Genomic DNA, 72,089 nt, shown 5'->3' on the forward strand with positions numbered 1-72,089 from the left:
TATCTCGGAATGGCTATGGAAATGCCATAATAGGTAGGTATGGTGGCTGTTTTGAGGAAGATATAAGGAGGATTATGTGTGATAGAGCATATCGTATCACGGGGTTTGGATGCACCAGCGGAGTTTGCACCAACTCTCAAGGTGAGAAAGGGCAATGCACGGTACCGAAGAGGCTAGCAAAGGTGGAAAGGTGAGAGTGCGTATAATCCATGGACTCAACATTAGTCAAAAGAACTCATATACTTATTGCAAAAATTTAGAAGTCATCAAAAATTCAAGTACTACGCGCATGCTCCTAGGGGGATAGATTGGTAGGAAAAGACCATCGCTCGTCCCCGACCGCCACTCATAAGGATGCACAAGCCAGGTACACTTCATGTTTCAAATTTGTTACATAACTTTAACCATACGTGCATGATACGGGATTTGCAAACTTCAACACAAGTATTTCTCAAATTCATAATCACCCAACTAGCATGACTATGATATTATCACCTCCATATCTCAAAACAATTATCAAGCATCAAACTTATCTTAGTATTCAATTCACTCAAAACAAAGTTTCACATATCTTGAACACCAAGTATATTAACATTAAGCAAATTACCATGCTATTAAAGACTCTCAAAATAATCTAAGTGAAGCATGAGAGATCAAATAGTTTCTTTAAAACAAATCCACCACCGTGCTCTAAAAGATCTAAGTGAAGTACTAGAGCAAAAATTATCATGCTCAAAAGATATAAGTGAAGTACTATGAGCAAAACTATCAAGCTCAAAAGATATAAGTGAAGCACATAGAGTATTCTAGCAAATTCCAATTCATGTAAGGCTCTCTCTAAATAAAGAATTCAGATCTTGGTACATTATTGAAACATCAAGCAAAGCTAAAGAAAACTACAATGCAAGGATAGCACAACTCATGTGAAGAAGCAAAAACTTTAGGCTCAACCGATACTAACCGATAGTTGTTGAAGAAGAAAGGTGGGATGCCTACCGGGGCATCCCCAAGCTTAGATGATTGAGACTTCTTGAAATATTATCTTGGGGTGCCTTGGGCATCCCCAAGCTTGAACTTTTGTGTCTCCTTAATTCCTCTCATATCATGGTTTCTCTTCTTTTATCAAAAGCTTCATTCACAACAAACTCAACAAGAACTCGTGAGATAGGTTAGTATAAACCAATGCAAAACCTTATCATATTCTACTGTAACAAATCACTTAAATTATTATTCAACATTCCATACTAAATGCCTCTGCATATATAATACTCCTATCATCGAATAGAATCATTAAACAAGCAAACATATGCAAACAACGCAAACATAACAGCAATCTGCCAAAACAGTACAGTCTGTAAAGAATGCAAGAGTATCAATACTTCCCTGACTCCAAAAATTATGAACTAAAATTCCCACTGTAATAAATTTATCAGATCTCAACATGCCAAAAGATTCAACGTTAGACCATGCTCTGACTTTTCTAGGGAATTTTTGCAACAGCGGTAAACTTTCTGTTTTCAAACAGCAACATGCATACTAGCAAAATAAGCATGGAAAAGGCTATCCTTGACTTTTTTATTGAAACTAAAGATGCAAAACATTATTCTAACTAACAGCAAGCGAAAACTAACAAAATAAAATGACGCTCCAAGCAAAACACATATCATGTGGTGAATAAAAATATAGCTCCAAGTAAAGTTACCGATGAACGAAGACGAAAGAGGGGATGCCTTCCGGGGCATCACCAAGCTTAGGCTCTTGGTTGTCCTTGAATATTATCTTGGGGTGCCTTGGGCATCCCCAAGCTTAGGCTCTTGCCACTCCTTATTCCATAGTCCATCGAATCCTTACCCAAAACTTGAAAACTTCAACCACACAAAACTCAACACAAAACTTGTAAGCTCCGTTAGTATAAGAAAATAAAACCACCACTTAGGTATTGTAATGAACTCATTATAAATTAATATTGGTGTAATATCTAATATACTCCAACTTATCTATGGTTCATACCCTCTGATACTACTCATAGATTCATCAAAATAAGCAAACAACACATAGAAAACAGAATCTGTCAAAAACAGAACAGTCTGTAGTAATCTGTATAAAACGTATACTTCTGAAACCCCAACAATTATGAAATAAATTGCTGGACCTGAGAAATTTGTCTACTAATCATCTTCAAAAAGAATCAACCTAAAATCACTCTCCAATAAAAAATGGCAGCTAATCTCGTGAGCTCTAAAGTTTCTATTTTTTCACAGCAAGATCACATAAACTTCACCCAAGTCTTCCCAAAGGTTCTACTTGGCACTTTATTGAAACGAAAGCTGTAAAACATGATTACTATAGTAGCATAATAATGTGGACACACAAAAACAGTAAGGATAAATATTGGGTTGTCTCCCAACAAGCGCTTTTCTTTAATGCCTTTTAGCTAGGCATGATGATGATAATGATGCTCACATAAAAGATAAGAATTGAAACATAACGGGAGCATCATGAAGCATATGACTGGCACATTTAAGCCTAACCCACTTCCTATGCATAGGGATTATGTGAGCAAACAACTTATGTGAACAAGGATCAACTAGCATAGAAAGGTAAAACAAGCATAGCTTCAAAATTTTCAACACATAGAGAGGAAACTTGACATTATTGCAATTCCTACAAGCATATGTTCCTCCCTCATAATAATTTTCAGTAGCATCATAAATGAATTCAACAATATAACCAGCACCTAAAGCATTCTTTTCATGATCTACAAGCATAGAAAATTTTCTACTCTCCACATAAGCAAACTTTTTCTTTATAGCATACGTATCATAACAATAATCATCATAGATAGGAGGCATGCTTTCATCATAGTAAATTTGCTCATCAAAGCTTGGGGGACAAAATATATCATATTCATCAAACATAGCTTCCCCAAGCTTGTGGCTTTGCATATCATTAGCATCATGTATATTCAAGGAATTCATACTAACAACATTGCAATCATGCTCATCATATAAAAACATTCTATAGATTTCTTCTTCTAGCACTTGAGCACAATTTTCTTTTCCATCATACTCACGAAAGATATTAAAAAGGTGAAGCGTATGAGACAAACTCAACTCCATTTTTTTGTAGTCTTCTTTTATAAAATAAACTAGTGCTAAAATAAGAAACAAAAAGATTCAATTGCAAGATCTAAAGATATACCTTCACTTACCTAGCCTCCCCGGCAACTGTGCCAGAAAAGAGCTTGATGTCTACTACACAACCTTCTTCTTGTAGACGTTGTTGGGCCTGCAAGTGCACAGGTTTGTAGGACAGTAGCAAATTTCCTTCAAGTAGATGACCTAAGGTTTATCAATCCGTAGGAGGCGTAGGATGAAGATAGTCTCTTTCAAACAACCCTGCAACCAAATAACAAAAAGTCTCTTGTGTCCCCAACACACCCAATAATTGTATAGGTGCACTAGTTCGGCAAAGAGATGGTGATACAAGTGCAAAATAGATAGTAGATAAAGGTTTTTGTAATCTGAAATAATAAAAACAGCAAGGTAACATGTGGTAAACATGAGCATAAACGGTATTGCAATGGTAGGAAACAAGGCCTAGGGTTCATACTTCACTAGTGTAAGTTCTCTCAACAATAATGACATAGATAGAACATATGACAAGCCCTCAACATGTGACAAAGAGTCACTCCAAAGACACTAATAGCGGAGAACAAACGTAGAGATTATGGTCGGGTACGAAACCACCACAAAGCTATTCTTTCGGATCGATCTATAAAAGAGTTCGTACTAGAATAACACCTTAAGATACAAATCAACCAAAACCCTAATGTCACCTAGATACTCCATTGTCACCTCAAGTATCCGTGGGCATGATTATACGATATGCATCACACAATCTCAGATTCATCCAACCAACATAAAAGTACTTCAAAGAGTGCCCCGAAGCTACTACCGGAGAGTCAAGAACATGTGCCAACCCCTATGCATAGGTTCCCAAGTGTCACGAAACCCGCAAGTTGATCACCAAAACATACATCAAGTGGCACAAGATATCCCATTGTCACCACAGATAATCACGACAAGACATACATCAAGTGTTCATAAAAGACTCAATCCGATAAGATAACTTCAAAAGGGGAAACTCAATTCATCACAAGAGAGTAGAGGAGGAGAAACATCATAAGATCCAACTACAATAGCAAAGCTCGGGATACATCAAGATCGTGCCATGGAGGAACACGAGAGAGAACACGAGAGAAAGAGATCAAACACATAGCTACTGGTACATACCCTCAGCCCTGAGGGTGAACTACTCCCTCCTCGTCATGGATAGCGCCGGGATGATGAAGATGGCCTCCGGTGATGGGATCCCCCTCCGGCAGGGTGCCAGAACAGGGTCCCGATTGGTTTTTGGTGGCTACAGAGGCTTGTGGCGGCGGAACTCCCGATCTATCTTCTGTTCTGGAAGTTTTAGGGTACGTAGGTATATATGGGTGCATGGGGTACGTCGGTGGACCTCCGGGTTGCTCACGAGGTAGGGGTGCGCGCCCAGGGGGGAGGGCGCGCCCCCACCCTCTTAGGCAGCCCGGGACTCCCCTGGCGTGCACTCCAAGCCCATCAGGTTGGTTTCCTTCCAAAATTAACTTCTCCAGTTGATTTCATTCCGTTTTGACTCCGTCTGATATTCCTTTTCCTCGAAACACTGAAATAGGCATAAAACAGCAAATCTGGGCTGGGCCTCCAGTTAATAGGTTAGTCCCAAAAATAATATAAAAGTGGATAATAAAGCCCAATATTGCCTAAAACAGTAGATGAAAGTAGCATGGAGCAATCAAAAATTATAGATACGTTGGAGACGTATCAAGCATCCCCAAGCTTAATTCCTGCTCGTCCTCGAGTAGGTAAATGATAAAAAAGAATTTTTGATGCGGAGTGATACTTTGGCATAATTTCAATGTAAATCTTCTTAATTGAGACATGAATATTCAGATCCGAAAGATTCAAGACAAAAGTTCATATTGACACAAAAATAATAATACTTCAAGCATACTAATCAAAGCAATCATGTCTTCTCAAAATAACATGAAAAAATAAAGTTCATCCCTACAAAACCATATAGTTAGGCTATGCTTCATTTTCGTCACACAAAGATGTTCCCAACTTCTATACCCCCGATGACAAGCCAAGCAATTGTTTCATACTTAAATAATCTCAAACTTTTTCAACCTTCATGCAATACATGAGCATGAGCCATGGATATAGCACTATGGGTGGAATAGAATATGATGGTGGGGATTGTGTGGAGAAGACAAAAAAGGAGAAAGTCTCACATTGACGAGGATAATCAATGGGCTATAGAGATGCCCATCAATTGATGTTAACATGAGGAGTAGGGATTTCCATATGCAACGGATGCACTATAGCTATGAATGCTCAACAAAAGAAAACTAGTGGGTGTGCATCCAACTTGCTTGCTCACGAAGACCTAGGGCATTTTGAGGAAGCCCATCATAGGAATATACAAGCCAAGTTCTATAATGAAAAATTCCCACTAGTATATGAAAGTGATAACACATGAGACTCACTACATGAAAAACAAGGTGCTACTTTGAAGCACAGTATATGAGACTCTCTACATGAAGAACAAGGTGCTACTGTGAAGCACAAGTGTGGGAAAGAGATAGTAGCATTGCCCTTTTCTTTTCTTTTCTTTTTTTCTTTTCTTTTTTTTGTTGGGCCTTTTTTTGGCCTTTCTATTTTTTTATTGGGCAATGCTCTAATAATGATGATCATCACACTTCTATTGATTACAACACAAGGATTACAACTCGAAACTTAGAACATGATATGACTCTATATGAATGCCTCCGGCGGTGTACCGGGATGGTGCAATGAATCAAGAGTGACATGTATAAAAATAATGCATGGTGGCTTTGCCACAAATACGATGTCAACTACATGATCATGCAATGGCAATATGACAAAAGTAATGTATGTCATGATGATGATGATGTAAGTTGCATGGCAATATATCTCGAAATGGCTATGGAAATGCCATAATAGGTAGGTATGGTGGCTGTTTTGAGGAAGATATAAGGAGGTTTATGTGTGATAGAGCGTACCGTATCACGGGGTTTGGATGCACCGGTGGAGTTTGCACCAACTCTCAAGGTGAGAAAGGGCAATGCACGGTACCGAAGAGGCTAGCAAAAGTGGAAAGGTGAGAGTGCGTATAATCCATGGACTCAACATTAGTCAAAAGAACTCATATACTTATTGCAAAAATTTAGAAGTCATCAAAAATTCAAGTACTACGCGCATGCTCCTAGGGGGATAGATTGGTAGGAAAAGACCATCACTCGTCCCCGACCGCCACTCATAAGGATGCACAAGCCAGGTACACTTCATGTTTCAAATTTGTTACATAACTTTAACCATACGTGCATGCTACGGGATTTGCAAACTTCAACACAAGTATTTCTCAAATTCATAATCACCCAACTAGCATGAATATGATATTATCACCTCTATATCTCAAAACAATTATCAAGCATCAAACTTATCTTAGTATTCAATTCACTCAAAAGAAAGTTTCACATATCTTGAACACCAAGTATATTAAGATTAAGCAAATTACCATGCTATTAAAGACTCTCAAAATAATCTAAGTGAAGCATGAGAGATCAAATAGTTTCTTTAAAACAAATCCACCACCGTGCTCTAAAAGATCTAAGTGAAGTACTAGAGCAAAAATTATCATGCTCAAAAGATATAAGTGAAGTACTATGAGCAAAACTATCAAGCTCAAAAGATATAAGTGAAGCACATAGAGTATTCTAGCAAATTCCAATTCATGTAAGGCTCTCTCTCAATAAAGAATTCAGATCTTGGTACATTATTGCAACAGCAAGCAAAGCTAAAGAAAACTACAATGCAAGGATAGCACAACTCATGTGAAGAAGCAAAAACTTTAGGCTCAACCGATACTAACCGATAGTTGTTGAAGAAGAAAGGTGGGATGCCTACCGGGGCATCCCCAAGCTTAGATGCTTGAGACTTCTTGAAATATTATCTTGGGGTGCCTTGGGCATCCCCAAGCTTGAACTTTTGTGTCTCCTTAATTCCTCTCATATCATGGTTTCTCTTCTTTTATCAAAAGCTTCATTCACAACAAACTCAACAAGAACTCGTGAGATAGGTTAGTATAAACCAATGCAAAACCTTATCATATTCTACTGTAACAAATCACTTAAATTATTATTCAACATTCCATACTAAATGCCTCTGCATATATAATACTCCTATCATCGAATAGAATCATTAAACAAGCAAACATATGCAAACAACGCAAACGTAACAGCAATCTGCCAAAACAGTACAGTATGTAAAGAATGCAAGAGTATCAATACTTCCCTGACTCCAACAATTATGAACTAAAATTCCCACTGTAATAAATTTATCAGATCTCAACATGCCAAAAGATTCAACGTTAGACCATGCTCTGACTTTTCTAGCGAATTTTTGCAACAGCGGTAAATTTTCTGTTTTCAAACAGCAACATGCATACTAGCAAAATAAGCATGGCAAAGGCTATCCTTGACTTTTTTATTGAAACTAAAGATGCAAAACATTATTCTAACTAACAGCAAGCGAAAACTAACAAAATAAAATGACGCTCCAAGCAAAACACATATCATGTGGTGAATAAAAATATAGCTCCAAGTAAAGTTACCGATGAACGAAGACGAAAGAGGGGATGCCTTCCGGGGCATCCCCAAGCTTAGGCTCTTGGTTGTCCTTGAATATTATCTTGGGGTGCCTTGGGCATCCCCAAGATTAGGCTCTTGCCACTCCTTATTCCATAGTCCATCGAATCCTTACCCAAAACTTGAAAACTTCAACCACACAAAACTCAACACAAAACTCGTAAGCTCCGTTAGTATAAGAAAATAAAACCACCACTTAGGTATTGTAATGAACTCATTCTAAATTCATATTGGTGTAATATCTAATATACTCCAACTTATCTATGGTTCATACCCTCTGATACTACTCATAGATTCATCAAAATAAGCAAACAACACATAGAAAACAGAATCTGTCAAAAACAGAACAGTTTGTAGTAATCTGTATAAAACGTATACTTCTGAAACCCCAACAATTATGAAATAAATTTCTGGACCTGAGAAATTTGTTTACTAATTATCTGCAAAAAGAATCAACCTAAAATCACTCTCCAATAAAAAATGGCAGCTAATCTCGTGAGCTCTAAAGTTTCTATTTTTTCACAGCAAGATCACATAAACTTCACCCAAGTCTTCCCAAAGGTTCTACTTGGCACTTTATTGAAACGAAAGCTGTAAAACATGATTACTATAGTAGCATAATCATGTGTACACACAAAAACAGTAAGGATAAATATTGGGTTGTCTCCCAACAAGCGCTTTTCTTTAATGCCTTTTAGCTAGGCATGATGATGATAATGATGCTCACATAAAAGATAAGAATTGAAACATAACGGGAGCATCATGAAGCATATGACTGGCACATTTAAGCCTAACCCACTTCCTATGCATAGGGATTTTGTGAGCAAACAACTTATGTGAACAAGGATCAACTAGCATAGGAAGGTAAAACAAGCATAGCTTCAAAATTTTCAACACATAGAGAGGAAACTTGACATTATTGCAATTCCTACAAGCATATGTTCCTCCCTCATAATAATTTTCAGTAGCATCATAAATGAATTCAACAATATAACCAGCACCTAAAGCATTCTTTTCATGATCTACAAGCATAGAAAATTTTCTACTCTCCACATAAGCAAACTTTTTCTTTATAGCATACGTATCATAACAATAATCATCATAGATAGGAGGCATGCTTTCATCATAGTAAATTTGCTCATCAAAGCTTGGGGGACAAAATATATCATATTCATCAAACATAGCTTCCCCAAGCTTGTGGCTTTGCATATCATTAGCATCATGTATATTCAAGGAATTCATACTAACAACATTGCAATCATGCTCATTATATAAAAACATTCTATAGATTTCTTCTTCTAGCACTTGAGCACAATTTTCTTTTCCATCATACTCACGAAAGATATTAAAAAGGTGAAGCGTATGAGACAAACTCAACTCCATTTTTTTTGTAGTTTTCTTTTATAAAATAAACTAGTGCTAAAACAAGAAACAAAAAGATTCAATTGCAAGATCTAAAGATATACCTTCACTTACCTAGCCTCCCCGGAAACTGTGCCAGAAAAGAGCTTGATGTCTACTACACAACCTTCTTCTTGTAGACGTTGTTGGGCCTGCAAGTGCACAGGTTTGTAGGACAGTAGCAAATTTCCCTCAAGTAGATGACCTAAGGTTTATTAATCCGTAGGAGGCGTAGGATGAAGATAGTCTCTTTCAAACAACCCTGCAACCAAATAACAAAAAGTCTCTTGTGTCCCCAACACACCCAATACAATAGTAAATTGTATAGGTGCACTAGTTCGGCGAAGATATGGTGATACAAGTACAAAATAGATAGTAGATAAAGGTTTTTGTAATCTGAAATAATAAAAACAGCAAGGTAACATGTGGTAAACATGAGCATAAACGGTATTGCAATGGTAGGAAACAAGGCCTAGGGTTCATACTTCACTAGTGTAAGTTCTCTCAACAATAATGACATAGATAGAACATATGACAAGCCCTCAACATGTGACATAGAGTCACTCCAAGACACTAATAGCGGAGAACAAATGTAGAGATTATGGTCGGGTACGAAACCACCACAAAGCTATTCTTTCGGATCGATCTATAAAAGAGTTCATACTAGAATAACACCTTAAGATACAAATCAACCAAAACCCTAATGTCACCTAGATACTCCATTGTCACCTCAAGTATCCGTGGGCATGATTATACGATATGCATCACACAATCTCAGATTCATCCAACCAACATAAAAGTACTTCAAAGAGTGCCCCGAAGCTACTACCGGAGAGTCAAGAACATGTGCCAACCCCTATGCATAGGTTCCCAAGTGTCACGAAACCCGCAAGTTGATCACCAAAACATACATCAAGTGGCACAAGATATCCCATTGTCACCACAGATAATCACGACAAGACATACATCAAGTGTTCATAAAAGACTCAATCCGATAAGATAACTTCAAAAGGGGAAACTCAATTCATCACAAGAGAGTAGAGGGGGAGAAACATCATAAGATCCAACTACAATAGCAAAGCTCGGGATACATCAAGATCGTGCCATGGAGGAACACGAGAGAGAACACGAGAGAAAGAGATCAAACACATAGCTACTGGTACATACCCTCAGCCCTGAGGGTGAACTACTCCCTCCTCGTCATGGATAGCGCCGGGATGATGAAGATGGCCTCCGGTGATGGGATCCCCCTCCGGCAGGGTGCCAGAACAGGGTCCCGATTGGTTTTTGGTGGCTACAGAGGCTTGTGGCGGCGGAACTCCCGATCTATCTTCTGTTCTGGAAGTTTTAGGGTACGTAGGTATATATGGGTGCATGGGGTACGTCGGTGGACCTCCGGGTTGCTCACGAGGTAGGGGTGCGCGCCCAGGGGGGAGGCCGCGCCCCCCACCCTCTTAGGCAGCCCGGGACTCCCCTGTCGTGCACTCCAAGCCCATCAGGTTGGTTTCCTTCCAAAATTAACTTCTCCAGTTGATTTCGTTCCGTTTTGACTCCGTCTGATATTCCTTTTCCTCGAAACACTGAAATAGGCATAAAACAGCAAATCTGGGCTGGGCCTCCAGTTAATAGGTTAGTCCCAAAAATAATATAAAAGTGGATAATAAAGCCCAATATTGCCTAAAACAGTAGATGAAAGTAGCATGGAGCAATCAAAAATTATAGATACGTTGGAGACGTATCAAGCATCCCCAAGCTTAATTCCTGCTCGTCCTCGAGTAGGTAAATGATAAAAAAGAATTTTTGATGCGGAGTGATACTTTGGCATAATTTCAATGTAAATCTTCTTAATTGAGACATGAATATTCAGATCCGAAAGATTCAAGACAAAAGTTCATATTGACACAAAAATAATAATACTTCAAGCATACTAATCAAAGCAATCATGTCTTCTCAAAATAACATGGCAAAATAAAGTTCATCCCTACAAAATCATATAGTTAGGCTATGCTTCATTTTCGTCACAAAAAGATGTTCCCAACTTCTATACCCCCGATGACAAGCCAAGCAATTGTTTCATACTTAAATAATCTCAAACTTTTTCAACCTTCATGCAATACATGAGCATGAGCCATGGATACAGCACTATAGGTGGAATAGAATATGATGGTGGGGATTGTGTGGAGAAGACAAAAAAGGAGAAAGTCTCACATTGACGAGGATAATCAATGGGCTATAGAGATGCCCATCAATTGATGTTAACATGAGGAGTAGGGATTTCCATATGCAACGGATGCACTAGAGCTATGAATGCTCAACAAAAGAAAACTAGTGGGTGTGCATCCAACTTGCTTGCTCACGAAGACCTAGGGCATTTGGAGGAAGCCCATCATAGGAATATACAAGCCAAGTTCTATAATGAAAAATTCCCACTAGTATATGAAAGTGATAACACATGAGACTCACTACATGAAAAACAAGGTGCTACTTTGAAGCACAGTATATGAGACTCTCTACATGAAGAACAAGGTGCTACTGTGAAGCACAAGTGTGGGAAAGAGATAGTAGCATTGCCCTTTTCTTTTCTTTTCTTTTTTTTCTTTTCTTTTTTTGTTGGGCCTTTTTTTGGCCTTTCTCTTTTTTTATTGGGCAATGCTCTAATAATGATGATCATCACACTTCTATTGATTACAACACAAGGATTACAACTCGAAACTTAGAACATGATATGACTCTATATGAATGCCTCTGGCGGTGTACCGGGATGGTGCAATGAAAGTTGCATGGCAATATATCTCGAAATGGCTATGGAAATGCCATAATAGGTAGGTATGGTGGCTGTTTTGAGGAAGATATAAGGAGGTTTATGTGTGATAGAGCGTATCGTATCACGGGGTTTGGATGCACCGGTGGAGTTTGCACCAACTCTCAAGGTGAGAAAGGGCAATGCACGGTACCGAAGAGGCTAGCAAAAGTGGAAAGGTGAGAGTGCGTATAATCCATGGACTCAACATTAGTCAAAAGAACTCATATACTTATTGCAAAAATTTAGAAGTCATCAAAAATTCAAGTACTACGCGCATGCTCCTAGGGGGATAGATTGGTAGGAAAAGACCATCACTCGTCCCCGACCGCCACTCATAAGGATGCACAAGCCAGGTACACTTCATGCTTCAAATTTGTTACATAACTTTAACCATACGTGCATGCTACGGGATTTGCAAACTTCAACACAAGTATTTATCAAATTCATAATCACCCAACTAGCATGAATATTATATTATCACCTCTATATCTCACAACAATTATCAAGCATCAAACTTATCTTAGTATTCAATTCACTCAAAAGAAAGTTTCACATATCTTGAACACCAAGTATATTAAGATTAAGCAAATTACCATGCTATTAAAGACTCTCAAAATAATCTAAGTGAAGCATGAGAGATCAAATAGTTTCTTTAAAACAAATCCACCACCGTGCTCTAAAAGATCTAAGTGAAGTACTAGAGCAAAAATTATCATGCTCAAAAGATATAAGTGAAGTACTATGAGCAAAACTATCAAGCTCAAAAGATATAAGTGAAGCACATAGAGTATTCTAGCAAATTCCAATTCATGTAAGGCTCTCTCTCAATAAAGAATTCAGATCTTGGTACATTATTGCAACAGCAAGCAAAGCTAAAGAAAACTACAATGCAAGGATAGCACAACTCATGTGAAGAAGCAAAAACTTTAGGCTCAACCGATACTAACCGATAGTTGTTGAAGAAGAAAGGTGGGATGCCTACCGGGGCATCCCCAAGCTTAGTTGCTTGAGACTTCTTGAAATATTATCTTGGGGTGCCTTGGGCATCCCCAAGCTTGAACTTTTGTGTCTCCTTAATTCCTCTCATATCATGGTTTCTCTTCTTTTATCAAAAGCTTCATTCACAACAAACTCAACAAGAACTCGTGAGATAGGTTAGTATAAACCAATGCAAAACCTTATCATATTCTACTGTAACAAATCACTTAAATTATTATTCAACATTCCATACTAAATGCCTCTGCATATATAATACTCCTATCATCGAATAGAATCATTAAACAAGCAAACATATGCAAACAACGCAAACGTAACAGCAATCTGCCAAAACAGTACAGTATGTAAAGAATGCAAGAGTATCAATACTTCCCTGACTCCAAAAATTATGAACTAAAATTCCCACTGTAATAAATTTATCAGATCTCAACATGCCAAAAGATTCAACGTTAGACCATGCTCTGACTTTTCTAGGGAATTTTTGCAACAGCGGTAAATTTTCTGTTTTCAAACAGCAACATGCATACTAGCAAAATAAGCATGGCAAAGGCTATCCTTGACTTTTTTATTGAAACTAAAGATGCGAAACATTATTCTAACTAACAGCAAGCGAAAACTAACAAAATAAAATGACGCTTCAAGCAAAACACATATCATGTGGTGAATAAAAATATAGCTCCAAGTAAAGTTACCGATGAACGAAGACGAAAGAGGGGATGCCTTCCGGGGCATCCCCAAGCTTAGGCTCTTGGTTGTCCTTGAATATTATCTTGGGGTGCCTTGGGCATCCCCAAGCTTAGGCTCTTGCCACTCCTTATTCCATAGTCCATCGAATCCTTACCCAAAACTTGAAAACTTCAACCACACAAAACTCAACACAAAACTCGTAAGCTCCGTTAGTATAAGAAAATAAAACCACCACTTAGGTATTGTAATGAACTCATTCTAAATTCATATTGGTGTAATATCTAATATACTCCAACTTATCTATGGTTCATACCCTCTGATACTACTCATAGATTCATCAAAATAAGCAAACAACACATAGAAAACAGAATCTGTCAAAAACAGAACAGTTTGTAGTAATCTGTATAAAACGTATACTTATGAAACCCCAACAATTATGAAATAAATTGCTGGACCTGCGAAATTTGTCTACTAATCATCTGCAAAAAGAATCAACCTAAAATCACTCTCCAATAAAAAATGGCAGCTAATCTCGTGAGCTCTAAAGTTTCTATTTTTTCACAGCAAGATCACATAAACTTCACCCAAGTCTTCCCAAAGGTTCTACTTGGCACTTTATTGAAACGAAAGCTGTAAAACATGATTACTATAGTAGCATAATCATGTGGACACACAAAAACAGTAAGGATAAATATTGGGTTGTCTCCCAACAAGCGCTTTTCTTTAATGCCTTTTAGCTAGGCATGATGATGATAATGATGCTCACATAAAAGATAAGAATTGAAACATAACGGGAGCATCATGAAGCATATGACTGGCACATTTAAGCCTAACCCACTTCCTATGCATAGGGATTTTGTGAGCAAACAACTTATGTGAACAAGGATCAACTAGCATAGGAAGGTAAAACAAGCATAGCTTCAAAATTTTCAACACATAGAGAGGAAACTTGACATTATTGCAATTCCTACAAGCATATGTTCCCCCCTCATAATAATTTTCAGTAGCATCATAAATGAATTCAACAATATAACCAGCACCTAAAGCATTCTTTTCATGATCTACAAGCATAGAAAATTTTCTACTCTCCACATAAGCAAACTTTTTCTTTATAGCATACGTATCATAACAATAATCATCATAGATAGGAGGCATGCTTTCATCATAGTAAATTTGCTCATCAAAGCTTGGGGGACAAAATATATCATATTCATCAAACATAGCTTCCCCAAGCTTGTGGCTTTGCATATCATTAGCATCATGTATATTCAAGGAATTCATACTAACAACATTGCAATCATGCTCATCATATAAAAACATTCTATAGATTTCTTCTTCTAGCACTTGAGCACAATTTTCTTTTCCATCATACTCACGAAAGATATTAAAAAGGTGAAGCGTATGAGACAAACTCAACTCCATTTTTTTTGTAGTTTTCTTTTATAAAATAAACTAGTGCTAAAACAAGAAACAAAAAGATTCAATTGCAAGATCTAAAGATATACCTTCACTTACCTAGCCTCCCCGGAAACTGTGCCAGAAAAGAGCTTGATGTCTACTACACAACCTTCTTCTTGTAGACGTTGTTGGGCCTGCAAGTGCACAGGTTTGTAGGACAGTAGCAAATTTCCCTCAAGTAGATGACCTAAGGTTTATTAATCCGTAGGAGGCGTAGGATGAAGATAGTCTCTTTCAAACAACCCTGCAACCAAATAACAAAAAGTCTCTTGTGTCCCCAACACACCTAATACAATAGTAAATTGTATAGGTGCACTAGTTCGGCGAAGATATGGTGATACAAGTACAAAATAGATAGTAGATAAAGGTTTTTGTAATCTGAAATAATAAAAACAGCAAGGTAACATGTGGTAAACATGAGCATAAACGGTATTGCAATGGTAGGAAACAAGGCCTAGGGTTCATACTTCACTAGTGTAAGTTCTCTCAACAATAATGACATAGATAGAACATATGACAAGCCCTCAACATGTGACAAAGAGTCACTCCAGGACACTAATAGCGGAGAACAAATGTAGAGATTATGGTCGGGTACGAAACCACCACAAAGCTATTCTTTCGGATCGATCTATAAAAGAGTTCATACTAGAATAACACCTTAAGATACAAATCAACCAAAACCCTAATGTCACCTAGATACTCCATTGTCACCTCAAGTATCCGTGGGCATGATTATACGATATGCATCACACAATCTCAGATTCATCCAACCAACATAAAAGTACTTCAAAGAGTGCCCCGAAGCTACTACCGGAGAGTCAAGAACATGTGCCAACCCCTATGCATAGGTTCCCAAGTGTCACGAAACCCGCAAGTTGATCACCAAAACATACATCAAGTGGCACAAGATATCCCATTGTCACCACAGATAATCACGACAAGACATACATCAAGTGTTCATAAAAGACTCAATCCGATAAGATAACTTCAAAAGGGGAAACTCAATTCATCACAAGAGAGTAGAGGGGGAGAAACATCATAAGATCCAACTACAATAGCAAAGCTCGGGATACATCAAGATCGTGCCATGGAGGAACACGAGAGAGAACACGAGAGAAAGAGATCAAACACATAGCTACTGGTACATACCCTCAGCCCTGAGGGTGAACTACTCCCTCCTCGTCATGGATAGCACCGGGATGATGAAGATGGCCTCCGGTGATGGGATCCCCCTCCGGCAGGGTGCCAGAACAGGGTCCCGATTGGTTTTTGGTGGCTACAGAGGCTTGTGGCGGCGGAACTCCCGATCTATCTTCTGTTCTGGAAGTTTTAGGGTACGTAGGTATATATGGGTGCATGGGGTACGTCGGTGGACCTCCGGGTTGCTCACGAGGTAGGGGTGCGCGCCCAGGGGGGAGGGCGCGCCCCCCACCCTCTTAGGCAGCCCGGGACTCCCCTGTCGTGCACTCCAAGCCCATCAGGTTGGTTTCCTTCCAAAATTAACTTCTCCAGTTGATTTCGTTCCGTTTTGACTCCGTCTGATATTCCTTTTCCTCGAAACACTGAAATAGGCATAAAACAGCAAATCTGGGCTGGGCCTCCAGTTAATAGGTTAGTCCCAAAAATAATATAAAAGTGGATAATAAAGCCCAATATTGCCTAAAACAGTAGATGAAAGTAGCATGGAGCAATCAAAAATTATAGATACGTTGGAGACGTATCAAGCATCCCCAAGCTTAATTCCTGCTCGTCCTCGAGTAGGTAAATGATAAAAAAGAATTTTTGATGCGGAGTGATACTTTGGCATAATTTCAATGTAAATCTTCTTAATTGAGACATGAATATTCAGATCCAAAAGATTCAAGACAAAAGTTCATATTGACACAAAAATAATAATACTTCAAGCATACTAATCAAAGCAATCATGTCTTCTCAAAATAACATGGCAAAATAAAGTTCATCCCTACAAAATCATATAGTTAGGCTATGCTTCATTTTCATCACACAAAGATGTTCCCAACTTCTATACCCCCGATGACAAGCCAAGCAATTGTTTCATACTTAAATAATCTCAAACTTTTTCAACCTTCATGCAATACATGAGCATGAGCCATGGATACAGCACTATAGGTGGAATAGAGTATGATGGTGGGGATTGTGTGGAGAAGACAAAAAAGGAGAAAGTCTCACATTGACGAGGATAATCAATGGGCTATAGAGATGCCCATCAATTGATGTTAACATGAGGAGTAGGGATTTCCATATGCAACGGATGCACTAGAGCTATGAATGCTCAACAAAAGAAAACTAGTGGGTGTGCATCCAACTTGCTTGCTCACGAAGACCTAGGGCATTTGGAGGAAGCCCATCATAGGAATATACAAGCCAAGTTCTATAATGAAAAATTCCCACTAGTATATGAAAGTGATAACACATGAGACTCACTACATGAAAAACAAGGTGCTACTTTGAAGCACAGTATATGAGACTCTCTACATGAAGAACAAGGTGCTACTGTGAAGCACAAGTGTGGGAAAGAGATAGTAGCATTGCCCTTTTCTTTTCTTTTCTTTTTTTTCTTTTATTTTTTTGTTGGGCCTTTTTTTGGCCTTTCTCTTTTTTTATTGGGCAATGCTCTAATAATGATGATCATCACACTTCTATTGATTACAACACAAGGATTACAACTCGAAACTTAGAACAGGATATGACTCTATATGAATGCCTCTGGCGGTGTACCGGGATGGTGCAATGAATCAAGAGTGACATGTATAAAAATAATGCATGGTGGCTTTGCCACAAATACGATGTCAACTACATGATCATGCAATGGCAATATGACAAAAGTAATGTATGTCATGATGATGATGATGTAAGTTGCATGGCAATATATCTCGGAATGGCTATGGAAATGCCATAATAGGTAGGTATGGTGGCTGTTTTGAGGAAGATATAAGGAGGATTATGTGTGATAGAGCATATCGCATCACGGGGTTTGGATGCACCAGCGGAGTTTGCACCAACTCTCAAGGTGAGAAAGGGCAATGCACGGTACCGAAGAGGCTAGCAAAGGTGGAAAGGTGAGAGTGCGTATAATCCATGGACTCAACATTAGTCAAAAGAACTCATATACTTATTGCAAAAATTTAGAAGTCATCAAAAATTCAAGTACTACGCGCATGCTCCTAGGGGGATAGATTTGTAGGAAAAGACCATCACTCGTCCCCGACCGCCACTCATAAGGATGCACAAGCCAGGTACACTTCATGTTTCAAATTTCTTACATAACTTTAACCATACGTGCATGCTACGGGATTTGCAAACTTCAACACAAGTATTTCTCAAATCATAATCACCCAACTAGCATGAATATGATATTATCACCTCTATATCTCAAAACAATTATCAAGCATCAAACTTATCTTAGTATTCAATTCACTCAAAAGAAAGTTTCACATATCTTGAACACCAAGTATATTAACATTAAGCAAATTACCATGCTATTAAAGACTCTCAAAATAATCTAAGTGAAGCATGAGAGATCAAATAGTTTCTTTAAAACAAATCCACCACCGTGCTCTAAAAGATCTAAGTGAAGTACTAGAGAAAAAATTATCATGCTCAAAAGATATAAGTGAAGTACTATGAGCAAAACTATCAAGCTCAAAAGATATAAGTGAAGCACATAGAGTATTCTAGCAAATTCCAATTCATGTAAGGCTCTCTCTCAATAAAGAATTCAGATCTTGGTACATTATTGAAACAGCAAGCAAAGCTAAAGAAAACTACAATTCAAGGATAGCACAACTCATGTGAAGAAGCAAAAACTTTAGGCTCAACCGATACTAACCGATAGTTGTTGAAGAAGAAAGGTGGGATGCCTACCGGGGTATCCCCAAGCTTAGATGCTTGATACTTCTTGAAATATTATCTTGGGGTGCCTTGGGCATCCCCAAGCTTGAACTTTTGTGTCTCCTTAATTCCTCTCATATCATGGTTTCTCTTCTTTTATCAAAAGCTTCATTCACAACAAACTCAACAAGAACTCGTGAGATAGGTTAGTATAAACCAATGCAAAACCTTATCATATTCTACTGTAACAAATCACTTAAATTATTATTCAACATTGCATACTAAATAACTTTGCATATTTAACACTTCTATCATCAAATAGAATCATTAAACAAGCAAACATATGCAAACAACGCAAACATAACAGCAATCTGCCAAAACAGTACAGTCTGTAAAGAATGCAAGAGTATTAATACTTCCCTGACTCCAAAAATTATGAACTAAACTTCCCACTGTAATAAATTTATCAGAGCTCAACATGCCAAAAGATTCAACGTTAGACCATGCTCTGACTTTTCTAGGGAATTTTTGCAACAGCAGTAAACTTTCTGTTTTCAAACAGCAACATGCATACTAGCAAAATAAGCATGGCAAAGGCTATCCTTGACTTTTTTATTGAAACTAAAGATGCAAAACATTATTCTAACTAACAGCAAGCAAAAACTAACAAAATAAAATGACGCTCCAAGCAAAACACATATCATGTGGTGAATAAAAATATAGCTCCAAGTAAAGTTACCGATGAACGAAGACGAAAGAGGGGATGCCTTCCGGGGCATCCCCAAGCTTAGGCTCTTGGTTGTCCTTGAATATTATCTTGGGGTGCCTTGGGCATCCCCAAGCTTAGGCTCTTGCCACTCCTTATTCCATAGTCCATCGAATCCTTACCCAAAACTTGAAAACTTCAACCACACAAAACTCAACACAAAACTCGTAAGCTCCGTTAGTATAAGAAAATAAAACCACCACTTAGGTATTGTAATGAACTCATTCTAAATTCATATTGGTGTAATATCTAATATACTCCAAATTATCTATGGTTCATACCCTCTGATACTACTCATAGATTCATCAAAATAAGCAAACAACACATAGAAAACAGAATCTGTCAAAAACAGAACAGTCTGTAGTAATCTGTATAAAACGTATACTTCTGAAACCCCAATAATTATGAAATAAATTGCTGGACCTGAGAAATTTGTCTACTAATCATCTGCAAAAAGAATCAACCTAAAATCACTCTCCAATAAAAAATGGCAGCTAATCTCGTGAGCTCTAAAGTTTCTATTTTTTCACAGCAAGATCACATAAACTTCACCCAAGTCTTCCCAAAGGTTCTACTTGGCACTTTATTGAAACGAAAGCTGTAAAACATGATTACTATAGTAGCATAATCATGTGGACACACAAAAACAGTAAGGATAAATATTGGGTTGTCTCCCAACAAGCGCTTTTCTTTAATGCCTTTTAGCTAGGCATGATGATGATAATGATGCTCACATAAAAGATAAGAATTGAAACATAATGGGAGCACCATGAAGCATATGACTAGCACATTTAAGCCTAACCCACTTCCTATGCATAGGGATTTTGTGAGCAAACAACTTATGTGAACAAGGATCAACTAGCATAGGAAGGTAAAACAAGCATAGCCTCAAAATTTTCAACACATAGAGAGGAAACTTGACATTATTGCAATTCCTACAAGCATATGTTCCTTCCTCATAATAATTTTCAGTAGCATCATAAATGAATTAAACAATATAACCAGCACCTAAAGCATTCTTTTCATGATCTACAAGCATAGAAAATTTTCTACTCTCCCCATAAGCAAACTTTTTCTTTATAGCATACGTATCATCACAAATAATCATCATAGATAGGAGGCATGCTTTCATCATAGTAAATTTGCTCATCAAAGCTTGGGGGACAAAATATATCATATTCATCAAACATAGCTTCCCCAAGCTTGTGGCTTTGCATATCATTAGCATCATGGATATTCAAGGAATTCATACTAACAACATTGCAATCATGCTCATCATATAAAAACATCCTATAGATTTCTTCTTCTAGCACTTGAGCACAATTTTCTTTCCATCATACTCACGAAAGATATTAAAAAGGTGAAGCGTATAAGACAAACTCAACTCCATTTTTTTATAGTTTTCTTTTATAAAATAAACTAGTGCTAAAACAAGAAACAAAAAGATTCAATTGCAAGATCTAAAGATATACCTTCACTTACCTAGCCTCCCCGGCAACTGTGCCAGAAAAGAGCTTGATGTCTACTACACAACCTTCTTCTTGTAGACGTTGTTGGGCCTGCAAGTGCACAGGTTTGTAGGATAGTAGCAAATTTCCTCAAGTGGATGACCTAAGGTTTATCAATCCGTAGGAGGCGTAGGATGAAGATGGTCTCTCTCAAACAACCCTGCAACCAAATAAACAACCCTGCAACCAAATAACAAAAAGTCTCTTGTGTCCCCAACACACCCAATACAATAGTAAATTGTATAGGTGCACTAGTTCGGCGAAGAGATGGTGATACAAGTGCAAAATAGATAGTAGATAAAGGTTTTTGTAATCTGAAATAATAAAAACAGCAAGGTAACATGTGGTAAACGTGAGCGTAAACGGTATTGCAATGGTAGGAAACAAGGCCTAGGGTTCATACTTTCACTAGTGTAAGTTCTCTCAACAATAATAACATAGATAGAACATATGACAAGCCCTCAACATGCGACAAAGAGTCACTCCAAAGACACTAATAGCGGAGAACAAACGTAGAGATTATGGTCAGGTACGAAACCACCACAAAGCTATTCTTTCGGATCGATCTATAAAAGAGTTCGTACTAGAATAACACCTTAAGATACAAATCAACCAAAACCCTAATGTCACCTAGATACTCCATTGTCACCTCAAGTATCCGTGGGCATGATTATACGATACGCATCACACAATCTCAGATTCATCCAACCAACATAAAAGTACTTCAAAGAGTGCCCCAAAGCTACTACCAGATAGTCAAGAACGTGTGCCAACCCCTATGCATAGGTTCCCAAGTGTCACGAAACCCGCAAGTTGATCACCAAAACATACATCAAGTGGCACATGATATCCCATTGTGACCACAGATAATCACGGCAAGACATACATCATGTGTTCATAAAAGACTCAATCCGATAAGATAACTTCAAAAGGGGAAACTCAATTCATCACAAGAGAGTAGATGGGGAGAAACATCATAAGATCCAACTACAATAGCAAAGCTCGGGATACATCAAGATCGTGCCATGGAGGAACATGAGAGAGAATACGAGAGAGAGAGAGATCAAACACATAGCTACTGGTACATACCGTCAGCCCCGAGGGTGAACTACTCTCTCCTCATCATGGATAGCACCGGGATGATGAAGATGGCCTCCAGTGATGGGATCCCCCTCCGGCAGGGTGCCGGAACAGGGTCCCGATTGGTTTTTGGTGGCTACAAAGGCTTGCAGCGGCGGAACTCCCGATCTATCTTCTGTTCTGGAAGTTTTAGGGTACGTAGGTATATATGGGTGCAGGGGGTACGTCGGTGGACCTCCGGGGTGCTCACGAGGTAGGGGGCGCGCCCAGGGGTGGAGGGCACGCCCCCACCCTCGTGGGTAGCCCGGGACTCCCCTGGCGTGCACTCCAAGCCCATCAGGTTGGTTTCCTGCCAAAATTAACTTCTCCAGTTGATTTCATTCCGTTTTGACTCCGTCTGATATTCCTTTTCCTCGAAACACTGAAATAGGCATAAAACTGCAAATCTGGGCTGGGCCTCCGGTTAATAGGTTAGTCCCAAAAATAATATAAAAGTGGATAATAAAGCCCAATATTGCCTAAAACTGTAGATGAAAGTAGCATGGAGCAATCAAAAATTATAGATACGTTGGAGACGTATCAACCCCCCAGCCCAATAGTCGGGAAGGTTGTGAATTGTCAGGAAGAGCTTAGGGTTGTCAGTATTTGCAGGTTGTGAATTGTGTTTTGTGTTGTATATTTTGAGAGTACTTTCAGATATGAATGTCTTTTGAATTTCAGATTTGCAGCATTGAGCATATGAAGTATTTTATGAATTCTAGAGATCTATTTTTAGCACTCAAAAAATGTAGTTTCATAGGAGTATAAAAGTGCAGACAATGTGATTCTCAGAGAAGAAACTGCAAGTTTCAGTTTCAGATAAGAAACTGCAAGTTCAGTTTCAGATAAGAAATTGCAACTTTCAGAGGCAGAGCATTTATATTAACACGACCTTTTCAAATAGGGTTAACATCATGTTGGAAGTTTTACTCATGGTCGAAAATGGAACTAACAACCAGTTAACATCATGCTGATCAACATTCATGCATAGCACATCTTCATATGATGCACAGTCAAAAAGATATGCTATTTTCAAAATGCTCGCACAATGTCGAGTGTGAGAAACACAGAGAAAATGAGGGACAAAGTTTTGGCAAGTGTTGGACGTGGTGTGCGTAGATGACAATGGGGACCCACATGTCAATAAAGGCAGAGGCAAAAAATTCGGAGATATTTTCCCTGCACAGGTGGAATCGAACCTGGGCGGAACAGTTGTCGGGTAGTGTCACTTGGCCACTAGGCTAGTTTAGTAGTTTCGTTAATAATAAGGCACTTCCTCAGGTGGTTGGATCCCCTCCTATGCCTTAGTGCGCTCGCCGCGACGCCACTATCTGCCGTTGTGAACATGCTGAACAAACGAGAGGAATCTGGAGAGGACTGTACATGGAGAGGCAGACAGTCGGGACCCAACATGTCTATTTCCGTACGCAAGCAAGTGCCTCATCGAAAAAATACTTCCTCCTAATGCTATACTGACATTGGGGCCGACGGGTTTGTCAACATAGTTACATTTTTTTAGGTGCTTCAACGTAGTTACTATAGGAGATAAATTCACAATGAAGCCGAGGAGCTGGCAGGTATCATTTATTATCACTGGGGCAGCAAGTATCAGCTGGGTTTTGGGCTGCCCAGTCTATGCTTTCTTTTTTAACATGCACAACCCACGACCTCGGATGGGAGGTCCATAGGCCTGTTTGTATTTTCTTGAGGGTCGTCATGTATCGACCGGCCTATGGACCTCCCATCTGAGGTTTTATTTTTCCTGAAACATCGGCAGCCCAATTTATGTATTTTTTGAAGAAAACGGAGAGGTCTGTTCTATTTTTCTATATAAGAATAGGAACGCCCGGTCCAACTTATGTTTCCCTTCTAACTATATTATATATATTTAAATTATTTTATATGTTATTATATATTATTTTTATTGTCATCATATATTTAACAGATACTTACATATGTAAGAAAACAATATCACACATCTTATTCACTTATAAAAATGATTTCTTAACAATAAAATCATGGATTGTTTTGGCACGAAAATCCTAGTGATTGTGTACAAAAGCCTGGTAAGATTTAAGGACGAATGTAATAATATCACTTATTATTTAAATATATTTATAACAAAATGCTCAGCCCCTGTTTATTTTTTGATAACATTGCTGGCCCAGCCCAACATTATAATTAGAATCAACCCAGCAAAATCGTGTATTTCGACAAAGTGCAAATGGCCTGTAATTTGTTAGGAAAACAAATAAATGGGACGCATGGACGCTACATTATTTGTTCACCCAGCCCAGCTAATGGACTGTAATTCAAAAAAAAGAAGATCAAATTGACTGTAAATTATACCCTGCAAAAAAAGACTGTAAATTCTAAAAAAATGGTTTGAATATGTGCCACATTTTTGGAGGCTGAAATGTGGGCCAATAGGTCGAAGCCAACGCAAGTCGTTGTCCACTTAGTCAACAAATGATTCTGACATTGTTAGCCGTTGGATTTACATCCAACGACCGACATCCATCTTCAATCTCTCGTCTTCTTCCTCCAGCACCGCCGGGACCACCTCCCGCCTCCTACTGCTAGCAGCTCTTCTTAGCACGCTTCGCTGTGAAGCGCTACTCCACCGTTGGCTAGGCCATCCCTCCACCCCTCCACACATCTTGTTCTTCTCCACCAACTACCGAACCACACCGCACTAGAACCAGTTAACCCTCTTACACCTCTCCGTCTCGACTCTACTCCCGTGTCTTCCCATCTCCGGATCGTTGTGCTGTCCGGGGCCTCGTCGTCGTCCATCACCTTGGATGCGTGATATGTCTCCAACGTATCTATAATTTTTGATTGTTCCATGCTACTTTATCTACTGTTTTGGACTATATTGGGCTTTATTTTCCACTTTTATATTACTTTTGGGACTAACCTATTAACCGGAGGCCCAGCCCAGAATTGCTGTTTTTTTTGCCTTTTTCAGTATTTCGAAGAAACAAAATATCAAATGGAGTCCAAACGGAATGAAACCTTCGGGATCGTGATTTTCCAACCGAACGTGACCCAGGAGACTTGGACCCTACTCCAAGCAGTGCCCGAGGAGGTCATGAGGGTGGAGGGCGCGCCCCCCTACCTCGTGGGCCCCTCGGAGCTCCACCGACGTACTCCTTCCTCCTATATATACCTACGTACCCCCAAACGATCAGAACAGGAGCCAAAAACCTAATTCCACCGCCGCAACCTTCTGTATCCACGAGATCCCATCTTGGGCCTATTCTGGAGCTCCGCCGGAGGGGGCATCCACCACGGAGGGCTTCTACATCATCACCATAGCCCCTCCGATGAAGTGTGAGTAGTTTACGTCAGACCTTCGGGTCCATAGCTGGTAGCTAGATGGCTTCTTCTCTCTTTTTGGATCTCAATACAATGTTCTCCCCCTCTCTCGTGGAGATCTATTCGATGTAATCTTCTTTTTGCGGTGTGTTTGTTGAGATCGATGAATTGTGGGTTTATGATCTAGTATTATCTATGGAAAATATTTGATTCTTCTCTGAATTCTTTTATGTATGATTGAGTTATCTTTGCAAGTCTCTTCGAATTATCTTTTTGGTCTGGCCAACTAGATTGGTAGTTCTTGCAATGGGAGAAGTGCTTAGCTTTGGGTTCAATCTTGCGGTGTCCTTACTCAGTAACATAAAGAGTTGCAAGTCACGTATTGTATTGTTGCCATCGAGGATAACAAGATTTTTTTTATCATATTGCATGAATTTATCCCTCTACACATGTCATCTTGCTTACGACGTTACTCTGTTTTTACTTAATACTCTAGATGCATGCTAGATAGCGGTCGATGAGTGAAGTAATAGTAGTAGATGCAGAATCATTTCGATCTACTTGTTTTGGACGTGATGCCTATATACATGATCATTGCCTAGATATACTCAAAACTATGCTCAATTCTGTCAATTGCTCAATAGTAATTTGTTCACCCACCGTAGAATACTTATGCTCTTGAGAGAAGCCACTAGTGAAACCTATGGCCCCCGGGTCTATTCTCATCATATCAATCTATATCACTTTATTTACTTGCTTTGTTTTTTTACTTTACCTTTTATTTTTACTTTGCATCTATCTATCAAAAATACCAAAAATATTATCTCTATCAGATCTCACTCTCGTAAGTGACCATGAAGGGATTGACAACCCCTAAGCGTTGGTTGCGAGTTGCTATCGTTTTGTGTAGGTACGAGGGACTTGTGCGTGGTCTCCTACTGGATTGATACCTTGGTTCTCAAAAACTGAGTGAAATACTTACGCTACTTTACTGCATCATCCTCTCCTCTTCGGGAAAATCCAACGCAGTGCTCAAGAGGTAGCAAGAAGAATTTTTGGCGCCGTTGCCGGGGAGGCTCACGCAAGCAAGTCAACCATACCAAGTACGCATCGCAATCCCTATCTCTCGCATTACATTATTTGCCATTTGCCTCTCGTTTTCCTCTCCCCCACTTCACCCTTGCCGTTTTATTTGCCCTCTCTTTCCCAATCTCCTCCTCTCTTTCCCATTTGCCTTTTTCCTGTTGCCTTTCTATTTGCTCTTGTGTTAGTTTGCTTGTCTTCATGACTAGTTTCTTATCGTCTCCGTTATCTCCCGAGAATGAGGTCTTAAATTTTAAACAAAGGGAGGGAGAAAATCTAAAATATGCTTGGTATAGAATTTGCAATGCTCAAAATAAATCTACCAGGAAGCAATCTACCTCAGTTCTTCTTTGCAATTTTTACGTAGGTGCTAATCCTTGGTATAGATATATCCTTGATACCATTACCGGAGGGATTTTTTTGGGTAGCCATACTTTTGATTCTTATAATGCTTTAATAGAGATATTTTGCTCACCGCCCCTTTTGATTAATGGAACTACGTTAACTTTGGAGCATGTTATGCAAAGGCTTGAAGCTATTGAAAATAAAGTTGCTACCATTGAATCAATTGAAAATCTTGATAAAAAGATCCACAATCAAATTACCCAATATGGATCTAAGGTAGGAATGACTTTGAAAAATATTAAAGAAAAAGAACCCATTGTTAATGAAAAAATAGATCTAGATTCCACAAGAATCGATAAACTTGAGGGTATCATTACCAACTTGGGAACCGCTTTTTCTTCCGTTCAAAACACTCCAAGTTCTTCTACTAAAAATACTAAGCTTATTTATGTTCCTAAGAATAAGGGTGAATCATCTAGTAAGGAAACTGCGGATCTTAAATCTATAAGTGTTCATCCCAATCTTTTTTCCATCATTAAGGAACAATTTGCTATAGATGAGTTCTTTGATCTTTTGCCCGAAAATTTGTCAATTACTAGGAAGAAAGAAAACTCTAAAGGAGGTAATTGCCTTATTTAAGAATTGCCTACCAAAGATGGCAATACCTAGATCTATCCTTAAACGATAGCGCTTTTTGGGAGGCAACCCAATTTTTTTTGTGTTTTTGTTTTTGTTTTTTCTTATGTTTAGGAATAAATAATCCATCTACCTTCTGTTTGGATGTGGTTTTATGTTTTAATTAGTGTTTGTGCCAAGTAGGACCTATAGGATAACCTACGATGATAGTTGATTTGATTCTGCTGAAAAACACAAACTTTGCGTGCACGGATTTAGTTATGATAAATCACAGGAACGTGAGTTTGCGTTGATTCTTTTTGCTGCTGATCAATAAACAAATTTTCCAGGACTTCCTATTTTGGTAGAATTTTTAGAGTTCCATAAGTTTTAGTTAGTTACATATTGCTACAGACTGTTCTGTTTTTGACAGATTCTGTTTTTCGTGTGTTGTTTGCTTATTTCAATGCATCTATGGCTAGTAATTCAGTCTATGAACCATAGGGAAGTTGGAATACAGTAGGTTTAACACCAATATAAATAAATAATGAGTTCATTACAGTACCTTGAAGTAGTCTTTTGTTTTCTTTCTCTAACGGAGCTCACGAGATTTCTGTTGAGTTTTGTGTTGTGAAGTTTTCAAGTTTTGGGTGAATTCTTTTGATGGATTATGGAACAAGGAGTGGCAACAGCATAAGCTTGGGGATGCCCATGGCACCCCCAAGATAATCCAAGGACACCAAAAAGTCAAAACTTGGGGATTCCCCGAAAGGCATCCCCTCTTTCGTCCACTTCCATCGGTAATTTACTTGGAGCTATATTTTTATTCACCAACATGATATGTGTTTTGCTTGGAGCGTCTTGTATTATTTGTGTCTTTGCTTGTTAGTCTACCACAATCATCCTTGCTATACACATCTTTTGAGAGAGTCATACATGAATTGGAATTTGTTAGAATACTCTATGTGCTTCACTTATATCTTTTGAGCTTGATATTTTTGCTCATTGTGCTTCACTTATACCTTTTGAGCGTGATAATTTTTGCTCTAGCACTTCACTTAGATCTTTTAGAGCACGGTGGTGGATTTGTTTTAAAGAAACTTTTGATCTCTCATGCTTCACTTAGATTATTTAGAGAGTCTTTAATAGCATGGTAATTTGCTTAATGTTAATATACTTGGTGTTCAAGATATGTGAAACTTTCTTTTGAGTGAATTGAATACTAAGATAAGTTTGATGCTTGATAATTGTTTTGAGATATGGAGGTGATAATATCAAAGTCGTGCTAGTTGGGTGATTATGAATTTGATATATACTTGTGTTGAAGTTTGGAAGTCCCGTAGCATGCACGTATGGTTAAAGTTGTGTAACAAATTTGAAACATGAAGTGTACCTGGCTTGTGCATCCTTATGAGTGGCGGTCGGGGACGAGTGATGGTCTTTTCCTACCAATCTACCCCCCTAGGAGCATGCGCGTAGTACTTGAATTTTTGATGACTTCTAAATTTTTGCAATAAGTATATGAGTTCTTTTGACTAATGTTGAGTCCATGGATTATACGCACTCTCACCTTTCCGCCTTTGCTAGCCTCTTCGGTACCGTGCATTGCCCTTTCTCACCTTGAGAGTTGGTGCAAACTCCGCCGGTGCATCCAAACCCCGTGATACGATACGCTCTATCACACATAAACCTCCTTATATCTTCCTCAAAACAGCCACCATACCTACCTATTATGGCATTTCCATAGCCATTCCGAGATATATTGCCATGCAACTTACATCATCATCATCATGACATACATTACTTTTGTCATATTGCCATTGCATGATCATGTAGTTGACATCATATTTGTGGCAAAGCCACCATGCATTATTTTTATACATGTCACTCTTGATTCATTGCACCATCCCGGTACACCGCCGGAGGCATTCATATAGAGTCATATCCTGTTCTAAGTTTCGAGTTGTAATCCTTGTGTTGTAATCAATAGAAGTGTGATGATCATCATTATTAGAGCATTGCCCAATAAAAAAAGAGAAAGGCCAAAAAAAGGCCCAACAAAAAAAGAAAAGAAAAAAAAGAAAAGAAAAGAAAAGGGCAATGCTACTATCTCTTTCCCACACTTGTGCTTCACAGTAGCACCTTGTTCTTCATGTAGAGAGTCTCATATACTGTGCTTCAAAGTAGCACCTTGTTTTTCATGTAGTGAGTCTCATGTGTTATCACTTTCATATACTAGTGGGAATTTTTCATTATAGAACTTGGCTTGTATATTCCTATGATGGGCTTCCTCAAAATGCCCTAGGTCTTCATGAGCAAGCAAGTTGGATGCACACCCACTAGTTTTCTTTTGTTGAGCATTCATAGCTCTAGTGCATCCGTTGCATATGGAAATCCCTACTCCTCATGTTAACATCAATTGATGGGCATCTCTATAGCCCATTGATTATCCTCGTCAATGTGAGACTTTCTCCTTTTTTGTCTTCTCCACACAATCCCCATAATCATATTCTATTCCACCCATAGTGCTATATCCATGGCTGACGCTCATGTATTGCATGAAGGTTGAAAAAGTTTGAGATTATTTAAGTATGAAACAATTGCTTGGCTTGTCATCGGGAGTATAGAAGTTGGGAACATCTTTGTGTGACGAAAATGAAGCATAGCCTAACTATATGATTTTGTAGGGATGAACTTTATTTTGCCATGTTATTTTGAGAAGACATGATTGCTTTGATTAGTATGCTTGAAGTATTATTATTTTTGTGTCAATATGAACTTTTGTCTTGAATCTTTCGGATCTGAATATTCATGTCTCAATTAAGAAGATTTACATTGAAATTATGCCAAAGTATCACTCCGCATCAAAAATTCTTTTTTATCATTTACCTACTCGAGGACGAGCAGGAATTAAGCTTGGGGATGCTTGATACGTCTCCAACGTATCTATAATTTTTGATTGCTCCATGCTACTCTATCTACTGTTTTGGACTATATTGGGCTTTATTTTCCACTTTTATATTACTTTTGGGACTAACCTATTAACCGGAGGCCCATCCCAGAATTGCTGTTTTTTGCCTTTTTTAGTATTTCGAAGAAACAGAATATCAAACAGAGTCCAAACGGAATGAAACCTTCGGGATCGTGATTTTCCAACCGAACGTGACCCAGGAGACTTGGACCCTACTCCAAGCAGTGCCCGAGGAGGTCACGAGGGTGGAGGGCGCCCCCCTGGGCGCGCCCCCTACCTTGTGGGCCCCTCGGAGCTCCACCAACGTACTCCTTCCTCCTATATATACCTACGTACCCCCGAACGATCAGAACAGGAGCCAAAAACCTAATTCCACCGCTGCAACCTTCGGTATCCACGAGATCCCATCGTGGGGCCTGTTCTGGAGCTCCGCCGGAGGGGGCATCCACCACGGAGGGCTTCTACATCATCACCATAGCCCCTCCGATGAAGTGTGAGTAGTTTACTTCAGACCTTCGGGTCCATAGCTAGTAGCTAGATGGCTTCTTCTCTCTTTTTGGATCTCAATACAATGTTCTACCCCTCTCTCGTGGAGATCTATTTGATGTAATCTTCTTTTTGCGGTGTGTTTGTTGAGACCAATGAATTGTGGGTTTATGATCCAGTATTATCTATGGAAAATATATGATTCTTCTCTGAATTCTTTTATGTATGATTGAGTTATCTTTGCAAGTCTATTCGAATTATCTTTTTGGTTTGGCCAACTAGATTGGTAGTTCTTGCAATGGGAGAAGTGCTTAGCTTTGGGTTCAATCTTGCGGTGTCCTTACTCAGTGACAGAAAGAGTTGCAAGGCACGTATTGTATTGTTGCCATCGAGGATAACAAGATGTTTTTTTTAACATATTGCATGAATTTATCCCTCTACATCATGTCATCTCGCTTACGACATTACTCTGTTTTTACTTAATACTCTAGATGCATGCTGGATAGCGGTCGATGAGTGGAGTAATAGTAGTAGTTGCAGAATTGTTTCAATCTACTTGTTTTGGTTGTGATGCCTATATACATGATCATTGCCTAGATATACTCATAACTATGCTCAATTCTGTCAATTGCTCAACAATAATTTGTTCACTGAAAGTGCGTTATGTCGACTAGAGGGGGGTGAATAGGTGATTTTTATGAATTCTTCACTGAGGAATTTGCCGGTGAGGAAATTCCTTAGCGAAGAACTATTAGCAGCGGAATAAGTACTCAGAAGTAAGCATAACAGAATACAAGCATGGTCATCATGATGAAATGAAGACTAGCACAGAGTACAGAAAGCGTAATCACAGGATAACACAAGATGAAGACAAACAGACTGAAGAAATTGAACTGAGGAAATTGAGAAAGTCTTCAGTCAAAGTCTTCAAACACAGATATGAACAAACACTCAACACAGTAATGAGGAAATGAAAGGGTTGAGGAAATAGAACCAATTAGGTTGGTGAAGACAATGATTTGGTAGACCAGTTCCAACTGCTGTCTCAGTTGTACGTCTGGTTGGAGCGGCTATGTATTTAAACTCGAGGACACACAGTCCCGGACACCCAGTCGCTGAGCACGCAGCTCAGGACACCCAGTCCTCACCGTATCCTCCTTGAACTAAGGTCACACAGACCTCGTCCAATCACTCGTGGTAAGTCTTCAGGCGACTTCCAAACCTTCACAGACTTGGTCACTCGGCGATCCACAATTCCCCTTGGATGCTCTAGACCTTGACGCCTAACCGTCTGGAAGAAGCACAGTCTTCAAAGGTAACAAGCATCGGATCCAGGCAGGATCAATTTCTTCAGTGATGCTCAATCACTTTGGGTTTGTAGGGGTTTGGTTTTGGGTTTTCCTCACTCGATGATTTTCGCTCAAAGTCCTCGGAGGATGGGTTGCTCTCAAATGACAAGTGTCAAGTTCTCTCAGAGCAGCCAACCAGCTAGTGGTTGTAGGGGGCGGCTATTTATAGCCTAGGGAGCAGCCCGACATGATAAGACATAAATGCCCCTCAATGATATGACCGTTAGGTGGATAAGATATTTTGGGACAGCTGGCACGCAGCACAGCAACGGTCGGAAATTTGACTCTCAAATTCCTCAGGGCTATCATGTTCCTCACTGTGTAGGTAATTCACACTGACGAATTCCTAACTCCTCAGTCAGAACAAATTCATCAGCGACCAGAAGAACTTTGTCTCTGTCACTGAAGAAAGTGACTGAACTGTATGAGATTTCCAAAGGCTTCACTCGAAGGGATTGGTAGGTGTAGGATTTTGAGTTGAGCATCACATGGAAATTTTTCCTTAGTATTTCCTCGACCCCCTTTAATAGTACGGTGTTTCCTATGACTCAAGAAAGAGAAAATGAAACTACGAAAACAAAAGTCTTCACGCTTCATGTTCCACAAATGAATACCAAGTCTTCAAGGTCACACCAATTTCTTCACTTTCAAAGTCTTCAGAAAGTCTTCAGAATATCAAAGTCTTCAGTTGAAGAACTTCATTTTTAGGGGTCGACTTTCTCTGTAAATATCAAACTCCTCATAGACTTATAGACCTGTGTACACTCACAAACGCATTAGTCCCTTAACCTATAAGTCTTCAATACACCAAAATCACTAAGGGGCACTAGATGCACTTACAATCTCCCCCTTTTTGGTGATTGATGACAACATAGGTTAAGTTTTCAACGGGGATAAACATATGAAGTGTATACACTGATATTGAGGAATTTGATTACAAGATATAGAAGAACTCCCCCTGAAGATGTGCATAGTGAGGAATTTGCTTTTGAGGCAATGGACATTTGAAGAGTTGAATCATGGAGATCTCCCCCTATATCTTGTAATTCATACACGCATTTGATATATAATATGAAGAATTTGAAATGCATGATGAAATATGGTGCCTGATGAGATTCAACATGCGTGCAATGTCATTAACGAGGAATAAGCATGCAAAGCATAATGCAACAAAAGTATCAGCGCACCATCGGGTTTAAGATTACAACTCGATCCAAATAAAAGTTTTAGAAGAACGAGAGTTGTAACTTAAAAAATACCCTTAATATAGACCCGCTTGAAGACTAACTCAGATTTCTCCCCCTTTGTCATCAAATGACCAAAAGGATTGAAACTGAGGACTAACGCCCCTGAAGAATTTCAAGTCGATGGAGGAGCGCCAGCGTTGTCGAGGTTGTTTGTTGTAGCTGGGCCTGCCGCAGTGTCTTCCAAATCTTCATACTCATCAGTGTCACGCGATGAAGAATAGGAGCTGGCCACCAGTGGAGGAATTTTGACCCTCTTGAATTTCTTCGTAGGAGGTGCAGACCAGTCAAATTCTTCCTTGAGACCCATAGTCTTCAGTTCTTCAGTGCTATAGACATGAGTGAGGACAGCCCAGGTGCGGTTGAAGGCTTCATGAAGGTAGTATTGGTTCTTCTTCACTGCATTTTGTGTTGAGGTCATATTGTGAAGAAGTGCACCAAACTGACGCTTTACCCATTTGTGATTGCGATCGACCTTCTGATGAAGACTGAGGAGTAACTCACGGTCAGCCATCACCCTGGGAGCTGTGGCTTGAGGATTTTGCTTGGCTGAGGTATTTGCGGCAGAGTCATGTGTGGCAGAATCGTCATTGGTAGAGTAAGATGCAGCCTTGCGAAATTGACCATCCAATGGACGAATGCCTTCATCGATCACAGCAGCGGCCTTGCCTTTATCATCAGCTGATGAAACTGTCCGTTTGAGGACTTCAATGGGAGGCAAGTAGCTACCGTGGTTCAGAGTGTCAGCTTTGTAATTCAGTGAAGATCTTGCCCTGATGAATCTCATAATCCAAGGAGCATAGGGCTTCAGCTCGGATGGTGACATAGCAATATTGGCTAGAGTCCTCATGAAGAAATCATGGAAGTTGACGGGAACGCCATGAATGATGTTGAAAAGCATATTCTTCATGATGCCAACGACTTCTTCATCATTTGAGTCGTGGCCTTTGATAGGACTCATTGTCTTCGTCAGAATTCGATAGACAGTCCAAGGCACATAGAGTAATTCCTTGACGAGGAATTTGGTTCGTGGGGCCTGCCTTGGCTTCAAAGGCTTCATCAGCACTTGCATATAGTGATTTGAAAGTTCTGGTTCATTGTAGACACAACGAGCACCATCAAGTGGAGGACTGAGTGGTAGAGCACGAAGCAATTCAGTTACTGGTGCCTTGTAGTGAGTATTTTCAGACATCCAGTCTAATACCCATGAGTTCACGTCTTCAGCGTCTCCGGTGATGTGCAGAGTTGCATAGAATTGAAGAATGAGTTCTTCATTCCAGTCACAGATATCAGTGCAGAAATTCAGAAGTCCTGCGTCGTGAAGAACACTGAGGACTGGCTCAAAGCCGGGCAGAGACTCCATGTCCACATGAGGAATATGTGCATGATCGAAGACTTTGTCTTTGTTGAAGAGCACTGAGGAATAGAATTTGGCTTGGCTGGCAGTCCAAAAACGCTTCTTCCTTATGCGAGCAGAATCATATGGATTATAATCAGTGAAGAATACATGCTCGGCAAAGAAATCTTCAGCCTTGAACTTCTGTTTGCTTGAGCACGGATTCTTTGGCTTTGGCAGAGGGGTGTCAGTGAGTTGCATCACCACCTCAGGAATTGCGAGCTCAGGTTCTTCAGGCTGAGGAATTTCTTGTTCCTCAACAGGTGCAGTCTGAGGATCAGCAGCAGCAGGTTCATCAGCACTAGTGGCTGGAATTTCTTCATGGACAGATGAAGTGGGATGAGTTTCTTCAGAGCCCATTTGAACAGTTGGAGCAGGGGACTGAGGTATCTGTTGGATTGGGGTGAAGAGTGGAGAATTTGGATGCTGACTTTCCCAAAAGTCATCGTTCATCACTGGCGTTGTGCTTCCAATATCCACATCTTCTTCAAGTTCCTCAACACCGGCCTCTTCAGCTGTGAACTGAGGCATAGGTGAGGAAATGATTGGGGTTGAAGGGATTGCTTCCACTTCAATTTCTTCATCAATCTGCTCTGATGAAGCAGCAGAATGATTTTCTTCATCAGATCCGCTTGGATCTCATAGTCTTCTCCAAAGGGAACAAGGCCCTTTGATGGCATGGAGGAAATCGGAACATCATCAATTGGATTTTCGAGTGAGCTGGTCATTGGCTTCATTTTCTTTGCAGCCGAAGAGTTTGACGCAGCTGATGCCTTCCTTTTCTTCACTGCAGCTTGCTCTGCAGCCTTGGTCTTCTTCACATCAGAAGCAGATGGAAGAATTGGAGTTGGTGTGGGTGCGGGAGGAGCTGAGGAATCTGGTTCATTTTCTTCAGGCGCAACTGATGCAGTTTCTCCGATCTCTTCAGTTTCTTCAGGCGCACCACTAGTGGATGCCCTGGCAATTTCTTCAGCGGCTGGAATTTCTTCACCAGCCCTGGAACGAGCATTTTCTTCAGCAGGCTGAAAGGCATCAGCGGTGCTGGCATGTTCTTCAGCAGGCTGAGCAGAGTCTGCAGCCTGAAGATTTTCTTGTTGCGATGGGGCTGCAACATTTGTGAATTTGTTTGTCAGATTGATGAATCTTACTTTAGCTCCTTGCCAATCAGCATAGTAGGCATCAAAGTCTTTGCTGAGGGCTTGAATTTTAGACTGAGCCTGGAGAAGTTCCTCAGGTGTCATTCTGACAACGTTTTTCTTCAGGAGCTTCTCCTTTCTGTATTGAGCTTTCCTGATCTCTCTTGCCTTTTCAAACTTCCATTTCTCTTCAGTGATGAAATGGGTCAGCATGTGACTTTGACCAGGGGTCAGATGAAAATCAGGCATAGGGGTGTTAGGATCCTTGTGCCAGAGATCAATGTAATCGAGGATTTTTCTTGGATCCAAAAGCAGTGGCACAGATGTGCCTTTGGCTCTAGCGGCCTTCACCTGTCTGTCTTTGATGATTTCTGCAAGTTCATCATCAGAAGCTTCAGCATCAGAAGGTACATGGAATGCGACTTGTTTCTTCTTTGGACTTGGCCGAGGACCTCGTCCAGCTGTTGCTTTGGTATTCAATAGTGTGGGGCCTGATGAGGAAATTGGTGCAGCTGAGGAACTTGCTGAAACACCAGAGGCAATCGAGAAACCAGCAGTCCTTTGACATGTAGCCAGATGCACAGGAGCTGAGGACTTTGAAGGAGCTGTTGAGGACTTTGGTGGAGCTGTAGCAGTGTGAGGAATTTGCCGTGAGGGCACTGTTGGTGAAGCACTTGGCTTACGAGCAGGCTTCTTTGGCATGGATTTCCTCGGTTTGACCGAGGCCTCACTAGCAGTAGCAGTGGCAGAATCCTCATTGAATTTCTTCACTGCCTCCTTGGCTTGTCTTGCCAATTTAGCTTGGCGCTTAGCCCATTCTTCAGGAAAGTCCTCACCACGTTTGATGCTTGTGGGGTCAGCTACTTGGCCAGGTGCCAATGGAGCTCTTGGGCATGGAGGATTGAGGGCGAATTTCCTCATGTACTTTGGAGTCACATATCTGTATTCCCTCCATTCCCTTGCCCATCTCCGTTCAATCCTCTGAATGCGCACCTTGCGCTGATTTTTGTTTTCTTTGCCAAATTTTGCTTCATCAGGTGTGCAATAGTTAGCATAAATTTCCTCAGGGATTTCAAACGCAGTCATAACCTCAGGTTTCTTTCCTCCTTTCCGCGGCTTCTTACCGTCTGCCATATTCTTCAGTTGAGGAATTTGAACAATCAAGTTCTCTGAAGAAGTATGCAGTTTTTCTTCGAGGAACGCTGCAAATGAGTTAAGTTGATGAGAACCTAGTGATTCAGCAGCAGACATGAGTACCTGTGAACGGAGTACAGGTGCGAGGAATTCGGAGAGGTCATATGCGTTCTGAGAAGGTTTTTCAAAAAGAACAAGTTTTGAGGAATTTGACCAGATGAACCTTGAGGAATTTCACTAAGCGTTCTTGTCTTAGGTTCCAGAGTTGTACAGATCAAAGATCCACACAATTAGGGAATCTTGAAGAAAATGATTGCTTAGAGAAACAGTTCAAGATCATATGATGTGAGGTGTTCATATGTGTGAAGATTCGAAGAATAAACACCTTTGAAGATTTTCAGGAAAGTTTGAGAATCAAAGTGAGTAATAAAAGTAACTTTTAATTACCCGAAGTGAAGAACACGACGAACTGAGAAGAACAGATGTGAAGTTTGTCAGGTTAGATCTCCCACGCCCTAACTTGGCAGAGGAAGACAGCTACGGCGGCGGCGGAGTGAAGATTTCTGCGGTCGGCGTGAGTACGACGGCGACGAGGTCGAGGCAGCGAAGCTCTTCCTCACCGGCGACGATGGAGTAGCGGCGGCGCTAGGGTTTGAGGAGCTCGAGTGAGAGAGTAGCGATCGAGCGGAGTAAATGAAGTGAGGAAGGGGAGAGGGGTATTTATAGACACGGTGAAAAACTGTTCGCCCGAAGATTTGGATGAATGTGCCCCTGCCCTTTCTCCTTCTCGTGACATGTGTCACCCACGTACTGTGTAGTTGAGATCGTGTACGATCGTGGGTGAATAGAATAATGCATTGTGGGATGCGGAACGGTTTGAGCGGCAAAACCGAAAATTTGGATAAGATTTGTTTTAAAGTTTCGTTCGCAATTTCTTCAGCTGACAAGGACACAGTGAAGATTTTGAACGAGTTTCAAATAGAATGCATATGTAGAATTTGTGAATAGATTGAGTTGAGTATAACATAGAGGGGGAAGGGTCCGATCACATTCACTTAGCCGAAAAAACAACTTGAAGAAATAGCTATAAGTGAATGCTGTAGAGGACATAAACTCATATATATATATATAGCCAATGAAGAAAAACGAAGGAAACAGTGAAGATTTTGAAAAGTTGAAGAATTTGAAAAACTGAAGAATTTCAAAACTGAGGAAAAAGTCAAATTGAAGATTTTCAACTTTTTGTGGTGGCGTGACCCACCGTATAAGAATGATGATTTCAGACACCGCGTACAATTGTTGTAGGGTTCTGAGAATCAAATTCTTCATTAATTTCTTCACACTTAGAGTGTTATTCTTCATTGATTGAAGAAAAACGTTTCTTCATGTGTTGCACATCTAAGTCATCAATTTTGCATAAGTGTTAGGATGTGTGTCCTTTTCAAAGAACATTCGAAGATTCTAAGATATTTAGCTCACACCGCAACTTGCTAAATCTCTTCTCATCCAAGGGCTTAGTGAAGATATCAGCTAGCTGTTCTTCAGTCTTCACGTGCTCGATGGAGATGTCGCCCTTCAACACATGATCACAAAGAAAATGATGACGAATCTGAATGTGCTTTGTCTCCGAGTGCTGAACTGGGTTGTGAGCAATCTTGATGGCACTCTCATTGTCACAGAGGAGAGGCACATTCTTCACATTGACGCCATAGTCCTTGAGTGTTTGCTTCATCCAAAGCAGTTGAGCACAACAAGAGCCAGTAGCAATGTATTCAGCTTCCGCAGTGGACAGTGATACGCAGTTCTGTTTCTTCGAGGACCAACAGACCAAAGATCGTCCGAGGAAATGACAAGTGCCAGAAGTTGACTTGCGGTCCACACGATCACCAGCATAGTCAGAGTCAGAATATCCAATGAGATCAAAAGCAGAGCCCTTGGGGTACCATAATCCTAGTGTTGGTGTGTGAGCTAGATATCGAAGAATATGCTTCACAGCCTTATGGTGTGATTCCTTCGGTGCAGCTTGAAATCGGGCACACATGCAAACACTAAGCATTATATCTGGCCTAGATGCACATAAGTACAATAAAGAACCAATCATGGAGCGGTATACCTTGTGATCGCAGGCAATACCATTTTCATCAGTGCATAGATGGCCATTTGTGGGCATAGGAATTTTGACGCCTTTGGAATCTTGCATGCCGAATTTCCTCAATACATCTTTGAGGTATTTCTCCTGAGATATGAATATGCCATTGCGCTGTTGACGAATTTGAAGACCTAAGAAGAATTTCAACTCTCCCATCATAGACATTTGATATTCTTCACTCATCATATAGGCAAATTCATCACTATAACGTTGGTCAGTACAGCCAAAGATAATATCATCAACATATATTTGGCACACAAACAATTCACCATCATAAGATTTAGTAAAGAGAGTAGGGTCGAGTGAACCGGGTGTGAAGCCATTCTTCACGAAGAATTCCTTCAATGTATCATACCACGCCCGAGGGGCTTGCTTGAGGTCATAGAGGGCCTTATTAAGTCTGAAGACTTTGTCAGGATTCTTTGGATCTTCAAAACCTGGGGGTTGAGCAACATATACTTCTTCCTCAAGCTTACCATTGAGGAATGCACTTTTCACATCCATTTGATATAAGATGATATCATGATGGTTAGCATAAGCAAGTAATATGCGAATAGCCTCAAGTCTAGCAACAGGTGCAAAAGTTTCATCGAAATCAATTCCTTCAACCTGTGTGTAGCCTTGAGCTACCAGTCATGCCTTATTCCTCACCACAAGGCCATTTTCATCTTGCTTGTTGCGGTAGATCCACTTTATGCCAATGAAATTATGCTTGCGAGGATCTGGACGTTTGACCAGTTCCCAGACATTGTTGAGCTCGAACTGATGTAATTCTTCTTGCATAGCCTGAATCCACTCCGGCTCCAAAAATGCTTCATCTACCTTAGTGGGCTCTGTGATAGAGACAAAATCATAGTGCCCACAAAAGTTAGATAAATGTGAAGCTTTTGAGCGTGTGAGAGGACCTGGTGCTCTAATGTCATCGATGATCTTCTCCACTTGCACTTCTTTTGCAACGCGAGGATGAGCTGGTTATCGCTGAGGAGTTTGATCAGCATTTTCTTCAGCACCATTTTCCTCAGCATTTTCTTCAGGTGTATCAGCTTGATGTTCTTCATGAACTGGAATGAATTCTTCAGCAAATTCTTCAGTAGGAATGACATCCTCAGTTGCCTTGAACTTGATAGAATCCTCAGGTGCTGGTTCATCTAACACAAAAGGTAGGTGCTCTCTTTGGGAGCCATTAGTTTCATCGAACCGCACATCTACAGTGTCAACAATCTTGTGAAGAACAATGTTGAAGACTTTGTAGGTGTGCGAGTCCTTTCCGTAACCAAGCATAAAACCTTCATGTGCTTTCGGTGCAAATTTAGAATTATGGCGAGGATCTCTAATCCAACATTTAGCACCGAAGACTTTGAAATAACTCACATTGGGTTTCTTGTCAGTGAGGAGTTCATAGGCCGTCTTCTTGAAGAATTTGTGAAGATATACTTTGTTGATGATGTGGCACGCAGTATCAATTGCATCAATCCAAAAACGATGAGGCGTTTTGTATTCATCAAGCATAGTGCGAGCCATCTCAACAAGAGTTCTGTTCTTGCGCTCCACGAGGCCATTTTGCTGAGGAGTATAGGGAGCAGATAACTCATGAGTAATACCAAGTTCATCAAGATAGTCATCAAGACCGGAATTCTTGAACTCAGTTCCATTGTCACTTCTGATGTGCTTGATCTTCACACCAAAGTTGGTTGAAGCCCTCGAGGAAAAACGTTTGAAGATTCCTGCACTTCATGTTTGTAAGTAACAATGTGTACCCATGTATATCGAGAGTAATCATCAACAATGACAAAACCATATAGAGATGCATCATTAGTGATTGCTGAGTAATGATTAGGTCCGAAGAGGTCCATGTGAAGTAATTCGTATGGACGAGTAGTGGTCATGATAGTCTTCGCTGGATGCTTGGCCTTGGTCATTTTTCCAGCTTCACAGGCTCCGCATAAGTGATCCTTGAGGAATTTGACATTCTCAATGCCAATGACATGCTTCTTCTTCGCAAGCGTGTGCAAATTCCTCATGCCTGTGTGACCAAGTCGTCGATGCCATAGCCAGCCTTCTGAAGCTTTTGCAAGTAGACACACGGCTGGTTGTGGTCCTGTAGAGAAATCAACAATATACAAATCTCCTCTCCTAAAGCCTTCAAAGACTGACTTTTGCCTTTGTCAGCAAAGATGATGTGCTTCAGATGTGACGGTGATAAGGGAGCATCCATCAAAAGATTCTTGTCACCAGTCATGTGATTTGTACATCCACTATCGAGGACCCATTCAGTGGCTTTGGGTTGATCATCCTGCAGATGAATTAGTGTAACTTACAATCTCATATGCTTCATCAATGAAGAATATGATATCAAGTTCATCAGATGAATTTCATCAAGCAGTAAACAGATATAGCAGTAGGAGGACGTGTGAAAGTTTATTTCATCATGATTCGCCTGCGTCCTTTCAGGCAATTTTGTCAGGTCCCCAGCAAATTCTTCAGACGTTAAGGCACGTCTGGAGACCTGACCCTGCAGAAGAGATTAGTTCTTTTTCTTCACCACCCACATCTGAAGGGGTGGCAAAGAGTTCATCACTCTGCGAGCACCATACGAGAATGGTGGCATAGAAGCCAAACCATTTCGTTTCACATAAGAGGGGTTAGGGTAAGCATATGAATAAGCAGAGAAATTCTTCAAGGACTTATGAACATAATGGTTTGAAGAATAATGCAAATATTCATAGCCCTTAGCTCTACCCTGCGAAACAGAGTTGTTAGCACGATGATAATCATATGAGGACTTTGATCCATTTGAGGAATTTGATCCATATGAAGAATTTGATCTGGGGTTCCTGTTCTTCACTGGTGGTGTCATGAGGACATTCACCTGAAGACTTTCAAGGCACTTCTTGGGAACCCAGATTTTCTTCATGGGAGAACCGTTCCTGTAGTTAGTGCCAACATATCTAGCAAATACTTCACCATTCTGATTTTTGAACAGTTTATAGTTGGAGTCAAATGACTCATCAGAAGGATGAGGAGATTCACGTGTAAAGCCAGATAAGTTAGATGGATCAACTGGAGGTCCCTTTGCAGCAACCCATGAGGTTTTGGGGTACTGCTCAGGCTTCCAATATGTTCCATTAGCATTAAGTTTCCTCTCAAAGGCGATACCCTCTTTCCTAGGGTTTCTGTTGAGGATCTGCTTTTTAAGCACATCACAAAGAGTCTGATGCCCTTTGAGGCTTTTGTACATGCCTGTCATGTACAATTCCTTCAGCCCTGCATTGTCAGTGATACTAGCAATGTCCTCAGATGAGGAATTAGTGATAGCAGAGGCAGGTGAAGAATTTGTAATAGTTGAAGCATTTGAACATTCAGGTGAAGAATTAGCAGATTCACGTTCAATGCACTTTAAGCATGGAGGAACAAATTCTTCCTGAGAAGCGCTGATTTGTTGAGCTGGTAATGAATCGCGCTCCTTCTGAAGATCTTCATAACTCACTCTTAGCTTCTCAAGATCTTGCTTTCTTTGAAGAAATTCATAAGAAAGTTTCTCATGATCAGATAAGAGAGTGTTATGATGACTTTGAAGGTTATCAAACCTAGACTGAAGTCTCTGAAGATTTTCAGTCAAGGCTTTAGTGCGATCCATTTCTTCACCCAACATATCATCACTTTTGTCTAGCATGTTTTGAACCTTTTCAAAAGCCCTTTGTTGTTTTACAGCAATCTTAGCAAGTTTAGAGTAGCTGGGCTTGAGATCCTCACCAGATTCATTTTCACTAGATTCAGAGGAGGTGTATTTGAGTACCTTTGCACCTTTTGCCATGAAGCAATAGGTGGGAGCGTAGTAATCATTATCTTCATCAGGCTTGTCGGTGGGGTCAGTTTCTTCAGTGTTGAAGATGGACTTGCTAACGAAAGCAGTAGCGAAGGCCAGACTCGCCACACCAGATTCGGATTCTTCAGACGCCTCCTCTTCCTCATGTTCCTCAGATTCAGCTTCAGAGTCCATTTCCTTGCCAATGAATGCCCGAGCCTTCTTGGAGCTGCTCTTCTTGTGAGATGAAGACTTTGAGGATTTTGATGACGAAGATTTTGACGATTTCTTCTTCTTCTTCGCATCATCAGAACTGTAATCCTTGTATTTCTTCTTCTTCAATTCCTTTTCCCACTGAGGACAGTCTTGAATATAATGACCGGGTTTCTTGCATTTGTGGCACAGCCTTCTCTTATAGTCACTTGATGAGGAATCACTTCTTCTTGAGGATTTTCCAAAGCGACCACGTCTTGAGAACTTCTGGAATTTCTTCACGAGCAGTGCTAGCTCCTGGCTCAATTCTTCAGGATCACCAAGGCTACTACCAGAATCCTCACATTCAGACTCAGACACAACCTTGGCCTTCAGGGCACGTGGTTTGCCATAGCTCGAACCATAGAGATCTCTCTTTTCAGCAAGCTGGAACTCGTGAGTATTTAGCCTTTCGAGGATATCGGCAGGATCAAGAGACTTGTAGTCAGCCTGTTCTTGTATCATCAGACCCAGAGTATCAAATGAGGAATCAAGCGATCTCAACAGTTTCTTCACCACCTCATGGTCAGTGATGTCAGTGGCACCAAGGGCTTGAAGCTCATTTGAGATGTCAGTGAGGCGATCAAAGGTTTGTTGGACATTTTCATTGTCGAGTCTTTTGAAGCGGTTGAAGAGATTCCGAAGAACATCAACTCGAGAGTCACGCTGAGTTTAGACTCCTTCATTCACTTTGGACAGCCTATCCCAGATAAGCTTAGCAGTTTCCAAAGCACTCACTCTTCCATACTGTCCTTTACTCAGATGGCCACATATGATATTCTTCGCTTGAGAATCGAGTTGCTTGAATCTCTTCACATCGGTAGCGTTCAGTGAGGGTGAGACAGAGGGAACACCATTTTCCACAACATACCAGAGATCGTTGTCAATTGCCTCGAGATGCATTCGCATCTTGTTTTTCCAGTAGGGGTAGTCCGTCCCATCAAAGGTAGGACACCCAGCCGAGACCTTGATCATACCTGCGGTCGACATAACTAAAACTCCAGGCAGTTAAACCAAAATCACACAGAACAAGGGAGTACCTTGCTCTGATACCAATTGAAAGTGCATTATGTCGACTAGAGGGGGGGGTGAATAGGCGATTTTTATGAATTCTTCACTGAGGAATTTGCCGGTGAGGAAATTCCTTAGTGAAGAACTATTAGCAGCGGAATAAGTACTCAGAAGTAAGCATAACAGAATACAAGCATGGTCATCATGATGAAATGAAGACTAGCACAGAGTACAGAAAGCGTAATCACAGGATAACACAAGATGAAGACAAACATACTGAAGAAATTGAACTGAGGAAATTGAGAAAGTCTTCAGTGAAAGTCTTCAAACACAGATATGAACAAACACTCAACACAGTAATGAGGAAATGAAAGGGTTGAGGAAATAGAACCAGTTAGGTTGGTGAAGACAATGATTTGGTAGACCAGTTCCAACTGTTGTCTCAGTTGTATGTCTGGTTCGAGCGACTGAGTATTTAAACTCGAGGACACAGTCCAGGACACCCAGTCACTGAGCACACAGCTTAGGAGACCCAGTCCTCACCGTATTCTCCTTGAACTAAGGTCACACAGACCTCGTCCAATCACTCGTGGTAAGTCTTCAGGCGACTTCCAAACCTTCACAGACTTGGTCACTCGACGATCCACAATTCCTCTTGGATGCTCTAGACCTTGACACCTAACCGTCTGGAAGAAGCACAGTCTTCAAAGGTAACAAGCGCCGGATCCACGCAGGATCAATTTCTTCAGTGATGCTCAATCACTTTGGGTTTGTAGGGGTTTGGTTTTGGGTTTTCCTCACTCGATGATTTTCTCTCAAAGTCCTCGGAGGATAGGTTGCTCTCAAATGACAAGTGTCAAGTTCTCTCGGAGCAGCCAACCAGCTAGTGGTTGTAGGGGGCGACTATTTATAGCCTAGGGAGCAGCCTGACATGATAAGACATAAATGCCCCTCAATGATATGACCGTTAGGTGGATAAGATATTTTGGGACAGCTGGCGCGCAGCACAGCAACGGTCGGAAATTTGACTCTCAAATTCCTCAGGGCTATCATGTTCCTCACTATGTAGGTAATTCGCACTGACGAATTCCTAACTCCTCAGTCAGAACAAATTTATGAACTTTGTCTCTGTCACTGAAGAAAGTGACTGAACTGTATGAGATTTCCAAAGGCTTCACTCGAAGGGATTGGTAGGTGTAGGATTTTGAGTTGAGCATCACATGGAAATTTTTCCTTAGTATTTCCTCGACCCCCTTTAACAGTACGGTGTTTCCTATGACTCAAGAAAGAGAAAATGAAACTACGAAAACAAAAGTCTTCACGCTTCATGTTCCACAAATGAATACCAAGTCTTGAAGGTCACACCAATTTCTTCACTTTCAAAGTCTTCAGAAAGTCTTCAGAATATCAAAGTCTTCAGTTGAAGAACTTCATTTTTAGGGGTCGACTTTCTCTGTAAATATCAAACTCCTCATAGACTTATAGACCTGTGTACACTCACAAACGCATTAGTCCCTTAACCTATAAGTCTTCAATACACCAAAATCACTAAGGGGCACTAGATGCACTTACATTCACCCACCGTAGAATACTTATGCTCTTGATAGAAGCCACTAGTGAAACTTACGGCCCCCGGGTCTATTCTCATCAGATCAATCTATATCACTTTATTTACTTGCTTTGTTTTTACTTTACGTTTTATTTTTTACTTTGCATCTATCTATCAAAAATACCAAAAATATTATCTCTATCAGATCTCACTCTTGTAAGTGACCGTGAAGGGATTGACAACCCCTAAGTGTTGGTTGCGAGTTGCTATCGTTTTGTGTAGGTACAAGGGACTTGTGCGTGGTCTCCTACTGGATTGGTACCTTGGTTCTCAAAAACTGAGGGAAATACTTACGCTAATTTACTGCACCATCCTCTCCTCTTCGGGGAAATCCAACGCAGTGCTCAAGAGGTAGCAATGCGCTCAGCGCGGCATGGTCAACGTGGTCAACGAACGACACCATCGGAAGTAGACTGTGTGTGGAGAGGCTGACAGCTGGGTCCACGGCCGCTGATACGTCTCCGTCGTATCTACAATTTTGATTGTTCCATGCCAATATTATTCACTTTCATATACTTTTTGGCAACTTTTTATATTATTTTTGGGACTAACATATTGATCCAGTGCCCAGTGCCAGTTCCTGTCTGTTGCATGTTTTTGTTTCGCAGAAACCCAATATCAAACGGAGTCCAAACGGAAAAAAATGGACGGAGATTTTTTTTGGAATATTTATGATTTTCTGGAAGTAAAATCAATGCGAAACAGTATCCAAGGTGGGCACGAGGTAGGGGGGGCGTGCCCTAGCCCCCAGGCGCGCCCCTGACCCTCGTGAGCCCACCGTAAGGCGGTTGACGCTCTCCTTCTGGCGCAGGAAAGCTAATTTTATGAGAAATATCTGGGTGAAAGATTCACCCCAATCGGAGTTACGGATCTCCGGATATAAAGGAAACGGTGAAGGGGTAGAATCTGCCAACGCAGCCAACGCAGAAACATAGAGATAGATCCAATCTCGGAGGGGCTCTCGCCCCTCCCAAGCCATGGGAGCCAATGACCAGAGGGGAAAACCTTCTCCCATCTATGGAGAAGGTCAAGGAAGAATAAGAAGAAGGGGGCTCTCTCCCCTTGCTTCCGGTGGCGCCGGAACACCGCCGGGGGCCATCATCATCACCGCGATCTTCACCAACACCTCTATCATCTTCATCAACATCTCCATCACCTTCTCCCATCTATATCCAGCGGTCCACTCTCCCGCAACCCGCTGTACCCTCTACTTGAACATGGTGCTTTATGCTTCATATTATTATCCAATGATGTGTTGCCATCCTATGATGTCTGAGTAGATTTATATTGTCCTATCGGTGATTGATGAATTGCTATGATTGGTTTGAGTTGCATGTTTTATTATTGGTGCCGTCCTATTGTGCCCTCCGTGTCGTGCAAGCGTGAGGGATTCCCGCTGTAGGGTTTGCAATATGTTTATGATTTGCTTATGGTGGGTGGCGTGAGTGACAGAAGCACAGACCCGAGTAAGTAGGTTGTTTGCGTATGGGATAAAGGGGACTTGATACTTTAATGCTATGGTTGGGTTTTACCTTAATGAATCTTTAGTAGTTGTGGATGTTTGCTAGAGTTCCAATCATAAGTGCATATGATCCAAGTAGAGAAAGTATGTTAGCTTATGCCTCTCCCTCAAATAGAATTGCAATAGTGATTACCGGTCTAGTAACATAGTCAATTGCTTAGGGACAATTTCACAACTCCTACCACCACTTTTCCACACTCGCTATATTTACTTTAGTTGTGTCTTTATCTAAACAGCCCCTAGTTTATGTTTACGTGCTCTTTACTTCCTTGCTAACCTATCCCGTCACACCTACAAAGTACTTCTAGTTTCATACTTGTTCTAGGTAAAGCAAACGTCAAGCGTGCATAGAGTTGTATCGGTGGTCGATAGAACTTTAGGGAATATTTGTTCTACCTTTAGCTCCTCGTTGGGTTCGACACTCTTACTTATCGAAAAGTGTTGCGATCCCCTATACTTGTGGGTTATCAAGACCTTTTTCTGGCGCCGTTGCCGGGGAGTCATAGCGTGGGGTGAATATTCTCGTGTGTGCTTGTTTGCTTTATCACTAAGTAATTTTTATTTGCTGTCCTTAGTTGTTTTCTATCTTTAGTCATGGGTAGGAAACGCAAAATACCAAAAAAAATAGTTGTACCTACTGCTCCAATGGTTGAAGAACCACTCAAAATCTATCACACTGTTGAAGCTTATTACTCTGATCATCTTCGATCCCTATGTGCTCGTGCTGAAACCCCCACTAGTTTAGTTGAGGGCAAACCTTTAGATGAGCATGCTTGTTATGCGCGACACCGTATATCTGAAAAAGGGAAACTGTTATGGGGTCAAATTCAACGTTTGCAATGCTATGCTTGGAATTTATGCTATTATTATGATTTTACTTGTTGTTCTGAAAACCCTAAGAAACACCTTCCCTACCAATGTGAGTTTATTGATAATGGAATCTTATCCTCTTATGCTAAGGGTGTTTATAATTACTATGATGTTCAACAAATTGAAGAATTTGTTGCTTTTAAGGGTGCTTACAAAATTGCTTCTTTGATTGAAAAGTATGGTGCTACTCTTTACGAATCTGAAAATTTTGCCATACTTCAATATTGCTATGATAATTATGCTTCTAATGCCTATGTTAAACCATATATTGAGAAATTCTCCGCTGTCCAAGAAGAGATTAATATTTTACAGGAAGCTATGGAAGAGGAAATTGATGAAACTGTGAGCTCATTGGATGAAAAAGATGATGAGGAGAGTGAAGAACAAAAGGAGGAAGAGCGGATTGATCACCCATGTCCACCTTCTAATGAGAGTAACTCTTCAACTCATACATTGTTTAATTCCCCTTCGTGCTTACCGAAGGATGATTGCTATGATCCTGTTGATTCTATTGAAATACCCTTTTTGATGATGCTTCCTATGCTTGTGGCCAAGATGCCAATATGAATTATGCTTATGGAGATGAACTTGCTATAGTTCCTTATGTTAAACATGAAATTGTCGCTATTGCATCCATGCATGATAGTCCTATTATCTTTTTGAATTCTCCCGATTACACTATATCGGAGAAGTTTGCACTTATTAAGGATTACATTGATGGTTGCCTTTTACCGCTGCACATGATGATTTTGATGAATATAATATGCATGTGCTTGCTGCTCCTACTTGCAATTATTATGAGAGAGGAACTATATCTCCGCCTCTCTATGTTTCCCATACGCTAGAATTGCAAGAAACTGCTTATACTATGCATTGGCCTTTACTTGGTGTGCATGAATTGTTCTTTTATGACATGCCGATGCATAGGAAGAGAGTTAGACTTCGTTGTTGCATGATATATGTTACTTTGTGCTCACTACTAAATTACAAATCATTGTTAATTCAAATTGGATTTGATATACCTTGAGATCCGGGTGGATTCATTACTTGAGCACTAAATGCCTAGCTTAATGGCTTTAAAGAAAGCGCTGCCAGGGAGACAACCCGGAAGTGTTAGAGAGTCATTTATTTTTGTTGAGTGCTTTCATATAGTTTAAAGAAAACAAAAAAATAAAGAGGGGAACCTAAAAACTTTTCAAAAATCAAAGTGAAAGTAAGAAAGACAAGCATTGTTGAAGTGGGAGAGCTCCTTGAACTTTGTTCATGCTCACGGAAACTTTGTGAATCTTGATTACAGAAACTTTTCAACAAAATTAATTATCCCCTTGTACAATTCCATTGTATTTTAAAAATAATGTGCCAAGGTTTGCCTTTAGGATGTTTACAATGCTTGTTGGTTTGTACGGTGCAGGACAGAAACTTTGGCTGTAGTGCACGATTTTACATTTTTACCTGGAACGTCATTTGGTTCTGATACTTTTTGCACTGTATTTATGTACAACTTTTTTATTTTTCTTAATTTTGGTAGAATTTTCGGGGTACCATAAGTATGGTGAATGTTCAGATTGCTACAGACTGTTCTGTTTTTGACAGATTCTGTTTTTGATGCATAGTTTGCTTGTTTTGATGAATCTATCAATTTATATTAGTGGATTAAGCCATGAAAAAGTTATATTGCAGTAGACACAATGCAAAAACAAAATATGAATTGGTTTGCTACAGTACTTAGAGTAGTGATTTGCTTTATTATACTAATGGATCTTACCGGGTTTTCTGTTGAAGTTTTGTGTGGATGTAGTGTCTAATCGAGGATGTTTCGATGTGAGAAGAAGGAAGAGAGGCAAGAGCTCAAGCTTGGGGATGCCCGATGCACCCCAAGTAAATATTCAAGGAGACTCAAGCGTCTAAGCTTGGGGATGCTGGGAAGGCATCCCCTCTTTCTTCAACAAGTATCGGTATGTTTTCGAATTCGTTTCGTTCATGCATTATGTGCAAGTCTTGGAGCGTCTTTTGCATTTAGTTTTCACTTTTCTTTTATGAACCATGCTGGTATGAGATAGTCCTTGGTTTATTTATAGAATGCTCATTGCACTTCACTTAAATCTTTTGAGTATGGCTTTATAGAATGCTTCATGTGCTTCACTTATATCATTTGAAGTTTGGATTGCCTGTTTCTCTTTACATAGACAACCGCCATTTGTAGAATGCTCTTTTGCTTCACTTATATTTGTTAGAGTGTGGGCATATCTTTTGTAGAAATAATTAAACTCTCTTGCTTCACTTATATCTATTTAGAGAGATGATAGGAACTGGTCATTCACATGGTTAGTCATAAAATCCTACCTAAACTTGTAGATCGCTGAATATGATATGTTTGATTCCTTGCAATAGTTTTGCGATATAAAGATGGTGATATTAGAGTTATGCTAGTGGGCAGTTGTGGATTGTAGAGACACTTGTGTTGAGGTTTGCAAGTCCCGTAGCATGCACGTATGGTAACCGTTGTGTGACAAATTTGAAGCATGGGGTGTTTCTTTGATTGTCTTTCTTATGAGTGGCAGTCGGGGACGAGCGATGGTCTTTTCCTACCAATCTATCCCCCTAGGGGCATGCGTAGTAGTACTTTGCTTCGAGGGCTAATAAACTTTTGCAATAAGTATATGAGTTCTTTATGACTAATGTGAGTCCATGGATTATACGCACTCTCACCTTTCCGCCTTTGCTAGACTCTTCGGTACCATGCATTGCCCTTTCTCACCTCGAGAGTTGGTGCAAACTTCGCCGGTGCATCCAAACCCCGTGATACGATACACTCTATCACACATAAGCCTCATTATATCTTCCTCAAAACAGCCACCATACCTACCTATCATGGCATTTCCATAGCCATTCCGAGATATATTGCCATGCAACTTCCATCATCATCATATACATGACTTGAGCATTCATTGTCATACTGCTTTGCATGATCGTAAGATAGCTAGCATGATGTTTTCATGGCTTGTCCGTTTTTGATGTCATTGCTATGCTAGATCATTGCACATCCCGGTACACCGCCGGAAGCATTCATATAGAGTCATATCTTTGTTCTAGTATCGAGTTGTAATATTGGGTTGTAAGTAAATAAAAGTGTGATGATCATCATTATAGAACATTGCCCCCCCCCCAAAAGGGGAAATGCCAAAGAAGCCTAAATAAAAAAGGGGGCCAAAGAAGCCCACCAAAAAAAGGGGCAATGTTACTATCTATTTTTTCACACTTGTGCTTGAAAGTAGCACCATGTTCTTCATGTAGTGAGTCTCATATCTTGTGCTTCAAAGTAGCACCATGTTCTTCATATAGATTGTCTCCTATGTTGTCACTTTCATATACTAGTGGGAATTTTCATTATAGAACTTGGCTTGTATATTCCAACGATGGGCTTCCTCAAATGCCCTAGGTCTTCATGAGCAAGCAAGTTGGATGCACACCCACTTAGTTTCTTTTGTTGAGCTTTCATACACTTATAGCTCTTAGTGCATCTGTTGCATGGCAATCCCTACTCCTCGCATTGACATCAATTGATGGGCATCTCCATAGCCCGTTGATTAGCCGCGTCGATGTGAGACTTTCTCCCTTTTTGTCTTCTCCACATAACCCCCATCATTATATTCTATTCCACCTATAGTGATATATCCATGGCTTGCGCTCATGTATTGCGTGAGGGTTGAAAAAGCTGAAGCGCGTTAAAAAGTATGAACCAATTGCTCGGCTCGTCATTGGGGTTGTGCATGATGGGAGCATTTTGTGTGACGAAAATGAAACATGGCCAAACTATATAATTTTGTAGGGATAAGCTTGCTTTGGCCTTGTTGTTTTGAAAAGACATGATTGCTTTATTGGTATGCTCGAAGTATTATTGTTTTTATGTCAAATGATAGACTATTGCTTTGAATCACTCATGTCTTAATATTTATGCCATGATTAGACATATGATCAAGATTATGCTAGGTAGCATTCCACATCAAAAATTATTCTTTTTTATCATTTACCTACTCGAGGACGAGCAGGAATTAAGCTTGGGGATGCTGATACGTCTCCGTCGTATATATATTTTTTGATTGTTCCATGCCAATATTATTCACTTTCATATACTTTTTGGCAACTTTTTATATTATTTTTGGGACTAACATATTGTTCCAGTGCCTAGTGCCAGTTCCTGTCCGTTGCATGTTTTTTGTTTAGCAGAAACCCAATATCAAACGGAGTCCAAACGAAAAAAAACGGACGGAGATTTTTTTGGAATATTTATGATTTTCTAGAAGTAAAATCAACGCGAAACGGTATCCGAGGTGGGCACGAGGTAGGGGGGCGCGCCCTACCCCCCCAGGCGCGCCCCTGACCCTCGTGAGCCCACCGTAAGGCGGTTGACGCTCTCCTTCTGGCGCAAGAAAGCTAATTTTATGAGAAAGATCTGGGCGAAAGATTGACCCCAATCGGAGTTACGGATCTCCGGATATAAAGGAAACGGTGAAGGGGTAGAATCTGCCAACGCAACCAACGCAAAAACAGAGAGATAGATCCAATCTCGGAGGGGCTCTCGCCCCTCCCAAGCCATGGGATCCAAGGACCAGAGGGGAACCCTTCTCCCATCTAGGGAGAAGGTCAAGGAAGAAGAAGAAGAAGGGGGCTCTCTCCCCTTGCTTCCGGTGGCGCCGGAACACCGCCGGGGGCCATCATCATCACCGCGATCTTCACCAACACCTCCATCATCTTCATCAACATCTCCATCACCTTCTCCCATCTATATCTAGCGGTCCACTCTCCCGCAACCCGCTGTACCCTCTACTTGAACATGGTGCTTTATGCTTCATATTATTATCCAATGATGTGTTGCCATCCTATGATATCTGAGTAGATTTATATTGTCCTATCGGTGATTGATGAATTGCTATGATTGGTTTGAGTTGCATGTTTTATTATTGGTGCTGTCCTATTGTGCCCTCCGTGTCGCGCAAGCGTGAGGGATTCCCGCTGTAGGGTTTGCAATATGTTTATGATTTGCTTATGGTGGGTGGCGTGAGTGACAGAAGCACAGACCCGAGTAAGTAGGTTGTTTGCGTATGGGATAAAGGGGACTTGATACTTTAATGCTATGGTTGGGTTTTACCTTAATGAATCTTTAGTAGTTGTGGATGCTTGCTAGAGTTCCAATCATAAGTGCATATGATCCAAGTGGAGAAAGTATGTTAGCTTATGCCTCTCCCTCAAATAGAATTGTAATAGTGATTACCGGTCTAGTAACATAGTCAATTGCTTAGGGACAATTTCACAACTCCTACCACCACTTTTCCACACTCGCTATATTTACTTTAGTTGTGTCTTTATCTAAACAACCCCTAGTTTATGTTTACGTGCTCTTTACTTCCTTGCTAACCTATCCCGTCACACCTATAAAGTACTTCTAGTTTCATACTTGTTCTAGGTAAAGCAAACGTCAAGCGTGCGTAGAGTTGTATCGGTGGTCGACAGAACTTTAGGGAATATTTGTTCTACCTTTAGCTCCTCGTTGGGTTCGACACTCTTACTTATCGAAAACTATTGCGATCCCCTATACTTGTGGATTATCAACCGCACACAAGGAAGTGCCTCCTTATTACGCGCAAAATAATGATTCCTCCACCTGACATCTAGGACCCACTGGAAGGGCCTCTGTATTTTGCGAAAAAATGTGCCCCCCGCTGACAGGTCGTACCCACCAGCTATCTTCGCACGCAAGGAAGTGCCTCCTTATTACACAAAAAAATGAATACTCCCCCTGCCAGCTGGAACCCAGCATAGTGGGAGGCTGGCTTGTGGTCCTACCAAGTTGACGGGGACGGAGGGCTTTGTCAACTTAGTCAATATGAAAGATTCTAGCTCCTGTTATCGTACGATGTTCATCCAACGACCGTAGTTCTTCTTCAACCTCTGGTCTTCTTGCTCCAGCCGCCCAAACCAGCGCCGGGCGTGCCACGTGCTCCTGCCCCCTGTGGCCGACTGTGATGTCGTGGAGGCCTCACCGCCCCCTACTACTCCCACCGCTGGCCAGACCATCCCTCTACTCACCCACACCCCCTGTTATTCTGCGGCGATGACAGCCTCACACCGCAGCCGAACCAGTGAACCCTCGTACTCCTCTCCGCGTGGGCATCCACTACGGCGTCTTCCCGGGCTCCGCCTCGTGCCCTTCCTAGGCCTCGCCGTCATCCACCGCCCTGGTGCTCTTGGCGCGGCATGGTCAACATGGTCAAGGAACGACTTCCATCGGACGTGGACTATACGTGGAGAGGCCGACAGCTGGGTCCACGGCCGCAGCAAGGAAGTGCCTCCTTATTACACGAAAAATAATGATTCCTCCACCTGACAGCAGAGATCCATCGGACGGGCCACCGTATTTTGCAAAAAAATGTTTCCCACCTGACTGCTAGGACCTACCAGCTACATCTTTGCGTGCAAGGAAGTGCGTCCATATTACAAGCAAAGAAAAATGATTCGCCCCCTGACTACTGGGACCCACCAGCTACATCTTCGCACGCAAGGAAGTGCATCCGGGCAAAAAAAAAACGATTCGCCCCCCTGACTGCTGGGACCCACCAGCTACATCTTCGCACGCAAGGAAGTGCCTGCCAGTCAGGACCGACCTGGTCGAAGAGTACATAGCATTGTCATTCTGGTCGCGAATGTGTACGTACATACTGGTCGATGTAGAGGCACGCACATGTCGTAGTAGAGGCGCGCATGTGTCGTAGTAGAGGCGCGCACATAGAGTGTACACGTATGTACAACGGCCAGGGTGCAAGAAAGTAAGTACAGCCACGTACGTACATATGGGCGTGGTCTCGAACGCCTACTCACGCATACGTACGGCCAGGGCTCGTGTACATGGCTGGGTCAGAACGGAGAAACAACGTCATCGTCGTGTTCATGGGGAGCCAACCAGCTGGGTCGGAATGGAATGCATCATCATGTTCATCAGGAGGGCTTGGACGGAAAAGGCGATGGAAACAAGGCCTGGCATACCGCAGAACGAAGGAAACGGCCTTGTGTTCGACCGGCCACGTTTGAAACGGGATCCTGTTCATCGGGAGGGGGCTGGCGTACCGCAAAACGGAGGAACGGACTTGTGTTGGACCTCCTACGGTCGAAACGGGGTCCTGTTGATCGGGAGGGGTGTGGCGTACCGCAAAACGGAGGAAACAAACTTGTGTTGGAGGGCTACGGTCGAAACAGGGGTCCTGTTCATTGGGAGGGGTGTGGCGTACCGCAAAACGGGACTCCACAGGATACTGTTCATCTCCACCGTCGACCTCGTCAAGCCTCGACGTGCTACTGTTCATCCACCGTCGACCTCCTCCAGCCTCCACCTGCGACCGTTCACCCACGGGCTCTTGTTCATCCAGCCTCCACCACGCGCTACTCCACCGGCTACTGTTTAACCACCCCTCTCCACAGGCTCCTGTTCAACCACCCCTCCATGGGCTACTGTTCATCCACCCGTCCACCATCTACTACTCATCCAGTCCTCCACGGGGCCGTCCTGTTCATCTAGCCCTCCACGGGGCCCTTTTCATCCAGCCCCAACCGACTCGATCAATCGGGGTCCTATTCATCCAGAGGCAACACCACGGGGTCTTGTTCATCCACCCCCACCACTCACTGTTCATCCAAACCCCCCTGCAACGCTCACTGCTCATCCAGAGGCAGCATCGATCGGCTTCAGTTAGCAGCAGTAACGAAGAAATCGCTCGATCGGGTTCAGTTAACAGCCATCGATCGATCGCTTGGGTTCAGTAATGCGTAGCCTGCAGTGCAATCGCTCGGGTTCAGTTAGAGCCCAACGCCTCACTCGGGTTCAGTTAGAGCCAACGCCTCACACACACGTGCGTATGTGTACAAGAGAAACGCGCATCGCTCAGCCCCCAACCACCCACAGTAACCGGGAACTCGCCAAAATTTTCCTCGCCCTTGCTTCTACCATGTTTTTTTTGTCATGGACGGCCCAAAGAATGTCATGCAGCTGCGTCTCCGGCCCGCCCAGGATGAAAAGCCCATTTTCTATCATGATTTTTTGTCATAGAAGTAGGAGCCCACCACATCTATGATGATACCGGGTTTTGTCACAATTATCGTCATAGAAGTGTCATAAGTATGACAGAAAAAAATTCGTTCGGCCCAAAATGTCACGGATGTGTCTTTTTTTGTAGTGATCTCCGAAGGTGTTTGTTGAGTTGGCATAGATCGAGATTAGGATTTATCACTCCGAGTATCAGAGAGGTATCTCTGGGCCCTCTCGGTAATACACATCAGAAGCTTGCAAGAAAATGACTTAGTCGCGAGGTGATGTGTTATGGAATAAGTAAAGAGACTTGCGGGTAACGAGATTGAACTAGGTATGAAGATACCAACAATCGTCGGGCAAGTAACATGCCAATGGACAAAGGGAATTACGTATGTTGTTATAACACTGATAAAAATCTTCGTAGAATATGTAGGAGACAATATGGGAATCCAGGTTCCTCTATTGGTTATTGACCGGAGAGGTGTCTCGATCATGTCTACATAGTTTCTCGAACCCATAGGGTCCGCACTCTTAACTTTCGTTGACGATATAGTGTTATATGAGTTATATGATTTTGTGACCGAATGTTGTTCGAGTCCTGAATGAGATCACCGACATGACAAGGAGTCTCGAAATGGTCGAGAGGTAAAGATTGATATATAGGACGATGGTATTCCTACACCGGAAGTGTTTCAGAGGGTACCGGGTACTTATCAAGTCACCAAAAAGGAGTTTCGGGCACCCCCGGCAAAGATATGGGCCTAATGGCCCAAAGGGGGGGACGTAACGATGGAGATCATGACGATGCTTTCGAGATGGAGATCAAAAGCACAAGATGATGATGGCCATATTATGTAACATATTTTGATTGCATATGATGTTTATCTTTTTTGCATCTTATTTTGCTTAGAACGATGGTAGCATTATAAGATGATCCCTTCACTAAATTTCAAGGTAAAAGTGTTCTCCCTGAGTATGCACCATTGCCACAGTTCGTCGTTTCTTGACACCACATGATGATCGAGTGTGATAGACTCTACGTTCACATACAACGGGTGTAAGACAGTTTTACACATGCAGAATACTTGGGTTAAACTTGATGAGCCTAGCATGTACAGACATGGCCTCAGAACACTGGAGACCGAAAGGTCGAACGTGAATCATATAGTAGATATGATCAACATACAGATGTTCACCATTGATGACTACCCCATCTCATGTGATGATTCTACATGGGTTAGTTGATTTGGATCATGTATCACTTAGATGACTTGAGGGATGTCTATTTAAGTGGGAATTCTTAAGTAATTTGATTAATTGAACTTAATTTATCATGAACTTAGTCTTGATAGTATTTGCAAATTATGTTGTAGATCAATAGCTCATGATATAGCTCCCCTATTTTGATATGTTTCTAGAGAAAACTAAGTTGAAAGATGATGGTAGCAATAATGCGGACTGGGTCCGTGATCTGAGGATTATCCTCATTGCTGCACAGAAGAATTATGTCCTTGATGCACCTCTAGGTGAAAGACCTATTGTAGGAGCAGATGCATATATTATGAATGTTTGGCAAGATCGACATGATGACTACTTAATAGTTTAGTGCACCATGCTTTACGGCTTAGAACCGGGACTTCAAAATGTTTTGAACACCATGGAACATACACTACTGGAATTTGCAGATTTGCCGTATGCCCACTCTTTGCCGTCCGTTAGCGGAAGACAAAGGTAGGCTTTGCCATCAGCCACCAAAAAGTGGACGGCAAAGAGGTAGAAGACGGGAAATGTAGGCTTTGCCATGAACCAACTCTTTGTCGTCTGCTCGCAGACAACAAAGAGGGGGTTTGGCCCATTGGCTGTCAAAGCCTAACAGACCCCTCTTTGCCGTCCGCTAGCAGATGGCAAAGGAGAGGCGGATGACAAAGCTTCAAAATTGACTTAACGGGGCCGCGCCGCATGGTGGCCGCATTCGCCCTGGTGGATGTATTTGAGATTGCTATGCCCTTCTCTGGCTCGACGCAGCGCTGGAAGACTCCAGTGACGCTGCGCCTAACGAGCTCTCGATTCATTATTGTGTATGCTCCGGCTCAGTGTTGGACTTGTCTTGCCGAGATCTCGTCAGTCGGCAGCTCTCTGTTACTAGGAAGTTGAGGATGGGCTGGGCCCATGATGGAGCTGTGACTTCTTCTACTGTCAAAACGGCTACTGCGACCCGGGCAGGTGGGCTGGGTGGGGAAGAGTTGGAGTCGTCCAGCGCCTGTTGTGTCGATGTAGTCCTCGGGCCGACTGCATTAGTCCCCGGGCCGGCTGCAGTAGTCCCCGGGCCGGCTGCTGTAGTCCCCGGGTCGGGTTCTGAAGTCCCCAGGCCGGGTGCGACTACAGCAGTCCCCGAGATGCCTGTCAAAGTCCCCGAGCCACCTGCTTGGCTCCCCAAGCCAGGTCCGACTGTGTCAGGGTCAGGCGGCACGAAGATGGAATCAGACTCTGGAGATGGCTTGACAGACGACTTGAGGAGGCGTTGAAGAGAGACGCCGATTGGTATAGCTTGTCGGGTGGAGCCTATTTGTGCCAGGGCATCTGCTTGCTCATTGTCGGCCCATGGCACGTGGAGGAACTCACATCCTTCGAAATATCCGCTGAGTTGCTGAACAAGGAAGCGGTAGCTCGCCATGTTTGCGTCCTTGGCGTCCCAGTCGCTGGATGATTGCTGGACTACCAAGTCCGAGTGACCATAGCATAGGATCTGGCGGATGCCGAGTTCCTTGGCTAGTCGGAGCCCATGTATGAGTGCCTCGTACTCGGCCACATTGTTGGAGGCGGCAAAATGGATTTGCAATGTGTATCTGAGCTTTTCTCCTTTGGGAGAGGTGAGGACGATGCCGGCTCCCAAGCCGGTGCGCATCTTGGATCCATCGAAGTGCATCCGCCAATGAGTGGAGTCGGGGGCAGGCGGCAGGTACTGGGTCTTGGCCCAGTCGACGAGGAAGTCGGCCAATGCCTGGGACTTGATGGCGGTGCGAGGTTGGTAGAAGATCGTGTACGGAGCCAGCGCAATGGCCCATTTTGCCACCCGGCTGGATGCATCCCGGCTGCCTATGATCTCGGCGAGCGGGGCAGTACATACGACCGTGATGGGGTGCTCTTGAAAGTAGGGCTTGAGCTTCTTGGCGGCGAATTACACACCATAGCACATCTTCTGATAGTGTGGGTAGTTCTACTTCGAGGTGGACAACACTTCACTCAGATAATATACCGGCCTCTGTTCTAACTGAGCTCAACCTTCTTCTAGGTGCTGAACCACGATAACGGTGCTGACCACCCGGCTAGTGGCGTCAATGTAAAGGAGCATGGGCTCTTTCTCAGTCGGTGCCGCCAAGACAGGCGGCATGGACAGCATCTTCTTTAGCTCGTGGAAAGCTTGGTTTTCTTGGTCATTCCACTCAAAGTGAGTGGATTTCTTCATGAGTCGGTAGAGGAGGAGAGCCTTCTCTCCGAGCCAGCTGATGAAGCGATTGAGGGAGGCCAAGCATCCAGTAAACTTTTGGATTTCTCGCAGCTTGCTAGGAATCTCCATTCTCTCTATGGCCTTGATCTTCACCGGATTGCATTCGATGCCGCGTTCGGAGACCAGGAAGCCTAGAAGTTGGCCGGCTGGCACTCCGAACACGCATTTCTTGGGGTTGAGCTTGATCTAAAATTGGCGCAAGTTTTCAAATGTCTCTCTGCGGTCTTCCAGCAGGGTGCCGCGCTTCTCCGTCTTCACCACAATATCGTCTACATAGACGTGGGCATTTCTGCCGAGTTGCTTGAGGAGGCATTTCTGCATGCAACGCTGAAAAGTGGCACCAGCATTTCTCAACCCGAATGTCATAGTCAGGTAGCAGAAAGCTCCGAATGGTGTGATGAAGGCGGTCTTTAGGCGGCCAGCTGGGTCCAATTTTATATGGTGGTAGCCTGACTAAGCATCCAAGAAGCTCAACAGCTCGCATCCGGCTGTGGAGTCATCACTTGTTCAATCCTTGGCAGAGCAAAAGGATCTTTAGGGAAGGCTTTGTTGAGGCTGGTGTAGTCAATGCACATGCGCCACTGTTTGTTCTTCGTCAACACTAGGACCGGGTTGGCAAGCCACTCAGGGAAGAACACCTCCATAATGAAGCCGGCTTCCAGAAGCCGGGCTATTTCTTCTCCGACTACTCTTCTCTTCTCTTCTGACAGGCGGCGCAAGGGCTGCTTGACCGGCTTGGCGTCTGATCGGTCATGTAGCTTGTGCTCGGCGAAATCCGTCGGAACACCCGACATGTCCTTGGGAGACCATGCGAAGATGTACCGATTCTCATGGAGGAAATCGACGAGCTCGCTTTCCTATTTGCTGTCAAGGCCGGTTCCCATGACAGCGTACCTCTCCGGGTGCTCCGGGTCCAGAGGTATCTTCTTCGTTTCTTTGGCCGGCTGGAAAGAACCTTGAGCATCATATTCCTTGGGATCGGGGGACAGGGCCGGCTGCTTGCCAGCCATAGCCACGACTCGGTACAACATCTTCTTCTCTTCAGCGATCACGAGGGACTCAGCCAGCCGGCTGCTAGATGCTGCACACTCAGAGGACTTCTTGTAGTCTCCGGCTATGGTGATGATGCCCTTGGAACTCGGCATCTTCATCTTGAAGTAGGCATAGTGGGGCACATCCATGAACTTGGCCAGAGCAGGTCGGCCAAGCAGTGCATGGTAAGGGCTCTCTAGATCCACCACTTTAAACCATATTGCTTCTCGGCGGAAATGATCTTTGTCCCCAAAGAGAACATCTATCTTGATTTTGCCGATTGGTGCGCAGGACAGGCCAGGTACGATGCTGTGGAACATAGTCCGACTCGGCATGAGCTGCTTCGTCTTGATGTTCAGCTTCTCCATGGTGTCACGGTACAGTATGTTTATGCTGCTCCCGCCATCTATCAGCACGCGGGAGAATCGGGTAGCTCGCCTTTCTGTCGCGAGGGTGGCGTCCAAAACCAATGCATAGGAGCTGGGAGACGGCATCACCTCTGGGTGATCGGCTCGGCTCCAGCTGATGGGCTTCTCTGACCAATGCATGAACTCGGAGTTATTGGAGGCGACCGCGTTGACTTCTTGGTGTTGTCGATGCCGGATGCGTCGATCTTCAGGCTGGCTTGTAAAGATGACATAATGGGCATGTTCGTCAGGGAACTCGTCTTGAACAGCTCCGACTGCTGGCCGAGCGGCCAGCTGTTGAGGGGCCGGAGGCGGCTGACCAGCAGGCGGAGGCGGCACCAGCCCTTCGCCCTTGGAGATTCGCGTGAGCCAATGGCACTTCCGAGTCGTGTGGTTGGAGGCCTTCATGCCACTGTGGAACTTGCAGGGGGCATCAAGGGCTTGCTCGTAGGAGAAAGTCGGTTGCCAAGCCGGCCTGCCGCCCTTCTGCTTCTTGGGCGCGGGCCGCCCTTCGGGTTGTTCGTCTTCGACTGTGGCCACTTGTCGACTTGTGGATGTCGGCATAGGAGCCTTGCGCTTGTTGTCGTTCTGGTATGGGCGTCGGTTGGAGTCTCCAGCCGGCGTCTTGGGAGCCGGAGTGAGCACCTTCCCAGAGGCGTCTACTCGGAGCTCGGTCTTCATTGAGGAGTCGACTGTGGCGTACTTGTCTGCTATGACCAGCAGCTCGTCGAGGGTAATTGGCTCGTCGTAGAGGAGTCGGTGCTTGAGGAGGGTGCCTTCTCGGCACCCGGCGGTGAAGTACTCTATGGCTTGAACCTCGTGCACCCCCTCGCAGGAGTTGCGGAGCTCGGCCCAACGCGTGAGGTAGTCGCGAGTTGATTCATTGGGCCCTTGAACACACAAGGAGAGCTGTCGGGGCTTGGGAGCCCGTTTGTAGGTGCTGGTGAAGTTGCGGATGAAGGCTTCCGTGAAGTCTAGCAAGCTGTTGATGCTGTAAGGCTTGAGGCTGTTGAGCCAGGTGCGCATCGTGCCTTGGAGCATCAGGGGGACATATTTCACGGCAACACGCCTGTTGCCGTTTGCTATGCGAACTACGGTGGAGTAGTCGATCAACTAATCTTCCGGCTTCACGGAGCCGTTGTACTTGGGCGTGTCTCTTGGGAGCGAGAACCCTTTGGGGAAGGGCTTGTCGTGGATGCAGGGGCCGAAGCAAGGCGGGCCGACATCATCTTCTTCTTATAACGCCAGGGATCGCGCTAGGCGGTCGATCCGATGGTGGGCATCGTTTTCGCCGACTCCTTCGCGGCGACCTAGTCGGCCGCTGAGAGTCGGATGCGTGACAGGCGGCGGGGTGGGGTATCTCTCCCCACGAGGTAGAGGAGGAGGCGGGTCGCCCCGTCGCTCCACCGCTCGAGGGTGGCCTTCTGCGTCGCGCTCGATGGTGATTTGAGTCCGACTGCGACTGGCAGCCGACTCCTTTTATTGCCTTGTGCGGGCTCCGCCTGTAGTCAGTGTTCGCGATGTTGCGCTGTGCTCTCGGCGTGGGGGAGCGCTTTCAGCGCGGACGCCAGCTTCGTGCCGCTTTGCGGCCGCGCCGATCAACTGCTGGATGCGTCTGGTCATGTAGGGAGCTCGTCGGCCCCCACTCCATTTAGCTCATCTACGACCGACTGGGCGGCGCATAGGTTCTCGAGAGGCGTTGTGTAGACTGGGCGCTCTGCGCCCAGCATGTTGGTGTTGGCCGCACCGTGTTTCTGGACGACGCCGGCCCGGCTCGGCCCGTCGGGAGGCGGCGTGCCAAAGGCGGCATGGTCGACTTCGCGCTGGTGAGCCTCGGTGAGGCGTCTTATGGTGGCTATCTTCTGGCCCTCCGCAATGAGGGCAAGGTGGCGTGCCTCCAGCGCCTCGGCGTCGGTGTTGACCGGGATGGGAGCGGATAGGTCGTGCAGCGCCGCTTGTAGGGCGTCGTGGGCGTTCTCGCCAGAGGTGACTCCGTGGCTGATGACCAGCACTTCAGTGACGGTGCTGCCGCCACTGTCGGCTTGAGGGAGAGGATCGTCGAAGACCACCATGTTCGTGGGGAAAGTGCCGAGTGATGCCGTGTCGGAGTCGACAAGCATTGGGTCGGTGGAGCCAACCGACTCCAAATCCACAACAGGCTCGCTGGAGACGTGGAGTTGGTCGAGGAGGCCGACGAGGCGGCTCTCGGGGCAGCCGGTGCCCGCGTCGGGCGCGGGCTCATCAGAGATGCAAGCCTCGCCAAGAAGATCGGCGAGGCAGCTCGCCGCGCAGGCGTCGTTGACACCTTGCAGCGCATCGGGGCAAGCGCCATCGAGCGTGCCGGGCTGGCTACACTCGCGGGGGAAGAAAAGGGTTCCCGTCCATAACAGGTCTCCGGACGACGGTGCACCTGGCCCCATGGTGGGCGCCAAATGTCGGGTGGTAGGTGCGACATATGCCAACGGGTGGCTTATCATTGTGGGAGCCAATAAGACATCGCCGGTGCCTGGAAACAGGATAAGGAGAAGACATGCACGCCGGTGAATCTTACCCAGGTTCGGGGCTCTCCATGGGGATAACACCCTAGTCTTGCTCTGCGGGGTCTCCACATGATCACTACATCAACAAGTGGTTACAAGAGGCTCCTTGAGCTGTTTGGCGAGAGGAGGAAGAAAGGGCAAGGCTAGCTCTCTTCTCCTCTCCAAGTTGTGTCTAAAACTATCAAAGTCCAACCCTTTGCATTGGTGCCCTGGGGGGTTTATATAGGCCTACCCCCAAGGGGTACAATGGTAATCCGGCTGGGCACGGGCCCAGACGTCAGTGTCCATGTTCGCCGGCTTCTCCGCCGACTGCTGGGGCCAGCCGACTGGTGGGTCCCGCCGGCTGCCGGCCTCCTGGTAGACAGGTAGGTCCCACCGCTTGGGGTTCTTGTCGGGGGCTGGGTACTGTTGCCTCACTCTTGATGACGACGACTTTGTCGAGGTAAGCATGACTACAGTGCTGCCGCCTTGCGGGCTCTCACTATAGCCTTACCTCGTCTTGTCTCCTTAATGGTGCACACTCTTTGAGGGAGGGAGCGAGCCGGATGGGGGGAGTCGACTACGTCCCTGGCCGACTAGGGGGAGCATGGCCGCCTTCGGGTGTCTCTCTGACTGAAGGGGCCTGCCGCCTGCGGGCCATACTAACAGCCTGTTGTGGGTGACATCATGGTCAACATGGCAATAGTGCCACGCCGGACGGGTCATGGCTGCCCCGTACGGTGTACTGTAGCCACGCGTATTCCGGGATTCGGGGGTGGCAAGCTTCACTGTTGCCATGCCCCGTCCCATCTCTGTTATGTGGGTGCAGACTTTGAGGGCACGATCTTGGCCGCCTGTCGGGGGGCGGCTTCTTGGAGTCGGTCATGTCGTGGCCGGCTTCTTGGAGTTGGCCCTCCCATGGCTTTCTTTACGATGATTCTAGGGCCGGGCCGCCTTCCGATAGTCGGCTTGTGGGGTAGCCGGCCGAGGGAAGGCGGCCCCGTGTCTTGGGTGCTTGAAGGCTTGATCGGCCTATTATCTTTTGAAGAGCCAGGGGAGCCAGCTAGGCTACCCGTGGTCATTTACTCCGACAAAAACTTAACAACGGGCTCACAAGGTTATGCTCCGCCTACCTGATCAGGGTAGCGCGCGCCCATAACCTTCCCTAGTTGGAGGCACCGACCAGAGGCATGACAATAGACCACATTAAGGCCGTCCAATACCGGCAAATGTGGTTGCACTTGGAAAAAGTTCGATTTGGCGGCACTATGACTCGATCCCATCGATGACGGAGGGGTTTTATTATTAAGTCATATTATTATCTTCTCCATCATCAATCATCATACCAGCATTTTAACATGAATGTAACAATGAGCATACATCATACAAATGCTTTAATAACATATCGAACTTCTCAAGTGAACGCTTACAGCACAATGAACATGACAATACCAAGTACTAACATATCCACGGTGTATTACCGTCATCAAAGCATTTTGTAACGATGACATGAAAATAAATTAGAGTAGTGACATGGCATCATCAGTAACAACATTCTAATTATCATGTCAAGAGATATCATGAACACACAAGCATGCATGACAAGCATAACGGAATAACTGCAGATGAAAATGAGAAGAAATAACTGCAACTACACACACACAAGGTGCAAGCAAAGTCAACATGCAAGTTCGGGGCTCATGATAAGAGGTTGGCTTGCATGGGGGTCGACAAATACTCCGGGAAGAAGTGAGAAACGACTGCGGAAAAAATTGCTGGAAACAGTTCTCTCTCGGAGGGGGCTGTTTACGGACAAGGGCAAAATGGTCATTTTCACAGTGTCAAACCATAGTGAAAATTATGGGAACGGAACGGGCTCGACCAGACGAAGATGTGGGCGTTGGATTTACTTCAATCGGAGTTACGAGCGCAAAGTTGTGGCCGTTCACTTTTTAGGCAGAAACTGCACTAAAGCAGTGACCGTTCACAATTTAAACACTTCGGCCGGCTGGGGCTGAGTTGAAAGCGTATTTGGCAAAATACGTCTTCGATCCAGAGAAACGGCTTCACTGAGGGCGCTTCCACTTGGCTGACATGGCGAGGACCGGTCAAACGGCAGAGGCGGGGCCGGGCGCCAGGGCCGCTGATAGGTGGGGTCGCGCGAAGCGTCGGGCCCAACCACTTATCCATGCTGGCAGGACCGGGTCAATGCCCCTGGGTCACTACCAGGTGGGGTCGAGGGGAGGGGCCGGCTCGGTCTTCTTCTTCTCTTCACTCTCCCGATAGAACAGAGGAGGGGGGAGCAGAACAGGGCGTCGCTGGCGGCGGCCCGGGCTGCTCCAACCGCCCTCGGCCAAGGCGAGGCCACCGACGAGTCCAGGGCGGACTGCCGCACCCATTCAGACGAGGGGCACTCGCCGGGGATGCGCAGGGCTGCCGCAGCTCGAGGCGACAGAAGACAGGGCGGACGGCGGCTTCTCTCGGGGATGAGGCCACATGGGCACTCCGGCGGAAAGAGGAGAGGATGGGGAGGGTCTATGGGCTCCGGGGAGGTTGCTGGTGGAGGAGAGAGGGAGAGGCGCGCCTGCCATTGCTCGAATTTGAGCAAGTAGAGACGCGGCCATGGAGATGGGGAAGAGATGGAGAGGCTCCAAGGCGAGGGGGAGAGAGCTGTGGTTGGATGGGGACTGCGAGGGAGCTCTGGGTGGGCTACTTATAGCCGTAGAGGAGCTTGAGGGAGGAGAGGAGGAAGTGGCACGCGGTGGGCTATGTGTCCGCTCGTCGGCTACGGCGCAGTCGTCGGCAATCGTGGCCAGAGATCACGGGAGGCAGTGGGAAGGCGACGAGGGGGATCACGACGAGCGCCAGAGGCTCACGGAGACGAGGGGCACTCACAGACGAGAGGGGGAAGAAAACAGAAGAGAAGAAGAAGACGATGGCCACGGGCGCACTGCTCGACCCTTGGCACGGCTCGTCGGAGAAGCAAACAGAGGGGGAGCGGGGTCCTGGCGAACGACGACGATGATGCGGAGCTGTAGGACATTAATGGCAAGGTCAGGGACAGTCGGAGCAACGCTACCGACGAGAACAGTGGCTAGACCAGCGTTTTGGCTGGCTGCACTCATGGTCACCACTGGCATGGCGTGCTCTGGAGATTTTACCGAGGTTAAATCATGTCTACTACGTAGTCCTTCCAGAATGGAGTATTACTACGGTAAATAGAGAGGCATAGACAAAGCTAGTGGAGTAAACTAAGCTCCACAAGTTTACTGCTGCAAACTTGGCATCATCCTAGAGGTAACACCAGAGAGGTGAAATGGTAAACTTGATGTCTGGTAGGCTTAGGGTAGCAAGGACTACGGTCCTCGGAGTTTTGAGGGCATTAGGACAATTATTTAGCATAGTTGCTTAACAACTGCTAAAATATGTCCAGAAACTAGATGATGATGAAGCACTCACTAGGAGTGTTGGATTGAGCTATAACTTGGCAAATCCTCATGATTTGGTCATAAGTAGATGCTGTAAAAAGGTCACTCCACATGGACTTACCAAATTGGTACTTGCTTCATAAGCATTACTTTGGACCAGAAACTTGAGAAAATGCTAGGAAAATATTGGCTAAATGAAATTATCAAAACTCTTGGGTAGATGGGTTATATGGATAGGAGAAGGCTTGGAGTTATTTTCAGCCATAATGAAGCAAGATAAAATGTACTTGCTTCACAAACTGAAAATTTGGACAGAGAACAAGAATTGCTCCTGTGCTCACATAGCTCAATGAAATGGGATGAATTTGGGTGAAGGCTAATGATTTGGGATACTTGAGAGTATGGCAAAGTTTCATCCCATTTGGAAACTCTATGAAGGTACTTCCTTCACAAAGTGACAATCTGGTCAGAAACTTTGAAATATTGCACAGGGAGCTAGGATGATTGGATTGCGCTCATCTTTGGTACCCATGGGTGATTTATCAATATTAAACACCCTGCCAAATTGCAGCTCAAATGGAATTTGGAATAAAGCACTTCCTTTCCAAAATTTCAGAGAAGGCAGAAACTTGAATTGGACCATGTGCTCAATTTTTGATCTGTGGAACATGAGATAAGGATGGAACTAGTGATTATATAGCAAGGAAAAAATCCACAATTATGTGAGAATTTTCCCAGCTATAAAAATAGTAGTTCCTTTCGACAATGGCAGAAATGCAATATTGGTATTAAATAAGAAAAAGGCAATTTTCCTTATTTAATTATGGCCAATATAATTGCCAGAGCTTGGGTTAGGCATAATTATCAACTCCACAAATCCACATGAATTTAGGAGATGGCTAGATATGCCTTTGGATTTTATTCCTCAGAAAGGCAAGAAAATGAATAAATCATAATTCAAAAATATTGCATAGGACTTGGCAATATTTTTGCATATCCAAGGTTTAGAAGGATAGAAGGGTCTCTGGGAACAGATGGGATGATCGACAGATCAAGGAAAATGATAGCCCCTTTGAAATCACAAAGGGCATATTCAAATTCCAAAAATTTGGAATTAGGGTTTGAGAGGGTTTCAGATGATGCAAATGAGGTCTTGCCAAGTGAAAAAGACATGAGCAAGTTTTGAAAGGTTGGAAATGACAAGAAATCTCGGAGTCATCAGCAAAACTCAGGAGAAAGATTTTGAAAATGAGTGCCATGAAGGAATAACAACACAAAAACTGATAACCCAATTTTGGGGCCGTTACACCCTCGCGTTCGGAACCGTCTGATCGAGATCGGAGGGTGCAAAACCCCCCTAAATCCCCTAATCCTAACCCCTTTTCCTTTATAAATACACCCCCTTCCAAATTTGGCAGCCTAACCCTCCCCTAACCTCTAGCCACCCCCTCCTCATCGTTTCCCACGCCCAGCCACCGAGCCACCGCCACTTGTCGCTGCGAAATCCACCTAGCCACCGCTCAGCCACCGTCCCGGCCAACCCCCGTGCGCCACGTCACCCACCTGCGCCGCCGGACCAACCAGAGGCGGCCATGTGGCCATCCCGCATCCCCTAGCGCCTCCCACCACCGCTGAGCCCTGGAGGGCCCGGCCTACCCCGGGCCGCAACCGGGCCCTGAGCACCCGATCCTCCAGCGCCCGCTATCTCCGGCCTGTTCTAGATCAAGGAGAGGAGTCCCTTGATCCCGAGCTCCCTTTCACCCCGTCGTCCCGTCGTCTTCGCTGGAGGCCGTCGTCGGCGACCAACTTTGGTGACCAGCCAGGTCGCGCTGCTGTTCCCCACCTCCTTCTCCCTCTCTATGTTCCTTTCCCGTGCTTCTCTCTCTCCCGCTCACGATCCCTCCCTCTCTCTGTATGCTTCACAGGAGCACCATGGCCGCCCTGATTTCCGCGCTTGTGCAGCCCCAAGCTGCCTCATCTCCGGGAATGGGTTCCCCATGGCCCGATCTATCCATTCCCGGCCGTCCCGAGTCCCGCTGGAGTCCCACGCTCCCTCCCCATCGCTGTTGACTTCCGCCAGAACCGTTCTGTACGAGAGTTGGAGCTACCCCCGACCTGGATCCCGGTTTCGCGAGGGTATTTTTCTTTCAAGTCCCTGATCTGCCATGTTGTGTGTGCATATTAAGCTGTGTGTAACTTTGTGCATGTTGGTCCAAATGGAGTGTATGATATGTAAAAATGTTCATCTCAGAGTGCTCTTCATGATGGAGTATGTTGCATTTTCATGTTCCTGTTAATATTGATGCATTAATCTTTGTTGCAAAACTGCTAAGTGATATAAGCTGCTGAAATCTGCTGGTTGCTAACATTATGTATGCATCTTGTGAGTGCCACAACGTTCTTCCTGTTGATCCTATGATGATGATCTTGATATGCACATGTTCTTCTATTCATGATCTAAATGCTAGTGCCAGTGAATTGTTTGTTTGAGTTCATCTAGCTATCTTAATCCCTGTTGCAAAAGTGCTTGTTGCTGTTAACTGCTGAAAACTGTTGTAACTTGCTGATTTGTCATTTTTGTTGCATTTTGTGTGGTCATCCTATGAGCATGGTGTCTACATGTTTTAGGAGCGTTTTCATTTCATCTTTACAGTGCTGACATCTATGTATTTGTATGTTCCACGTAGTGAGTGCAATAAGCTTGTGAAGTGGGCGACTTGTTGTTAATGTTTTGCCAAGTCTGTTTATGTCATATCATGTTGCATGTTTGCTTGATGCTACCAACTAATCCATGCATAATATGGGGATTCTTAGTTGATATGTTTTGATTTATATGTAATTCTCTATGATGCCAAGCCTTTGGATTCCTCATATAGGTCTTGTAGCATATGTTTTCATTGCCATGAACATGCTTATATAATGTTCTAGATTTCTGTTAACTTCATGATGCCTTGTTGGGAGCATGTTATTGATTGATCCATGCCTCTTCTGGAGATGCTCAAATTACATGTTTTGTATAATTCTATCAGTACTTTGTTCACATGCCATGTTTGCTAATTTTGGATGTCATATGCCTCTGTTCCATGCTTGCAAACATGCTATCATAATGTTGCTGTTTTACACTTCTTGAAACTATTTTAATATTCAATCTTGTCTTGTTGGTTCCCACTAATCCATGAGCCATATGTATATGATGCCATGATGTTATTTGCTCTTTGTTATGTTTACTTTGATTCTAAACTTGTTTTACCATGTCTCTTTCTTGCTCTCAAGTTGCCATCATATCAACTCTGGTCATGCATATGCTCCTGTGTTATAAAGTTGCATTTTGCATTGATCATCTTGGTTTAATCTTGATGCTTATGAACCTTAACCTTAATGATATTTGAAGTATGTTATCTTTAATTGAAGTGCATGTCAAGTTTGTGCTCATATGATTACTGTAGCATGTTGTTTTGATGTTTGCAAAGTGCCTACTTGCTGTTTTGGGAAGATTGTTGTTATATCTTGATTGGAGTGTATGTGTTGCACCATTGGTGTTGCACCGTTGCTCTGTTTTGAGCCTGCTCTATACGGAACTTGCTTGATTTTGCATGTAGTTTCATCTTATCATGTTGCATCAATGTTTTGAGAGTGTTTGCTTGATGTTTGAATGTATTTTGCATCAATGCCATGTTTAACTTGTGTTGCTCATATCTTCTAGGCCGTAGCTCTGAATTAAATGAACTTTATATGTAACTTGACTAGAATTTCGTGTAGATCATCTTGATGAATATTAACTTGCTGTCTAACAATTTAAATATAAGTTTTGTTCAGATCTGGACCAATTTCTAAATTTGCATATGAGGACTTACATGATTTGTTATATGTTGTTTCCGGTCTCATTTAAACTTGCTTTGATTTGTTATTCTTGTATGCATCATCTCTTGCCATGAGTAGCATCATATAGCATTTGTCATGCATCATACTCAGTTGAGCATCATGTCATGTTTATGTGTTGTGTGTTTACCGTGTTGTTTGCTTTCTTTCCGGTTGTGCTTCTTCTTGATAGTTCCTGTTTCGTTGCGATTGTGAGGATTCCTTCGAATACGCTTGGTTCATCTTCATCCGTTCGTCTTCTTCATGGACTCGTTCTTCTTCCTAGCGGGATTTCAGGCAAGATGACCGTTACCCTGGATCTCACTACTATCATTGCTATGCTAGTTGCTTCGTTCTATCGCTATGCTGTGCTACCTATCACTTTCTTATAAAGCCTCCCTAATTGCCATGTCATCCTCTAACCTTTTCATCCTTCCCAGCAAAATGTTGTTTGGCTATGTTCCCGCTTTTGTTCAGCCCCTCTTATAGCATTGTTAGTTGCAGGTGAAGTGGAAGATTGCTCCATGTTGGAACATGTTTATGTTGGGATATCACAATATCCCTTATCTAATTAATGCATCTATATACTTGGTAAAGG

The sequence above is a fragment of the Triticum dicoccoides genome, chromosome 4B (assembly GCF_002162155.2).
Source record: "Triticum dicoccoides isolate Atlit2015 ecotype Zavitan chromosome 4B, WEW_v2.0, whole genome shotgun sequence".
Classification (NCBI taxonomy): domain Eukaryota; kingdom Viridiplantae; phylum Streptophyta; class Magnoliopsida; order Poales; family Poaceae; genus Triticum; species Triticum dicoccoides.